At 33.4% G+C, this 66,952-nt stretch overlaps 1 protein-coding gene across 1 annotated transcript; it reads right to left on the bottom strand.

Annotated features, from left to right (window-relative positions):
- Positions 1 to 11,838: 11,838 nt before the first annotated feature.
- Positions 11,839 to 65,897, bottom strand: LOC126889768 (myrosinase 1-like). Its single transcript, XM_050658359.1, has 8 exons — positions 65,821 to 65,897; positions 56,597 to 56,869; positions 50,682 to 51,085; positions 47,368 to 47,462; positions 39,803 to 40,102; positions 29,138 to 29,281; positions 27,553 to 27,656; positions 11,839 to 12,289 (listed from the first exon to the last, which is right to left on the bottom strand). The coding sequence occupies exons 1-8, from the start codon at positions 65,880 to 65,882 to the stop codon at positions 12,103 to 12,105; spliced, it is 1,569 nt and encodes a 522-aa protein (XP_050514316.1). The 5' UTR covers positions 65,883 to 65,897; the 3' UTR covers positions 11,839 to 12,102.
- Between the last annotated feature and the right edge of the window lie 1,055 nt (positions 65,898 to 66,952).

Raw genomic sequence — 66,952 nt, 5'->3', positions numbered from 1 at the left:
ATATTTAAGGTAAAATATATAACACAGCTTTGACAATAATACTTTTTATAATTAATGTTTTTAATTTTAATTTTAAATTAATCACTTTGACATTTATGTCAAATTTCCAGTAATCGTTTACAGACTTGTCACTACTGGCGCTCGCGAATTTGTAAATATCCCTTCTACGTACGAGCTCACAGCGTATTGTCTAAAGTTATAATTAAATTTGTTAACGTTTGCAAATATTTAGCGTATTCGTTTTCTACCCCCATTACGTGTTTAATGGCATTCTTCCAACTTGTCGCTGTAATGTTTTTTACTTCTTTTGCAATTAATTGAAGAACCGCTGATGATAATTTAGGAGCCACATTTTTTCTTCTTATATTTCCTTTTAATTGCGCCCATATTAATTCTATAGGACTTAATACACAAAAATAAGGAGGCAGTCTAAGGACGGTATGTCCATTATTCAGAGCACAATCATCAACAAAGTATTTCTTTTGAAATTGTTTACTTTGACTAACCTCTAATAATTGCTTTTTCGTATACGTCTCTTCAAAATATAAGTCTTCGTAGAGAAAGTTTTGGATTTGGGATTTATTCCAAGTAGAATTCGGTATCCTTTTGATTAATCTTGAATGGTATGAAGCATTGTCCATGACAATTACGCAATTGTTTTTACTGTTTTTGGGCAATTTTGGGATAAGAGTATTTTCAAACCAAGATTCAAAAAGGGCACTGTCCATATCATCGTGGTAGTAAAATGACGTATCTTTAATTTTTTTTGGCAGATATCAGTAGTTCGTCGTCGATCCATCCATTTTCTCCACCGCAGTGTAAAATAATTATTCTTTTACCTTTATTGGAAGGTAATGCAACTGAACATTTTTTATCGTTGTTTTTCCAGCCTTTTTTTACGGTGTCATATGTATCGTACCATGTTTCATCCAAATATACAATATTTCGTTTCATTTTTCTATACAGTGGAACCCCGTTAACTCGGATTAATTGGGACCGCGGCCGATCCGGGTTATCGAAAATCCGGGTTAGCCGGAGAAAATGGTAAAAATTAATAAAATATGGTATGCTTACAGATAAACTCCGTTATAATTGTTACAAAGACACTGGTAAACCACGTTCGCATTCCACACAAAACCACACATACAAAGCGTCGTCAAAAGTCTCATTCTTAGCTTTATTAGCTTTGCACCGATTGTCCAAACTGTCTTTTGTTATCATTTTGAAAAAAAAATTCTTCGATTTTAGTTCTATTTTTCTTCCAATCCGATACTGTAGATGTACCGACACCATAATATAATGCTGCAAGATTCACCTTTATCAATTCTACTTAATGCTTCTAGTTTCTTTTCCATTGTCACTACAACATTTTTACGTTTTGTTGCCCTTATAGACAAAAGACACGCAAACACAAAATCTGAATAAATTTACGAACGATTACAAAACACGACTTTACTACACACAATACCGTCTCTGATGTTATGTTATTTAATAACAGTGATGACTAAGACCATTGTTAAAAAAAGAATTTTAATAGTCTTTTCTAAACAATGTTTCAACTAAGACAGTTTCAAATAAAGGATAATACAGGTGCCTGTTGTTTTCGACAATGAATGTGGTGTGCCATGAGTAATTTTTACTATGGTATATGTAGTTCAATCCGGTTCCATTATCTCTCAAATATTATATTACATAGAGTTGGTACAAAACCTCGTGAACCTTGAAAATGCGTATGTATAACCGAAATAAAATGAAGCCAAAAACATACGACTATTTTATTTGCTGCGAATTGCGCGACAGGGTCCCATCTGCACCCTGATATTTTCAGTAATGTCGGATTCATCAATCGTTTCGTTCGTATATTGACGTCACCAAATGAATGAATTAGGTTCACGAGATTTTGTAACAGCAATACATTTTTATTGTTGAAATGTTTGTCTGATAAAAGTCGGTCCGGGTTAGCCGGAGTTCCGGGTTATCGGGGGCCGACTTATCGGGGTTCCACTGTACTCCATGATATTTCGAACATACTCGTTTCGCAAAGAAATTATTCTGCTGCTTTCCATGAGTGTTTGACGTTTATCTATAGTTCTATACTTAAAATTATTAGCTTTAAGGAAAACCCGAAGTGTTGTTGCCGAACAAGAAACGATATCTTTTCGAATTAGTTCTAGTCGAAGAGTTTCAATCGTGGGAAAAATGTTGGCTGCATACATTTTGTATATTGTTGTACTGATAGGTTCAATCAAATGGCTTTCTATTTTTCGGAACTTGCCAGTATCTTTCCTCTTTTTTCTTGATGCAGATGTCCCTCCTATAATGGCATATACAGTTGTTTTTGGCACTTTTGTTAAAAAAAAACAGTTTCTTTAATGGCCTCTAATTTAGTAAGTTCAGAGCACAGTCCTTCATAAACATTTTTCACTATACCTTTGGCATCGTTAGAGAGATATTTACTATTCGCCTGCTTTCCGTATAATCGCCCTGTAAATCTTCTAACTGATAGGGATCTTCTTCTATTGGTGCTCCAATCTCATGCTCGGAATTATTGTTCTCACTCTTTTCACTACAACAAGCACACGCAACTAATTAAAGATTTTTTCAAAGAATTAATAAAATAATTTTCACTGCAACAAGTACACGCAACTAGTTAAAGAATTTTTTAAATATTAAAAAATTTTACCTACAAGAAGCACATGCAAATCAATATATCCCAGGCTAAGTTTGAAATACAACTTAATAACGAATAATCGTTTTAAAAGTACATAAATATGTCTTGCTCACAACTATTTGCAGTCATAAATATTAATTTATCAAAAGATGATATATCTATGATTCACAATCTTTCAAATTCGGTTAAAGTGATTAGCCGATTAAACATTATTTCCATTCCAATAATAATTATTACGTTCGCAAAAATTATTGTGAGAAAGTACGGACCTTCATATTCTGCAGTCAGTTATCAGTAATATGACACAGAAGAGATTAAAACCGTCGCAAGTGGTTATCTTCAAAGCGCCGGCTACTCAAATTACATAAACATATACCAAACATTGATAAATACATTGTTAACAGATTCCCACCGATCTCCGCGCGAATCATACTATATATCACTACTCCGTGTAATACTTTGCAGAAAGTGTAGGTACTGTACACTCTACTAAATTATTTTAAATATGTAATCGATTCGACCTACTACCAGAGGGTACGACAGAGGAAATGAGTGGTTGACCCTTCCATTTTCCCCTATCGTACGCTTCTGGTAATAGCCAGAAACGTTTGTTTACTACAATTTAGAAGGGTGTACAGCAGCGGTTCTCAATCTGTGGTACATGTACCACTGGTGGTACATTTCATTTTTTGAGGTGGTACACAAAACGCAAAAACAGCCAAAATCAGGACCACTATTATAGTTAATTAGATCACCTAGTTAGATATTTATTTCAGTTAAGTGGTACCAAAAATAATAAAAAGTATTTGGTGGTACATGACACAAAAAGATTGAGAACCGCTGGTGTACAGTATTTACAATTGCTGCCAAGTATGACAAGGATATTATATCAAACAGTGGCGGCCGGTCAGAGTCGGCAGGGTCAGCAGTGCCGACCCACACATTTATATAGATAGATTTTTTTAATATTTGTATTTGTGAAGTAAAAAAAAATCTGTCAGATAATACAGACTAAATTTTATTCATGGTTTTTAAAAGGATTTCATCAATCCGAGCGTTAAGTGATCCCTGCGCATAACAGACTTCTCAAAAAATGAATGATCCGAGCCATTCATCTGACTTTTCGGCTAGCCGTACCTAACTCATCCGTAGCACTCCGTAGCTTGACGATTTACGCGTAAAACTCAACGAAATAACAAGTCGATGAGCAAGCGAACATACATTCTCTCCGTAGGCAGGTACGGCATATTTAATAGTGATGTTGATTATAGTTACTTTCGAGTATTCGTTACAAATCGTTACTTTTGTATAAAGGAATCATTTACAGTATTCGTTACTTTGATTACTATGATTACTTTTGTATTTGAGTACCGGTAATCATATCGAGATTCGTATTTCTCAGTAGGTAGGTATTTTATATAAGTATTCCGATATAATAACGACCTTCACAAAGTACGAAGTAATCAGAGTAATCAAAGTAATCAAAGTAGATACAATAGTCGTTACTCGCTCTGATACGATTGGTACGAAGTAATCAAAGTAATCAAAGTAATCAAAGTAGATAAAATAGTCGGTACTCGCTCTGATACGATTGGTACGAAGTAATCAGAGTAATCAAAGTAATAAAAGTAGATACAATAGTCGTTACTCGCTCTGATACGATTGCTACGAAGTAACGAAGTAATCAAAGTAATCAAAGTAACGATTTGGCTCTCTGTATAGTAATCGTTACTTTCGGTATTCGTAAGTAACGAGTACTTTGTAACCAATAGTTACTTTTTCAACATCACTAATATTTAAATCTGCCGGTCGGTGTTTCATTTGGCATCGCCAGATCGCATCGGCAGAAATTGTCAAAAATAATCACGCCGTTTTACGTCGTTTAAATGATATTGTAATTTTTTTAAGTTGTCAGGAATTACCATTTAGTGGACATGATGGATCGAAGCATTTGTTGAATCAAAGTAATTATAGAGAAAATAAAGAAATTGTTTTAGAAATATTTACTTTCTGATTCGAAGTGTATTCGTAATACAGAATGAACTAATACATATAATCAAATAGTTACATTTTGAATAACGTTGTTGAATCTGAGATTTAGAAAACCATTTGCTTTTTACTGAAAGTAGATGAAACTTCTGATTATCATGTCATTCACAATTATCAATTATTGTTGTTCGATACGCGTTACGTGTGGCAGGGCAAACTGGGGCAATCTTATGACGGCGTTGCTGTGATGTGTGGTGAATTGAATGGTCTCCAGTCAAAAGTTAAAACTACATATTGCATCACAAAGCTTTATTTACTCACTATTATGCGCATATAATGAATTTAGTTTTGCATGATACGTGTAAAAAATAAAGAATATCGTCTTTTCTTGCCAGTTCAGCTCACCTAAACGGATTACTGCTTTAGAACAAATTTGTTTCGAAAAAAAGCGAACAGTTTGTCAGACGCGATGAAATTTTAAATCTCGATTATGTAGTTTTATCTAAGCAGATTATCTCTGGTAGTTTTATTATCTGCAGCAGATTTTCGTGAACAGCTTTTGGAAGTTTTTGATTTTATTATCGAAGGCGACGATTTTGAAATTGGCGATACCTCGATCCGTGAAGCAATCGGTTTGAGAACTTTATTAAATAATTACTCTTTTAATATTCTTTTAAATATTTTTAAGACAGAGTTTGCCCAAGATATTCATTATTGTTCAAAATCAGTCAACTGACATTATTTATTCAAAAAATAGAATACGAAAGCTGGTGCAAAATCTCAGAGATTTTCGTAATGATAGTAGTTTCCAATATATACGCAGTGACATTTTGGATTCGCTTGATATTTCCCAACCATCCCAAAAAAGACAACAACATGATACATCTCTCGAAAAACGAGTAGGTATATCTTGAAATTTTGGATACCTACTAATATATGCAAATACGAGTAGATACTCGTTTTTCGAATTTTGAAGATTTGCAAATTTTTGACCTCTTTGACGATTCAAAATTTAAAAGTTACCTTCGCCAAAGAATTTCCAAGATATTTATTATAACAAGTTAGGTATGTACTTAAAAATTATGCCGATCCAAATATTTTCAGAAAGTGGGATAAGTTACAAAATATGTGTGTATAATTCTATGTAGTAAGTACTGCAATTCATTATAACAAACTGTTCATCAATTTTCTTATCACCACTACCACCAATTTCTGCCTCAAATAAACGGTATTTATCTTGTCTCAAAAGAATCAACACGTATTGTCGAAACACCATGAAACAAGAAAGAAAGAAGTACATCAAATAAAAAAACAAAAAACAACAAAATCTCCTATGATGATTTAAGCCTTTTAGTTTGATGGTATACCTATACGAGGAGACAAAAAAACCTTGCCGACCCTGTCACCAAGGCCACGAGCCGCCACTGATATCAAATGGTTTTTAGTAACTACAATGAAATGCAAAAAATTGAATTTTACATCGTAGATGTAAAATACGTTTATCTCGAAAACAGTTGACTTTAGCGAGATGAATGTAGTATACCTTTTTAAATTAAAAATAATAGGGGAATTATATTTTTTTATCTAAAAACTATACAGTGAGGGATAAAAAAATTTAACTTATTAAATGAGCGCTGAAAGACGTATGTGGCGCCCTCTGGGTAATATATAATTTTTGGTGGGGAATTTATATTTCTTGTCCCAAAAAACCCCCACTTACCAAATTTCGTGTTGTTATCTCATGCCTGTCAGGAAATATTAAAAAATAAATAAAATAAAAGTATAATTTTGACACCCTGTATTGCTGTTCATGATCAAAAATGTTTATTTCACGGATAAACATTGCTTTTCACTTAAATTCAATGTTCACTGTTGAGAGAAAGGGTGAGTGGCAGCTTTAACATTGGATTTAAGCGAAAATAATATTTGTTTGTCAAATAAACATTTTCTTCTATCTTCTGTTTTCTGACAGCAGTACAATGTATTTTGAATTAAATGAATTACATACGTACATTCTTTTTGTCCAAATACAATATATATCAAAAAAATAGTGGGAAGACCATTGTAAAGAACTGCTCACAAAAACCTCCAGATTTCATAGAGACAGACACAGAACATGAACAACAACGAAATCAGACTGAAGAACAGATTGAGATAACGTAAATCGAAGTAAATAATGCCATGAGAACTTTAAAGAACAAAAAATCGGGGGGACCAGGAGGAATCGTTAGTGAACTACTTAAGTACTGAACAGACAAACTACATATAATTATACACGAAATGTTCAGTAACGCTATAAACCTGAACGAAATACCAAATGAATGGTCCAAAGCACATATTATATAACCTCGATACATAAAAAGGGACATAACAAGAAATGCGAGAACTAGCATGTATGGGCAGTTTATAAGGAAAACTACTAATTTATTATTCTAACTGAGAAATAAGCCACAATTTAACTTAAAAAATGATTTTGTAGACGTTTCGACTTCCACCTTGGACGTCATTATCAAAATACAAAATATTACTAAATTGGAAAGAAATCCTTTGTAAAAGGTATAAAAATTTTTTATTAAAAATCCCTTAAAAGGGCTACATCACAACAAAACGTTTTCGATTTTTATAAAAAATCATCATCAGTGTTCGATCTAAAAATAAGTATAACCGATTTAATGAATATAAAGTTATTATTTAAATTTTGACAAAGGTTAGAGCAAGTTGGTTATACTTACAAACTGGATGCTAGCTGTGCCACAAAAGAAAAATATCTGGGTAAAAACCCTTTACATAAAATATAGATGCCTTAAAAGTGCATACTTCAATAAAAAGGCCTGTGATGGTCACATGGCAAACAGGATAATGCCCTAAGGTAAGGTATACAGGTTTCCCAACACGTGGGATCCAAATTGAGTTGATCACATTTCAATGACTTAATGGCAACTGAATGCGAAATGAGTGATGTTTCTGAAAGGTGTCAAAAGACAGATGGACAACGTGACGTGGAATTTACCCTGTATTACGACAGCCAACTAATTGTTAGTAAAATATTTAATGTAAATTTACATTACTAAATTAAACAAAAATGTTGTTTTATGAGGATTTATTTATTGTTCTAAAACCAATTGAGATATGCAAATAAAATTTGGTGAGATTTAAGGGGTAGTTATTGCGCATTTTTTGACATACAGCTAACAATTTTATATTCACCATTGGTGCCCATACGGGTAATGGTCTGAATTTAAAGAAAAATAGTACGCCACTGAGTAAAAATCCACTATCCCTTCTTATGATACGACGCGCCGTTTTCATGCCAAAAATAAAACATCTTAACGCTTGCAAAGTATTAGGAATAAGTTTATTTATACATTACATTCACATTATAATACATAAATATAGGGACTTAAAAGAATATTGATAGGATCTTTTACTTTAACAACGTGGCAAAAAGTTTCGGTCTAGTTCTTCAGTTCTTCCACGCAAACTTTTCCCATGCATGAAATTATTCACGAATTATTACTTTTATTACTAGGGCTCTTTTTAACTCACATAAACTAGCATCACAAAATTAAGCCGCTTCTCCATAGAAATCACAATAAGTTAAACAAGGATAAACAATAAGGAATGTCTTTGATAGCTTATGAATTTTGACATTTATAATGTTCAATGACAGTGACAGTTTATTGGTTTATTTGTATTTATTGTTTATTTGATTTTATAAATCAATACAGTTTTATTTATTTATCAAAAAAGTTTAGTTGTTTTTATATTTTTAAAAGATAAATATAATATTTCAGTTAAAGGATGAGTTGCAATACTAACTTTTGAGTTGAGACAAAGACGAGTATTAGGTACTAATATCATAGTGTTGATAACTTAATTTGTGAAAAATTTGCAATTGTATCACTGTTTGCCCAAAGGTACGATATATTAAAAATATTAATTGTTTTGGTATGTAATTCACTCATAGTTTTGTATTTCTCAACCTTAGGTAATATTAAATTTTCTTAAAAATAGTAACTTTGATATTGTGACTTTTTTTAAATTTATTTATTAGCGTTCTATATTTATATTAGTAATAGACAGTCTATTGGTTTATTTGCATTTATTGTTTATTTGATTTTATAAATCAATACAGTTTTATTTATTTATCAAGAAAGTTTAGTTGTTTTTATATTTATAAAAGATACATATATAATATTTCAGTTAAAGGATGAGTTGCAATACTAACTTTTGAGTTGAGACAAAGACGAGTATTAGATACTAATATCATAGTGTTGATAACTTAATTTGTGAAAAATTTGCAATTGTATCACTGTTTGCCCAAAGGTACGATATATTAAAAATATTAATTGTTTTGGTATGTAACTCACTGATAGTTTTGTATTTCTCAACCTTAGGTAATATTAAATTTTCTTAGAAATAGTAACTTTGATATTGTGACTTTTTTTAAATTTATTTATTAGCGTTCTATATTTATATTAGTAATAGTCTGTATGGTGTTCAAGCTGTTTAATGTTGAGTCCATTAATCTCCTCAATACTGAAAAAAGATTAAACACTTTAATAAAATAACATTACAAAATACGTTCACTGGATAATAGCCATTTCCTAATAGGCCATTCCTGCTGTCAAAATTAAATCAATCTGACAACGGGGAGACAAACATAAATGTTATTCTATCAGTTTTTAATGTGTTTTAGATCATTTTAGTTGCGTTGTTTTGTAATTTTGTTTTGTTCAAGGATTAAATTTAACATTCTCACTAAAAGAATTAATCTAAAAAGATAATATGCATGATGTCTGTTGTGTTTCGAAGTGTTGAATGCGAAGTATTCATAATGAAGTTCAGTTTTATCGGTTACTATCAGTACTACATTTTAAGCGTAAAACAACTAAATAAGTTATCGTCTTAGAGACAAAAACATAAAACAATTAAATAAGTTATTATCTAAAAGACAAAAACAGTGGTTATATGCTAAAAAAGTCCTATAAAAATGCTAAATAACTAACTATATCCAGGTTAGTTACACATGGAAAACGTCTTAACAGTAGGTTAACTCAAACCACTTGAGGGAAAGTGGACCTATATTATTTATTTTGCCAATCTTTTGCTTGTACGTACCACGTATGTACAAGCACGTACGTATCCGTAAGTGCGTCTAGGTACCTAATAGCAACATTTGTACTGTCTACCAACAACTTTATATGCATTTATGTCTATTTATTCACTGCTTAAAACTAAATAATATCGTTCAAGCACTTCTACAACTAAAAACTACACAAAATCTACAACAAAATAAACTGCTCGTCAAAAGTTAGGGATATAGAAAATTCTGCTGAATTTTTATAGTAGATCTTTTCGTGATAGACAAGGCGGAAACGGCGGGTTCGTTGGGAAAAATATTCCCATGAGATATTTTTGCATAATCACATTCGTGAGACATCCCAGAATAAGGTTCAAGAAGTCGCCCACGAGAAAAGTGGGCCAATTTTTTTTTTAACAATTTTTTTTAATCAAATTGCAAAAATCAATATCTTTGGCCCGGACTAATTTTTTTTAGATTTTTTAGACCATTCTGGACAAAAAAGGTCTTTTATAATTTTTCTCTGAAGTTGTTCTTTTTCGAGTTATAAGCAAGTTAAAATTTGAAAAACGCGAAAATGGTCATTTTTAAGACTTAATAACTCGGTCAAAAATTATTATTTTGAAAGTCAGAAAGTGACTAAATCAAAGTTTAAAGTCGCTGCTACATGATCCTGTAGAAATCTGTGTCGTTAATTTACTATTAAGCTGTTATTTTTAATTAATAATAATGAGTGGTTAGATCGTATTGACGCTGCTGTAAATGTGAGTGCGAGTAAGATGCACAATTGGACCGCTGGAATGGCTTCTCTCTCGCACTCAGCATTTACAGCCCCGCACACGTGCATGACGCTTATTATTATTACTTAAAAATAACAGCTTAGTAATAAAATAATGACAAAAATTTCTGCAGGATCTTGTAGGGGGGGCTTTAAACTTTAATTTAGTCGTATATTGACTTTCATAATAATAACTTTTAACCGAGTTATTAAGCCTTGAAAATCGCCATTTTTCGTTTTTTTCAATTTTAAATTGCTTATAAGTCGAAAACGATCAACTTTAGAGAAAAATTATAAGAGACCTTTTTTGAATGGTCCAGAATGGTCCAAAAAATTAAATAAAAAATTGTTCAGGCCAAAAATATTGATTCTTGCAATTAGATTAAAAAAAAATTGTTAAAAAAAAATTGGCCCACTTTTCACATGGGCGACTTCTTGAACCTTATTCTGGGATGTCTCACGAATGTGATTAGGCAAAAAAATCTCATGGGAATATTTTTCCCTTCGAACCCGCCGTTTTCGCCTTGTCTATGAACAGATTAACGGATTCCGCTAATTTTTTTATTATTTTAGATGTTTCTTTAGTATTTACACAGTTATGCAAAGGTTTACTCAAACTTTTTTTTGTACTTATACCGGGTGGAAGAAAAGAAATGTTTTTCTTATGTTAAGTTTGAGATGCCCTGTAGGGAGGACAAGGTACAAATGTGAGTATACATCGAAATCGTATTGTAGTCTTATGTTTAACATGTTAAAACATGTGTTTTAACAGAAACAAAAGTTTGAGACACCTTGTAGGGAGAAAAAGGCACAAAGGTGAGTATACCTCGATATGATGTTGTAGTCTCATATTTTGTGAATATTTTTACTCACCTTTGTGCCTTTTTCTCCCTACAAGGTGTCTCAAACTTTTGTTTCGGTTAAAACACATGTTAAACTACAAAACCGTCTATTTTTTTTTGTTTCTAAAGAGATATCAGGGATATTCAAACAAAAACATGTTCACAAAACATAAGACTACAATACGATTCTGATGTATACTCACATACCTAGTTCTCCCTACAGGGTGTCTCAAACTTAACATAAGAAAAACATTTATTTTCTTCCACCCGGTATAAGTACAAAAAATAAGTTTGAGTAAACCTTTTCACAATTATGTAAGTACCTACTAAAGAAAAATCTAAAATAAAAAAAAAGAGCGGAATCCGTCTGTTCGCGAAAAAATCAACTATGAAAATCAGCATAATTTTCTATATCTCTAACTTTTGACGAGCAGTTTATTCGGAAAATACAACTAAAAAACTGTTAACGGCAAAAAACTTAAGAAAGATGTGGTGCACATCAATATAAACAAACACAATGTTTGACAATTTTGCTTCCCAAACATCAAAGTATTGGAATACCCTGTTATTACCACTGACAATCTGACAGTACGTATCAATACTACACATCGACGTACGTTCCAATTTATTTTTTTATTTAACTTGTTTGAAAATGAATCGTGACGCATGCGAAAAGTTAGAGTGGAAGAACTATCGTTTTTGGATTTTTTTAGTTTGTAGTTCCAACGCCGTTATTTCATCATAACGAAACGTTATGATTTGATGTCCATTCGGGAAGTGCCACCGGGGTTGATCTGTATTTACTAGGATGACCGCAGTGGAGCGATTTTTCTTTAGATAAATTTTTCGCAAATCCTGCAGATTTTTTAGGTTTTCTGGTCCTGTTTGGATCTTTAAAATCGACCTGGTATAACCCCAAGTGAACACTAAAAAAATAAATTCTTTATAATTTAAAATGACATGATAAAAGATATTACAAAAAAAAAATGATTTTAAAAGTTGTAGATTTGTAGATTTTTTAGGCTTTATGGTCCTGTTTGGATATTTAAAATGAACATGGTATAACCTCAGGTGAACACTAAAAAATTAAATTCTGTATAATTAAAAATGACATGATTTAAAAGAGATTGCTAAAACTATTTACTTTTGACTTGTTTATATTCTCATTGTAAGTTGCTTACTATGCCATCACATATCAAATGTAATCAATAGAGCATTGGACAATAAACAATATTGCACAATATTGGACATTAGCGAGGCATTTGATAAGTTATAGCACCCAGGGTCACCTGATGAAATCAAAAAATCTCTACCCAACAAATACTTTGACTTATTCAAATCACATCTAAATCAAAGAGAATTTGATACTAAAATGAAGGATGAACTAAGAAACCGTAACCAAATTCGGTGAGGAGTCCCTCAAGATAGTATACTGGGTCCACTACTTTATGTACTGTACACATTCTATTTACCAACCTCTCCAAAAACCATCATTGGAACTTTCGCTGAGGACACACCAATATTTTTAACTGAAGAGGATCCAACAGTTGCACTATTAAAACTTCAAGAACACCTAGACCAAATCAGACAGTGGTTAAAGAAATGGAAGATAAAAGCTAATGAAACTAAGTCAACACATATAACTTTAACACTGAGGAAAGACCAATGCCCAAATATGAGCCTGTGGCATGTTGACTTAATGAAGTCAACATACCACAACAGATTATAGTCAAATACTTGGGGCTTCATCTTTATTTTCAATTAAATTGGAAACAATATATTCTAAAGAAAGAAACACATTGGGTTGAAAGTGAAAGAAATTAATTGGCTATTAGTTCGAAAAACTCCACTGTCAATTGAGAACGAACTGCTAATTTATAAAACAGTCAGCAGAACAGACCTACATGGACGTACGGAATCGAACTGTGGAGCTATGCCAGGAAATCAAATACAAAATTAATCCAAAGAACCCAATCAAATATTCTAAGTACCATCACAAATGTCCCGTGGTACGTTTCCAACCAAATACTTCATACAGACCTAAACATCCCGTTAGTCAGCACAGAGCACAGTTGTTCAAGAAAGGGTTAAAAGATACCATGAGAAATTTGAAGACAAACTTAACCAATTACTGCAGCCAATAAACAACAAAAAATCGCAAAGGATATGGCCCATAGGGCGGGCATGTTTTCGACGCTAAAGTACCTGAGGGTCTTAAAAGTACCCGTGTTTTGGACGCTGCCAGAAAGTAAAGTTAGAACCGAAGGGTTGGGTCTTCCTCCTTTGGGTCTTTTAAATTTAGCGTCCAAATCATGCACATCCAACGGGTTGTATAAATTCCACTGATGTAGAGTAAGAGGTAGAATAGGATTTATTCAGTGAGACATTCTGTATAGTAACATCTGATGACATATTGATAATTTATTTACGGGACTACCGAAACTAATTACTTTCGTTTCCCGCAAAAAACAAACTGGTAATTTGTTTGTAATCCATAAACCTGTGTCTATTTACAATAACTCATGTACTAGACAGGAATATAAACTAATAGTGAATATGGAAATTTCAACGTTAGTAAGTAATTGAAGAAAATTGAAGAACCTTTCAAATGAGCTACCACACGACCCCTATTCTTATTTAAAAAAATCATCGATTACGTCATCACGCCCAGACGGATGACGTCACTAGTATATCATATATGCCACAATATCATAACTTAAAAATAAAAATCGACCTGTTTCGGGATTTTTTCTTATAGTCGCCGGTTTACGAAATAACGAATTTATTCCTTTCATTTGCACCATACTGTCGGTGGAAAATAGTGTCGCGCACACTAGATTAGCAATTAAAAAACAAAGGACTTTTGGATAATATATTGCAAAAAACTCTTCGCGATTTCATCAATCGATGTTTAAAGAATGCCTTTCAACCTGCCTTGGCAACATTCAAATTTTCAGTTTTTCACATAGTTTTTGAGAGTTAAAAATGGCCGATTTCGCAATTTTTCAATTTTTTATGGCTTATATGTCAAAAACTATCATTTTTAGAGAAAAGTCACTAAAGACCTTTTCTGTTTGGAATGATCCAAAAAACCTAAAAAAAACTTTTTTCCATCTAAACAAAATAATTTTAGGATAAAAACAAAAAAAAAACGTTTACAAAATTTTTGACCACCTTTTGGTCCTGGCAACATGAAAATTTGTTAAAAGGAGTCCTTTTTGAGTAAGATTGTGCAAAAAATCCTAATTAGAATATTTTTCCTAGCGGATGCGCAGTGGCTTTCTGGACTACTTATCAAGCTTAATCTCTAGAATTTTATTACCTGACTTTCCATTTACATTTCAATTAGACCCAGCGTCCAAATCATGTATGCAGAAACAGGTAATTTTATTTTTCAGCGTCGAATTTTAAATTTAGCGTCCAAATCATGCACGCCCGGCCCATAGACCTTCGCTGAAACTGAGGTGAAACCATATCATACCTCATAACGCCATATTAGTGCACAATATTATAGTTTATATAAGTTATTGTGCTTGTTATTAAATTAACTTATAGAATGTCCGATTCTGATTGTTAATAAATGTTTATAATTAAAAAATTGAAAGTCGCTTGGTAGTAGTGCAGTAAGTAGTGAAGAATGTGGTGGATAGGGGCTCGGGAAGCCCTGAGGAAGACATTAGAGGGAATGTCGAAAGCTCGGCACAGTAACAATTGAAGCGTTTTAACCCGGAAGCTTGTTAAGTTTAATATTCATTCCAAATTTAAATATATCCATCCCAAAAGAAGAAGAACGCCAGTTTGGGAAGCAAGCAACCTCTCTTATGTCCTAAAGAAAAGGATATTACCCATTATTTGAAAACAATCGGTCTTCAATTAGTTTGTTATAACGGTTCTCATGTACAACTCTCAATCATGGAAGTAATTACACACAATCCAAAATATAACATATCTGTCTTACATAGTTACGTGTATCTCACCCGCAGTGGCGTAGCTGACAGTCGGGGGGGGGGGGGGACGTTGGGAGGGGCTCTTTAAAGTCTTCATGCTCAATACTTCTACATTTTTTTAAATTGGGGACCAAAACATATTTTCCTAATAAGCATCAAAATAGGAAATTTGGAAGGAAGTAATGAAGCGGGTAATAGACCTAACTCTTATTATTTCCGGTTGTAATTTAGCGTTTCATGGACATGTTGGTAGTTTAGATGAAAGTGAATACCAAAAAAGTAATTATTTGTAGGTGGTTCATTTCCTAGCTAAATATGATCCTGTTTTAGCGAAATTAATCGATAAAAACAGTAACTTAAAAACAAATTACTTGAGCCCCCAAATTCAAAACGAAGTTATAAATTTGCTGGCTCAAGAGACTGAAAACAAATTGATTAATTTAATTAAAAAAAGTTGTTTTTATTCAATAATTCTTGATACCACTCAAGATGTTTCAAAACACGATCAGCTTAGTTTTAGTTTCCGGTATGTAAAAATAACTTGCGATAAAAATAATTCACCTTTCAAAGCAGAAGTTGTTGAAAGTTTTTTGGGATTTATTCGCATATTAGACCAAAGTGCAGAAGGTCTTGTAAATGAACTTTTAAAATTTATACAATCAAAGCACCTTTCCATACACAACTGCAGAGGAAAAGGGTATGATGGGGCAATAGTTATGAGTGGTGTATATTCAGGCGTAAATACAAAGGCGCATAACTGACATTGCAAAAACAGCTTCCTATGTTTATTGTATTACATCCCATAATCTGAACCTAGTGTTGAATGATGCCGTTGGTGGTGTACAGGAGTTGTTTTTTTTATGATATAATTAAGCCATTATATTATATTTTTTTAGTGCCAGTATTAGAAGATGAGATGTACTATGTACTATTATATCTTTGTATTCATCGCGTTTGCCAATACTTAAGAAGGTTATGTGAAACCCGGTGGTCATCCAGACATGATGCTGGTATGGCTTTGCGCCGAGCTTTTCATTGCTATTTAAAAAACGATGAAAAATTAGAAGTTAATGCATTATTAGAGCATATGAATAATTTTGAATTTGCCGTTAACATTACTATTCAAACTAAAACACTTAACTTCATTAATCTAACATCAAAACTTTTGCAATCTGAAACGGCAGAGTTAACGGTCACCCTTTAACTTTTCGGAAAAACTCGTGATAATCTTCGAGAAATGAGAAATTTGTTTTCCGAAACTTTAGCAGAAACAGCAGGAATAGCAGAATGGTGGGGTATTATATCGAAATTTAAAAATAGACGGATAAAACGTATAAAAAAATTTTACGATGAGCTCAGTTGCGACGAAAAAATAACTTATAGAAAAAAAGTTTTTAAAGTTAATGTTTTCTGTTTTCAATGTAAATTTAGATAAAATGTTGCAACAACTTACTAATAGGTTTGTCGGATTAAGCGATATGTATAATAGGTTTTCATGTCTATTCCCAAAAAATCTATTACCACTAACTGATGTAGACCTATTAAAAATAAAGGCCAAATAGTGCCATTTACATATATTTTAGTAATTACATACACTGTTATTAGTTGTCGTTATGTTTCTAATAAGGGCCCCACAAAAATTGCCGCGGGAGGGCCTGTCGTGGTGATGTTAGATGTCATGAAAGTGTAGGAGTGTAGGCAAACGAAAAAAGTGATTATTTTATTGATTTAGTGTCTATTTATTCGACTGCAAAAGGCATTATAAAAATTCACATATGAAAGAAATTGTTTGGAAGGAGTGTTGTGAAAACAACAGTTATTTACATTAATTTGCTTTTATAAAAATATCTCTCTTATAAATATGTTGGGACAACCTGTTTACAATTTTCAACAACATTCAAAACAACAAACACATTGAGATCTATTCTATCTAAAACTAAACCTAACAATGATCAAGAAAGAACAAAGAATTGCATTTATAAAATACCTTGTGAATGCGAACAATTTTATTTAGGTGAGACATCAAGACCATTAGACGTTAGAATAAGTGAACATCAATCTTATATTAAAAATAGAGAATTTGAGAGATCTCAAATATGTCAACACGCATGGGATAATGAACATAGAGTCCAGTGGAGAGATTCAAGTATATTCCTGAAAGAATCAGATAGTAAAAAGAGAAAAATCAAAGAAGCGGCTCTAATTATGCTAAATGAAACCAATTGTGTCGCAAATACCTCGGTAGGATGCAGTAGGATGTGGTTACCCATACTGAAAGGGGAAGTCAATAGAAAGAAAATACCAAGATTAGTAAGTCAATAATATCGAGCTAGTACATATTTTATATTTTAGTATTACTTATATATCTAGTATTATTAATATTATTTATAATTTAAACATGTTACAAGTCAGAATTTGGTATTATTTTTTGAGAGTAAATTAATGTAAGACCAAATACTTACGATGTCGGGATAGTATCACAGGGTTTTTCCTGGTTTTCCCTTGTGATTTACTATGAAGTCTCTAACGCGAGAATTTTACTGCCGTTGCATTTGGTTGTCTTTTTAAAGACAGATCACATGCTATAATTTTTTATGACGGATATTCTTGAGTTGGGGTTGATTTCATGTAATCGAATGAACTATCTTTCAGTAAGTCGTCCCAGGAACGCAACTCATAAATATTGGCAATATCATTTTAAAGTCTTCTACTTTAAAATGTATAATATATGTCTGAATTGCCAATATAAATGAGTGAGATTAAATAAATTATTAGAAGAATTTTTTTGCTTAGCAACAACACTTTTGTTTATTTTAGTAATATTTTGAATTTTGACAACGGCACCCGATTTGGGCGTCGAAACGTTAATAAAATTATTTTTTTCATTTTAATTGTGGCTTATTTCCCATATAAATAATTAATCAACATGTATTGTGTTTAAAATATTTAATTCTCTGAAAAACTTGAATGTAGCGTTGTGTGTTTTATAAAATAGACATATAGCTGCATTTTTATCGTTTCGGGGTAAGCAGGTCATTTTGCCAAAGAAGTGTAACATGTGTGTGGCCCTTTTCAGGGCGAATAGTGTAAAACTATCAAAGATAATAATGCAGAGATTTGAATAGAATTTCAGTAGCCTCTTTCTGCTCTCAGAGATGAACACTCTGTTCGCTTGTGCGTCTCTTTTCGCCGTAAAAATACGCTCTCCTCAATAAATAATAGATTAACAGGACTCTTACTTTCTCTCGTTCGCTATTAAGAATATAATTTATCGTTAAGCCGTTTATTTGTTAAACTCGTTGTTTTTCTGTTAATAAATGTTTTGTTCGCTGAATACCTCTATTTTCTCGCTTGCACAACCCTTACTGTCGTGTTAATTAGTAACTTTAAAACCAAACCAAATTAAATATTAGAACCAGTTTTCCTAATAGTTCACTGTTTTGTACAATCGAAGGACAATTACATTACTTTGGGGACATGCCTAAGGTCCAAAAATATTTACGTATGTCCAATTAGGCAAAAGGTAAAATTAAACCCCTTTTGCCACGGTGGGGTGAGATTCAATAAAAACTCACACCATTTGATGGTCTATATCGACCCGGATTTTGGTTTGGTTTTCGCGTTTGTGCCGCTTTTTCGGGCATTTTTGTGTGTAATACCTTTACAAGACTTGTTAGTTCGCGTCGCGATAAACTCTAAGTAAAAAGAAGTGAAGTTATTGTGTGTGGTTAGTAGCTGCCGCCTGTTGCTTTATCAATTGGACTAATTTGGTGAGCTCTTTCCATTTTTTAAAACTTTTATTGCTGATCCAAGGTAAACTCTGCTCAAAGACATTTAAGGCCAAAAAACACTTTTGTAGACATTTAACGTAGACGCTGTTTCTCTCTGTGAAACTTAGACTCTTATTCTCTCGCCGCGCTTGTTAATTGACAAAAAAAAACTCTCCAGTGTAATTTAGGCTTTGCCGCCTATAGATAGACTCTCTCGCCGTGTGTGCTCAATCGAATTCGGGATAGAAATGGAAGACCTCAAGAAAAAAAGGACGCCTTTGAAGGCTAAAATTACAAGAATCGAAAACTGGCTCTCACAAAAGGCTAGTACGGAATAGGATGTGCTACAATATCAATTTCGGCAAACAGAATTAAAAACCTGTTTTTAAAATATGAAAAAATAATGGATCAGATAGATGAGATTGATGAAGCCGGTACTGAAGCAGAAGACAGGGTGACAACTGAGCAAAAATATTTCTCTATTCTCGCGGGCCTACAGCGTAAGATGGACGAGTTATTGTTGGGCCCCCCTCCTCTCAGATCAAATAGCACTCAGTTAACTGTGGCCACTGCTAAGGTTAAGCTTCCGGAGATCACCATGCAAACGTTTTCCGGGTCATTCTCTGAGTCAACTCGTTCTACCAGCTCTTCGAGACGCTAATAGTGAACAATGAAGAACTCAATAATGTGCAACGATTTATTTACCTCAAATCGTTCCTGCGAAATGAACCCCTCCAGTTGATCGACAACATCGAAGTTGTCGAAGAAAATTTCGATATAGCTATAAAAACTCACAAAGATCGCTACGAAAACAAATCGCGAGTGATTAGCTTACACATTCAAAAATTGTTAAAGGCTCCATCTCTAGTTAAAGTAATTCAAAGGCATTACGCGAATTTTTAACTCTAGCTCAGCAGACGCTGCTCGCTTTGAAAAATATGTCCGTACCAATTGAGCATTGGGATTTACTATTAATTGAAATATTTTTAAAAAATTAGATTTTGCTACACATAGGGCCTTTGAATATGATATTGGAACAAAGACCTTACCTACCCTTTCACAGTTTTTTAAATTTCTCGAGAAAAAGTGTGATATTCAGGAAAAATTAAATGTTTCAGACCATGATAAAAAGGTTAATAACAGATCTCAATCAAAAGCATCTTTCTTCTCATCAGTTGACCAACCATCACACTCTTTCTCTGATAATAATAATTGTATTTTTTGTAGAAGTAATGCTCATAAGGCTTATCAGTGTAATGATTTTAAATGCCTATCTTTACAGGAAAAATTTAATTTTGTAAAAGGTAAGAAACTGTGTTTCAATTGTTTGGGTAGTAAACATTTCTCTCAAGATTGCGGCTCTACTCGATCATGTACTTTGTGTGGGGGTCATCACCACTCATCCCTCCATGGTACCTCTGAAAATGTCTCTTCCTCTAGAAACATCAATAGGCAAGCTCTCTCTCGTGAGCGCAATGCTCAAACTCCTCAAAATTCTCAAGGTGCTTCTCGTGTTGTCGCTCCCATATCTACTCAGCATTCTTTTAATAATCGCAGCCAAAATGAAGCTTCTACTAGCTCATCCAGACCTCCTTTAGATACGCAAAATTCTCCAGATTCTCAGGCAGCCACATCTCTCTCCGCTTTATCAGTTAAAACTGATGTATTGTTGGCTACCGCTTTAGTAACAGTGTATTCGAAAGACGGCAGACCCATGCATGCCAGGGCGCTCCTAGATAATGGGAGCCAACATTCGTTTATCTCTCGTGATTTGGTTGAGAAGATAAAACTCATCCCTTATTTTAAACAGCTACAGATATCAACCATATTCGAAAACACCTCACTCTCAAACGAAATGTTAGACTTAGAATTTTTCCCCTATAATGTAAAGGACAGAAGTTTTAAAACTTCTTCCGCTGTACTCGATAGTATAACTTGTAGACTTCCTAGAGCTACTATAGATAGAAGTAAAATAAAAGTCCCACAGGATCTCACTCTCGCAGATCCCTCGTATTCTGTTCCGGGTAAAATTGATTTGCTTCTGGCTGGTGATATCTATAGTGAATTATTGACGGATGGATTTATACGGCTAGGAAAAAATCTTCCCATTCTTCAGAATACTCATTTAGGCTATGTTATTTTTGGTAGAATTAATCCTCAGGTTTTTCACCGTAATTCACATTTGGCTATCTCTCAGTCAAATATTTCTCTCTTTGTTCAATCCGAACCCGAAGAAAATCAGTTGGATAAGTTGCTTCAACAATTTTTCGAAATTGAAGAAGTTCCCCTCGTTAGTAAATTAACTCCCGATGAAGAATTAGCGGAACAAATATTTAGCAAAACTACTCTTGTGTTACCTTCAGGTCGCTTTCAAGTAAATCTTCCATTTGTCTCTGAAAACGCTAATAAAATGTTAGGTGAATCCTTTAAAATGGCTTTTAAAAGATTTATGAATTTAAAAAATATCTCTTCTCTCTCTTCGATCACTACTTATGTAATAGCTCCAGATAATGGCTCCAATAAGGTTTTAGGTTTATGTTGGAATCCTATTCTTGACACCTTTTCAATCTCTCTCCCAAATTTTACCCTAAAGGACTCATACACCAAGAGAGAACTACTGTCAATAATTGCCCAAATATTTGATCCTCAAGGCCTTATTAACCCAGTTACAGTTGTCGCTAAATTAATTATGCAAAAAATTTGGATTTCCAAAATTACTTGGAACGATATCATAGATGCAGATACGTTGCATGAGTGGCTAAATATTGTTCGCAGTCTCTCTCATTTTAATGATTTAAATATACCTCGGTGTCTCTTTTTAAGTCAAGAAATCACCAGTGTTGAGATTCACTCATTCTCGGATGCAAGTTTAAAGGCTTATGGAGCTTGCATCTACCTACGTGTGATTTATAGATCTGAACAAGTATCTTGTTCACTTTTAGCATCTAAGAGTCGTGTCGCTCCGCTAAAACCCTTGACTCTCCCAAGATTGGAACTCATGGGTGCGCTATTGTGTAGTAAACTCACAGCAAGGATTGCTAATACAGTCGAACCCGCTTATTAGAATACCGGTTAAAGGAATATCCCGGTTTTAAGGAATAGAAATTTGAGGTCCCAAAACGTTTTTACTAGGCATGTATGATCGGTTATTAGAATATCCCTGTTATAGGAATACTTTTTCTTGTCACGACGGCTATTCCAATAAGCGGGTTCGACTGTATTATTGAAGAAAAACTCTCTCGCTTAGGCTCTATAAATATGTGGTCGGATTCAGAAATTGTTCTCGCTTGGCTTCATTCGCATCCCTCTCGTTGGACTCAATTTGTAGCAAATAGGGTTGCACAAATTTTAGATAATTCTCCTAACGCTCATTGGAGGCACGTACGATCCAAAGAGAATCCTGCCGACATACTCTCCCGAGGAATGCTACCCGCTGAAATACTTAAATCTTCCTTGTGGTTTCATGGTCCTCAATTTTTGAATCAATCTCGGTTGGATTTATTGAAATACAATCCAAAAGTTTATACCTCCAAGTTACCTGAAGAAAGGAAAGTAACTCTTCACGTACGAAATGATCAAATAGATTTTTTCACCTCTCTTTCTGATAGGTTGTCTAATTTTTTAAGGTTTGTAAGAACTTTAGCATTTATATTCAGGTTTGCCAATAATGCAAAATCGCCTTCTCGCAAGTTATCAAACTCTCTTGAAGTAAGCGAACTTCAAAACGCTGAACTGAAGATTGTTAAGATGCTTCAGTACTCTTCTTTCTCGCTTGAGATCTCTGAGATTAAAAAAGGTAAAACTCTATCTAATAAGTCTCTTTTACGTTTAAACCCATTTTTAGATGAAAGTGAAATGCTGCGGGTAGGAGGTCGCCTTGGTAACTCAGATGTTACAGTTGATCAAAAATATCCTCTTCTCCTTCCCTCAAAAAATCGTGTAGTACGTCTCATTCTTCAGAGAGAACATATCAGACTTTGTCACTCTGGTCCTCAAAATACTTTATCTCAAATTCGACTTAAATATTGGCCTTTAAATGGACTACGTGAAGTTAAAAGGGTCATACACCAATGTATGGTTTGATTTAGGTTTAATGCCAAGCCCTCTATTCAGATTATGGCAGATTTACCAAAGGAACGTTTGCAATCCTCTCGAGTATTCGCTCATGTCGGATTAGATTTTGGCGGCCCCTTTCAGATTAAAGCTTCCAAACTCCGCAAAGCTTCCTTGATAAAATCTTATATTGCTCTCTTCGTTTGTCTATCGACTCGAGCTGTTCACATTGAAGTCGTGTCCGGCCTTTCTACAGAGACGTTTCTTCTCGCTCTAAAACGTTTTATTAGCCGTAGAGGCCTCCCTCAGACTATATTCAGTGACAGCGCTGCGAACTTTTTGGGAGCTCGTAATCAGTTATTTGAACTTTACAAGTTTTTAAAAGAAAAAGAAAACTCTCGCTCTGTTAATGAATTTTTGGCATCATCCCATATTCGCTGGAAAACTATAGTTCCTCGAGCCCCTCATCATGGTGGCATCTAGGAAAGCGCTATAAAGAGAGCAAAGCATCATATGCGTAGACGCCTGGGTGATATTAAGCTCACTTTTGAATAATTTACCACTGTTCTCACTCAAATTGAAGCTGTGCTCAATTCTCGACCGCTTTGCTCCCTCTCAAATGATACCTCCGATCTAACCTATCTGACCCCTGGACATTTCTTGATTGGACAATCTTTTACATCATTTCCTGAAAGGGACGTGCTCCATATTCCCGAAAATAGATTAAGTTTATGGCAACATCTCTCTAAACTCCAGCAAATGTTTTGGAAAAAATGGTCAATCGACTACTTGAACAGACTCCAAAATCGCCCTAAGTGGTTTCTTCCTCATAAGAACCTTGAGCCCAACGATCTCGTCTTGTTGATTGAAGATAACACTCCTCCTCTTTACTGGGCTCTAGCAAGAGCGATTGATGTCTTTCCCGGAAAGGATGGCCGAGTAAGAGTTGCATCGGTCAAAACTAAAGATGGAGTCTTCAAGCGCTCTATTAATAAATTGTTTGGTAATCCTCTACCAAATGACTGTTTAAATTAAGTTAAGTTTAGTGTTTTCGCTTAGGAACGTTGTAAGTTGATTTAAGTTAGGTTAGGTTTATGTTAAAGCCAGTGCTTCAACGCGGGGGAGTATGTTGTGAAAACAACAGTTATTTACATTAATTTGCTTTTATAAAAATATCTCTCTTGTAAATATGTTGGGACAACCTGTATTGTGTTTAAAATATTTAATTCTCTGAAAAACTTAAATGTAGCGTTGTATGTTTCATAAAATAGACATATGGCTGCATTTTTATCGTTTCGGGGTAAGCAGGTCATTTTGCCAAAGAAGTATAACATGTGTGTGGCCCTTTTCAGGGCGAATAGTGTAAAACTATCAAAGATAATAATGCAGAGATTTGAATAGAATTTCAGTAGTCTCTTTCTGCTCTCAGAGGTGAACACTCTGTTCGCTTGTGCGCCTCTTTTTGCCGTAAAAATACGCTCTCCTCAATAAATAATAGATTAAAAGGACTCTTACTTTCTCTCGTTCGCTATTAAGAATATAATTTACCGTTAAGCCGTTTATTTGTTAAACTCGTTGTTTTTTGTTAATAAATGTTTTGTTCGCCGAATACCTCTATTTTCTCGCTAGCACAACCCTTACTGTCGTGTTAATTAGTGACTTTAAAACCAAACCAAATTAAATATTAGAACCAGTTCTCCTAATAGTTCACTGTTTTGTACAATCGAAGGACAATTACATTACTTTGGGGACATGCGTATGGTCCAAAAATATTTACGTATGACCAATTAGGCAAAAGGTAAAATTAAACCCCTTTTGCCACGGTGGGGTGAGATTCAATAAAAACTCACACCAAGGAGATCTCCTTGTTTTTGATGTAAGATCCTCATAAATTACAGCGATCACAAAATTAAACTGATCTTTATTTAAACGGCAAGTACTTCTGAAATTGGTCTCATTATCATTCAAATAAAGGCACAAAGAGCGATGGAAAGATCAATGCTCGGGGTGAGACTTAGAGACAAGAAAAACAACCAAATGGTTTAGAAGCAAATCCAAAGTAAAAGACGCAGGAGACCATGCTTCCAAATTAAAATGGAACTTCACAGGACAGAATTCCCGACTGAAGGATAAAAGATGGAATCACGAAATACAACAATGGAGACTATGGTTAGGAAGAGGAAGCAGAGGAAGGCCACAAATGAGATGAGTTGATGACATTAAGAAGATTGTAGGACACAACTGGAAACAAGTGGCGCAAAATAGAAAACACTGGATTGAATATACCTATATCCAAAGTTGGATTACTTAAGGCTGAAGAAGAAGAATCATTCAAATGTCTTTAGATAAGTGTCTCGTAAGAGTCTTCTTTCAGTGTCTAGTTAAGCATAATGGTTGTGTAGGATTTTTCCTAGAAATATTCTTCTTGTAGTAAAACTTGCAGCATTTGGTAATCCATATTTTTTATGTGATAAACGACGTCAACTGTTTGATGCCGTCACGTAACTGAAGTGACTTCGGAACAGTGCCGGATTTACAGGCCGACTAGGCCGCGGTCTAGGGCCGCAAGCAAAAGGGGGCCGCAGTGTTTTGTAAAAAAACTTTTTTTTTAATTTAATTTAATTTAATTTAAATTTTTGTATTCTTAATATTTTTATTTTTTAGTACCGTAGGCTATTACTATTACAATTCATGTTATTTTGCTTGTTCTTTTACTTATAATGTCTTTTCAACTCAGCTTTTTTAGTCTTTTTTGTCACCTGTACTTTTCGCCATCGAATGAAACAAACGTTATTTAACTTTAACAATTAACTGCAATCCTAATTTTAGCCCAGTAAACGACTGATTTGGAGTATAATTTCCAGGGGCGGGCAACTCCAAATTACATGAAAATTTGGATTTAGGTTCTACTTACCCTTTACTTCAAAGTTGAATTTGTGCCGTTGGTTGCTTTTACTTGGGGAGTGAGTCACCCCATCTCGAGGGTGAAAAAACGCATGTTTAAAATAAGCCCGGAAATGGATAAATTGACTAATTCTAAGCAACTTTCGTTTTATAAAAATTTTTATGTAAGTTAATGCTGTTCGAGTTCTTTGCGATTGAAAATGTTTATTTTTCGACAAAAAATCTACGTTTTCAGACAGTTTTTCGCAAATATCTCAAAATGTAAATATTTTATCGAAAAAAATATTCTTAGCAAAAGTGTAGATTATAAAAAAAACATCAGCTAAACACGGGGAAATTTTCATGATTTTTTTTACCAAAAAAAAAGGGGGGCAACTTTATTTTGAGCGTAACTCGCTTATTCTTAACGCTAGAAACTTTTGTAAACAATTAAAATAAAGCTTTTTTTAAACACCTTTTTAAAATTTAAATGGGTTTTTCCCGAAAAGTGCTTAATTTTTTATGGGTCTATACACTTCACGACTACACAACTCTTTTCGTTTTTTTCTAAGCTACACTTTTGCTAAAAAGTTTTTTTGATAAAATATTAACTTTTTTAGTTATTTGCGAAAAACCGTCTGAAAACGTAGTTTTTTGTCGAAAAATAAACATTTTCAATCGCAAATAATTCGAAAAGTTTTGACTTACATAAAAACCTCTATACTGTTGAATCCGCTTATTAGAATACCATTTATAGGAGTATCCCGCTTAAGGGACTAAAAATTTGAGGTCCCGGAACGTTACTATATATTAGCCACCAATGATCGGTTATTAGAATATAGAAATACTTTTGCATGGCACGAAGGCTATTCCTATAAACGGGTTCGACTGTATAATCAGTCAATTTATCCATTTCCGGTCTTACCTTAGCTACTATCTCAAAAATTAAAATGTTAAAATGAGAAGGGGTTACTATCACCCCCAAGTAAAAGCAACCAACGCAACGGCACAAATTCAACTTTGAAGTGGAGGGTAAGTAGTACCTAAATCCAAATTTTCATGCAATTCGGAGTTGCTCCTAAAAATTCCACGGTATCGGGTATCACCGTATTTCCCGTTCATTTACTGGGCTATTTAGGTATAATGTAATAATTTTAGCAATATTAATATTTTTACAAATAACTGCTGGTTGCTAACTTTTTGAGTTAGGCATATATTTTCTATTAATTATAGAAATTGTTGTTTTGGAATTTTAGCTAAATTTGTAAACCAAGATTATTCAATTAGTGAATAAAACTTTTCAGTCTATTTATATACCGTATTCAAATAATAAACATTAGTGGCATTTCTCTTTATTTATGTTATGCTATCGTGAAGTTATCGGGGGCCGCTCGGGGTAATTTGGCCTAGGGCCGCAAGTATGCTAAATCCGGCACTGCTTCGGAACCAATACGACTGCAACTGCAACTGCCGTCAGCAGTCATTGTCGGAATCGTAGCTTAATTAAATTAAACCAGTAATAATCAAATTCATTACCTGTAACCACTATTCCATTCAAATGTATCCATTAAACTCCAGTATATGATTGCTGTAACGTTAACTCCTTCATCCATAGCGTCAAGGATGTTGCAAAAATAATCCTGAAAATAACATAAATATTATTTATTATATACTTAATTATCAAATAAAAAGTTTTAGCCCTCTATTTACAAAACTTATGGTCTTGTGACTATTGAACTTGTGAGATTTGATCACGGAAAAATTGCAGTCAGTACCTACAATATATCACATTCAAACTTCTTCTTCTTTAAGTTCCATCTTCTATCGAAGGTTGGAAATCATCATGGCAATGCGGACCCTGTTGACTGCCGCTCTAAATATCTCTGCGCTACTGCATTCGAACCATTCCCGTAAGTTCTTAAGCCAGGATGTTCATCCAAAACACATCCAAACACATATACTAAAATCGCAATAAAGATTCACTAGAAATAAACAAACCAAGACACGTTGAATGTTACAAGGAGCACTCCCAAATCATAATTTAGTACAATGTATACTATACGTTGTAAATTCCAAATCATGATCTTTTTTGACCGGTTGGCGATTAGTCTCCTGCTATTTTGAACACACGGGTCTCCCCCATTTTGCTTATATTGTTATTCTATTCTATTTTCTATTAGTGTCCATTCGTTTATAAACTGTACGTTACATTTTCTTCTTATGTCATCACTCCTTTTTCGAGTTCTCAGCGTATTTCCTGTAATTCTTCTCAGGACTCTTATCTTCGCTGTTTCCAGTAGTCTTTGTGTTGTGTCTGTATCGGGTCTTGTTTCTGAGGCATAATGTCATATTAGTCTTACACTGGCTTTTTAAATTCTTGACTTCATCTCAGTGTTAATATGTCGGTTTCACCATATAGTGTTATTAAGGTATCCTGCCATTCTATTTGCTTTTTGTGCTTGATTTCTCACTTCTTTGTCCAGGTCTTCTAGCTGGACAGTGTCACTCCAAGGTTATTTTATTTCCATTACTTGTTCAATACTGATGCCATCAATTTTAATTTTACATGTGATTGGTTCTTCACTGATTGATTACTATTGTTTTAGTTTTCTGAGATAAAATTGTCATATTGGATCATTTTGTTTTTATATTAAATGTGTGGACTAGTCTTTGCAGACTATCTTCATCTTGGCTATGTATATTGCGTCGTCTGCGTAACAGAGTACTTTTACTTCTTCTATTTTTATTAAATATGTGTTTTTTGTTCATTTGAAAGTGTATTTCTCGAGATATTACCGTTTTTATAATTTACTTAGCGTATTAGGATAAATCGCTTTTTCCGATTATAGCGCCATCTATCCATAATTCGAAAGAATGTCTCCAATTAAAGTTATTTATTTTTACGTAAGGAATCCAAATCTGTAATAAAAAATGGGGATTTTTTTTAAGATTTTAAAGTAACTCCCCCTTCTACCTGCAGGGGGTTTAGTCGGGGGCCGTGTGGAGTCCGAGATCTTTGAAAAATATTGGATACGTATTTTTCCATTTTTCGATCGGATGTTCATTTCGCGAAATATTCGACCGTCCCGCTAGGACACCTTGTATATGTATATTTACTCACTGTGTAAAAATCGATTCTATTTTGGTCATCTTGATTAGTACTATTCATTCGGTCGGTCATTCCTATTTCAGTTATTATGATATTTGGGTCTCCATATGTCTTCTGAAGCCATTTTAAAATTTTAAAAGCACCCTTGGGAACGATCTAAAATAAGAATATAGTATATAAGCAGTACGTTTAAAACGAATCAATAAAATAATTAAAAAACAATCTCTTTCACCACAATTATTTATTTATTCCTTATAGTACAAGAGCTGGGAGCGGATTTTGCTCGTGATAAGTAATATGGAAAAACTATACAGGGATATGTTGAATTAGTTGTGTACATGACTTTCCCCAACGGGCGGAAACCAGAGTGGGGGAGGAGGGTAGTTATAAGGGGTCAAAGTTGCGACTTTTATTATTTTTTTTGTGACGCTCATGATCGAGATAGTGCACCAAAATTTGGGAATAAGTAGGTCATGACGTAACTAAGTAAAACCTCCAGGGGCGGAACGCTGCGTGACCGACAAAGGTGTGGGGACAGGGGTGAATATAAAAATTCGAGTATAAATTTTGATGCTATCAACTTCTTCTGGAGCTCATTTGATAGGTATCTCTAAGTATTTTGACAAGTATTTAGGATTATAAAATGCATCGTTTTCCCGTTATTTAAACTTGGATCATTAGATTTGAGTACTCGCAGAAAAAAAGTATACATTCAATTATGTACTTACAACTTAATTTAAATTATTATTAAAGGTTTTTGCAAGTAAGGAATTTATTATATTTTTCATAAGGTTCAATTCTGGCAATGAAAACTTTTTTGCAAAAACTTACAGTTTTTTAGTTATTTATAAAAAATCGCTTTAAAGCATGCATTTTTTTCACGTAAATTAAAATGTTTGATCTTTAATAACTTAAAAAGTATTGATTTATTTTAATAACTTTATATGTATAACAAAATTTTGCTTAAAATTGGTCCCTGTATCGATTTGTTGGGTTATTTTTAATAAAGTAATTTTAACCCCCGGGAAGGGGTGACCTCTACCCCAGGCTAGAAGCGCAAGTTGGCACCATGTTACTTTTGTTTCTTGAGGTATCCTCTATCTACTCACCAATTTTCGTGAAAATAAATGGAGGTTCACCGAAATCGAAGGTCATAGATGATTTTTACCTCCAGTGACTGCACTATAGAAAGAAAATTACAATTCAATAATTGAAATGCGCGTATTTTGTGAGCTTATAAATTATTAAACGATGTTGTTCTGAAGCTATTTCCTTGTGTCATTTTTATAATCAACTATTTTTAAGCGAATAAGCCACAATTTTACAAAAAAAAATGATTTTATTAACGTTTCGAAGCCCAAATCGGGTTTCGTTGTCAAAATACAAAATACTACTGATTTCGTTGTCAAAATACAAAATACTACAGGATAGTAGTATTTTGTATTTTGACAACGAAACCCGATTTGGGCTTCGAAACGTTAATAAAATCATTTTTTTGGTAAAATTGTGGCTTATTCCCATTAAAAATAGGTGATTATTAAACGGTGGTTCTATTGCGAAGGGGTGGTTTTATTGCGAAGGAGTTGTAGCTCAATAATCGAAAAAATCGATTTAAGAGTTCTTAAATTCTTATATTCTTAGAATATATAAGCAATACGAATCATATCCGCGATACGATATATTTTAATTTTTCTCAGCATATTTCTCTTAAGTTAAATCAATTAAAGGGTTGTTCGGGGGTGAAGGGAATGAGCTCGAAAATCGAAACTATATAACTTCGAGAGCTCATAAATAGCTCGTAATTCTGGCGCAAAGATCGATTCAATATCCCTATTTTTAAGTAGTGGGGGGCTGACTCAGCCCCCCTCCACTAAAATATTAAATTCCTGCTCAGTATAACGAGCTCAAAATTTTTAACTTGCGGAATATGAAAGCTCATAAATCAGCGCTATTTGTTTTTTAATTTTTGTAGGTGGAGGGTGGGCAGCTCAACACGGGTGTAAAATTGAAAGGTGCATTTTTTATTACATCGAGGTTAATGACTAAAGAAGTTAACTGCCGATTCAAATATATAGAAAATAGGATTCTGAAACGAAGAAATGTCAAGAGGTAATTTTGAGAGATTTATTGAGGTTAAAAACAACATTTTAACGAAAATCGACCTTAAAATTAGTATTCGAGTTTAAATAAATGATACAGAGGCGTTGTTAATAGTAGAAATACGTTTATCGAGAAAAATATAAATACAGCATTCTCGGGGCAGGCGCAAAATCTTGGACCAATGCTATTTAAATGAATTTTTTTCGAATTCTGAGAAAACTAACAAGTATTTTTGAAAAATTTAAGCGCAGAATGAAAGATTACATTATTTCAGCCCTCGGTAATAATGTAATCTTTCATTCTGCGTTTAAATTTTTCAAAAATTTTCATTGACCCAAGATTTTGCGCCTACTCCCAATAGTCCAGGAACCAAAGCTTTTCACCTCGCAATTTTTAGAGAATGGAAAAATTTCATCCATTGGATCCAGTTGGAAACATGGATCAAAATCTATATGATGCCGACAGGCGCTTTCCTCTTGGGGGTGGTTGCCACCCCATCTCGGGGGTGGAAATTTTTTATTATATTTTGACCGCAAAAGTTAATAAAAACATTCATTCTAAGTAAAAAATGTTCCATACATTTTTTTGATAAAATTAATAGTTTTTGATTTATTCGCTATCGGAGGTGTTAGTTTTATATCTAAAAATCAATGTTTTTCGATGGTATACTCGTTTACGATTCACTCAATTTTTGCCGTAGAACAAATTTTATCAAACCATGTTCTTGGGAACTAGATTACCTACAATTTCATATTTAAACATTTTTTCGTATCTCTCATAATCTTTCTTTTCTGAAGAACATGGCATTTTTTACCAAAGTAAAAAATGCTTAGGTTTTTTTAAAAAATAATCATTCTAAGCCAGTCAAACTTCTAGAATCTATTAATAATACATAAATAAAGAAGAATAAATAAGGTCAATGACTAAAAACACCGCTAACTTACATTATTATGCTTCCAATTGGATTTTTCCTTTTTTTTTCAAAAAAATATATTGATTTTTTAACTGTAACTTTTTTTATTTTTTATCTTAGAAAGTTCGTTAAAAAATAATTTTGTAGTTTATTACAAGATCTATAACGCTGTTAATATTAAATCCTTTTAAAATTCTCAGTCACAAAAACAGGTGGCATTGAAAGGGTTGGTAAAGGTGGTTTTTGCATGATATTACAAGTTTTAATTGTCAAGAGCTCACTTAATTGTTGCCGTAAAAAAATTTTTTGCAAACCAATTTCTTGGGAAATAAATATGCTACAATTTCATATTTAAATATTTTTTCGTATCTCTGATGCTAATCTTTCTATTGTGAAGAAAAGAGTATTTTTACCAAACTACAAAAACTCGTTATTCGCTTTTAACTCAATTTTTTTAAAAACTAATCATTCTAAGCCGATCAAACTTCCAGAACCTATAAACAATACATAAATCAAGAAAACTGAATCAAGTCAATAACTAATTTTAATTAGGGTGGTAATTAGGGGGTGGTTTACGATCACTTTTTTGCTGAAAAAAATAGGGACTGACTTTCTTTTCATTATATCACTTAATTTTTTTAATTAGAATTTTTTTTAATTTCTGGATATACATATTTTTAAATACTTTAAATTAGTTTTTACAAGTTATCGTCGAAAATGAATAGTTTTCCCGTCTCTTGACTTTGAAACTACAATATTTAGCATTTGACGAAGAAAAGCCAACATATACTAAAGTACAGCTCGATTACTATTGGTCTTAAAGAAAATAAAAGAAAACAGTTTTTTTTATTTTTTCAATACGTAGGTACATTTTTTTTAAGTAAAGTTGTTTTAATAAAACGAAAACTGTTTGAGTTATTAGCAGAAAACTGATTAAAATCATTGATTTTTTCGATATAAAACTAACACTTTCGATAGCGAATAAATCGAAAACTATTAATTTTATCAAAAAAAATGTATAGAACGTTTTTTGCTTATAATGAATGTTTTTACCAACTCTTGCGGTCAAGTAAACATGCGTTTTGTAGATAAGGCTGTAAAAATATTGTAGAATCCAAATGTTGCTATTTGAATCAAGTATATTGATAGAAATGAAATAAAATATCAGTTTTTACAAATAGGCAATTCATTTACCTATAATAGGGATGTTCACAAAAAATTAACATTTTCAAAATGTAAAACGGTTTAGAAACACCCTAAGAATAATTGTCTAAAATATAAAGAAAATTAAAAAATCCTTTCTATAAAAAAACTTCGTTAGAAATCTAGCATTATATTAAATGCTACAAAACGCTTCTGACGTCACTAGTCGTATACTGCAGCACGCTCCATTTCCACAGTGTTATTTTATACCTGATTGTCGTTAGTTCAAGTCATTTTATTATATTCTCTTCTTGGTATATCAGGGCTAAAGTGGAGTTTTATAGTGAATTTGTTTAGTTTAAAGGAAAAAGACTGTTTCTAAGGACATGTTTTGGGTGGTAAAAACAAATAAATAAAATGGAAGGTTTTAAAAAGCTGATTCGCATATCTTACCTACTGTAGATGTAACAATGGTGTCTGATTTCTTGTCTCAAATCAACCACATAGTAGTGAAATGTTTATTTTAATAAGTTACAGAGGTGAAAAAAAAAGAGAAAATTTAGTATATTTCAAATATACTAAATATACTATAAAAGAGAAAATTTCAAATATTTCATTAAAAAAACTTTTTGTTTATTCTAACGGACTTTCGGCCCTCAGTAATAATATAATCTTTCATTCTGCGTTTACATTTTTCAAAAATATTCATTAGTTTTCTCAGGATTCGAAAAAAAATAATGCATTCAAATAGCATTTGACCAAGACTGTGCATACCTTCTTACTTTTATCAGTTTATGTATAGGAATACGTTTTAGTAAAATAGTACAGCTTAATAAAATATTTTTCAATTAAATCAAAAACGTTTTATGTACAATTTCCTACACACATAAATGATGTCTCGTTTATAGGGTCTATCAGATAATAAATATTTTATTACTATGTTATGGACACCAAGTCATTTAAGCCTCCCGACAAATTGACAGATCATAAAGTAGGTACTGTTCGTTTTTGTAAAAATTTTTATTGCTAACCCATTTCGTTGTCTAGATTTTTAGAAACAGTTTTTTGTCCAATTTTTATAATTTATTTTTTTACAACCAAGCTAACTTAAATCTAAAACATATCATAGAATTGGGTTTAAAATGAGTAATTAAAAAACTCATTTCACAACAGAAAAACTTGGTTTTTATTGATACTTCCTTGATGTCCCTTCTAGCCGCAACAAACAATTACTTTACGTTTTAAATTTGTTGGAGCTGTAATAAAAATCTTGTCAGAATTGTTTTTAGAGGTATTTATACACCAGGAACAAAACACCAGTATATACTTGTCGTCCATCAAAGCCGATACGACTGCTGATGTCACACGCCGTAGAATCGCCGCAAGGAGCCATTTTTCTAGCCTCCAAGAAAATCAACATTATACTGATTGACATTATGTTGATAAATGCAACAGTTGCATTTATGCAACTATAACTCATTTATCTTAAAAAATATACATTTTTAAACACTTTTATAATTGCTACGTTTTTATATACTTTATAATGTATTGAATTTAACTATATTTAAAAATTAGTGTACATCCCTATTTAGCAAAGAACTTTTTATATAGCAAATTCACTCTGAGATTGGTTAATCATGACAAAAGCAAAAAGCATGACATAAAAATGAGGTTAGATTGAAATATATTTGTTGTAACGATAATTACATAAAAAAAGAAAATATATTATTGAAAATGAAAAAGACAGTTTATGTTTCCTTTCGATTCAAAAGCGATGCACAACGTTTCTGTCTTACGACGTCCTCAGTGGAACTACGTGCACACCTCTGAAGCAAAACGAAACCAAACTGTCTATTTATGTGGAATTTTAAAAATAGTTTAAAATCCACTTTTGGGACGCTGCAGTGACATCTCTTAAAGAAAAGAGAAAAGGTTCTTACAAATGAAAGCACAATGTGACTGCATGCTGTAGAGTAGGGTGCATCGAAAAAATAAAAGTTATATACAGGGTGAGTCATGAGGAACTGTACATACTTCTACCTCGTATAGAGGCTCCTATAGGGAATAACAAATGACCATCAAAAAGTATCTGCTCCCATTGTTTAATAATATACAGGGCGAGTTTCGCATTTTGACAGAAATTTGTATTCGTCATAATTTTTGAACGCTCAGATCGATGTGTCTCTTATTTTGGTCAATCGTTACACTATTACCACCTAATCAACTGATTTATTCAAACTAAAAAAAATCAGGTCCGGCTTCAAACTAATTAGTTCGTTTGGGTCTTAAAAAAAATTTCACCCTGTATACGCTTTTTGAAAACTATAATATGAATTTTACAAATTAGACAAATAAGCAATTAAAATGACATATTTATTTTTTTCCCCACACGATTACTTAATTTTTTATTAAAAAATAAAAGTTGTCAAAATCGGAATTTTAACCTAAAAATGAAAAAAAAAAATGAAATTACGGTTTAACTCGCTACAACTCTGTTCCAGTTTAATCTTTTTTTTTCTGAAATTTTTACAGCACATATCTCTTACCATTGTGAAGACTATGAAAATTGTTGTAGACTTTCAGTCTTCTTCTCATAAAAGTTATGAATTTTTAAAAATGAAAGGTGCAGATTCGTTAATTGCAAAGTTAAATCGCAAAAATTAAGTGAAAAAATTTAAAATTTATCTATTTGATCACGTCTATGTTAAACTAGAGAGTCCAAAAAGAAGTGTTATGGGTTTTAGATCTAGACGTGGTATAGAAAAAAAATGGTGAAGCTTTTAATTTTAAGAAAAACGTTGTTAAATTTTTTTTATTTTTATGGTAAAATTCCGATTTTGACAGATTTGATTTTTTAATAAAAATCTAATCTATTTGTCTAATTGTCTAATCTAAAAATCTAATCTAATCTATTTGTCTAATTTGTAAAATTCATACTAGAGTTTTCAAAAAGCGTATACAGGGTGAAATTTTTTCTAAGACCAAAACGAACTAATTTTTTAAATCCGGGCCTGATTTTTTTCTAGTTTGAATAAATCAGGTGATTGGGTGGTAACATAAATTAAATATTTGTTAAAAAAAATAAATTTTTGTAATAAAAGTTATTTTTTTTAAGTTTCTAGTAAATATGGTTCACTTTACCAAACTTTTAATTATTCATAGTCAAATTTGATTTTTTTATAAAAAATTAAGTAATCGTGTGGGGAAAAAATAAATATGCCATTTTAAATACCTATTTGTCTAAATTGTAAAATTTATATTAGAGTTTTCAAAAAGCATATACAGGGTGAAATTTTTTCTAAGACTAAAATGAACTAATTTTTTAAATCCGGGCCTGATTTTTTTCTAGTTTGTATAAATCAGTTGATTGGGTGGTAACATAAATTAAATATTTGTTCAAAAAAAATGAATATTTGTAATAAAAGTTATTTTTTTAAATATATGGTTAACTTTACCAAACTTTTAATTCATAGTCAAATTTGATTTTTTTATAAAAAATTAAGTAATCGTGTGGGAAAAAAAATAAATATGTCGTTTTAATTGCTTATTTGTCTAATTTATACAATTCATATTATAGTTTTCAAAAAGCATATACAGGGTGAAATTTTTTCTAAGACCCAAACGAACTAATTTTTTTGAAGTCGGACCTGATTTTTTTCTAGTTTGAATAAATCGGTTGATAAGGTGGTAATAGTGTAACGATTGACCAAAATAAGAGACACATCGATCTGACCGTTCAAAAATTATGGCGAATACAAATTTCTGTCAAAATGCGAAACTCGCCCTGTATATTATTAAACAATGGGAGCAGACACTTTTTAATGGTCATTTGTTATTCCCCATAGGAGCCTCTATACGAGGTAGGAGTATGTACAGTTCCTCATGACTCACGCTGTACTATATATCGAAATATTATATCTGATAGCGTGAAAAAGTTGCTAGAGTTATTTTTCAGCATATTCGTATTTTTATTTTTTTTTCTAAGCGAATTTTCTGCCCCCCAACGACCTTGAATTTTATTAAATATCTGAGTTTTATGGAAATTCAAATTTATATTATTTGGAATAAAATATGTGCTAACTCGATCTAAGATCAATTAAAGAAAACTTAAAATGTTGTCAATTACAAAAAATTTAAACGATATTTAAAGTTTTATTTGTTTTTTCAGTCTCCCCAACCCCTTTGAAATATCCCGCTTCGTGAGTCCGTGCGTGTAATTTTCACTTATGTTTGGTGCGATGCCTTCCTTTGTGATTATTGTTGTTTGTAAATTAAAGATTTTTAAAATAGATCAACCAGGACCATAAGGAATGAAATCAAGGTGTGCTGTTGACCGCCCCATTTTTGGGCAACCACCAAATATACCTGAAAATGTTTTACCAAAATACAAACAAGCGATGAAGTTTTGTGGTTGCAAGAGGATAAAAAGCTCAGCAAGAAAGAGTCAGAATTTTCTGGTATTGCCGAACAGGTTGCAATTAAATTCTAGGAAATATGGAAAAAGGCTTTAATTCCAATAATTTAACATACAAGAATATTCAGCTTTTAAAAGCCTATCATGACAAATATATGAAACTTATGAAACCATTTAAGAACAGGCAAAACAGCGAATTTTACAAAAATTAAATTCAATGCTTTAAGAACAAAAGTAAAACTACACGTTTCGATCTTGCAGCATGCAAATGTGACACTCTGATTAATTGTCTTTGTAGCAAATCTCAAAAAGTGCCTCTGGATGAGCGCGAATTTCTATTAAATCAAAGACGTCCAAGAAGAATGGTGATAAGCTCGATTGATAGGGAAAAGAAAAACAAATATGATCAGAGAGAACAACGGTAAAAGGAGAAAGTTACCGACGCAAAGACAAAACTTTAGCTCAAGTAAAAAAACAGTACTAAGTTTTATAGTCTATCTATCGTGGAAAAACACATAACACTTGTGCATGAGCCAGGGTGCAAATATTTCGGATATGGGTATCCGCTGTCTGGTATATCAGAAAGTATCTTCTTCTTCTTGTTCTTCTTATGCAATCCACTAATGGATGTTCGCGATCACGTTTGACCATTTTTCTCTATCCCTTGCAGTATGTATTAGGTCTCCTACGTTTTTTAGTCCTGTCCATTGTTTGACATTACGGAGCCATGACATTTTCTTCCTGCCCAGTCCCCTTCTTCCTTCGATCTTTCCTTCAAATAAGGTTTGCAGAAACTGACTTTGACTGACTTTGCAGAAACTTACAGAAAGTATCAAATCCAACTATTGCATGTGACGAAACAGTCGTAAATACTGGCGTTAAGGGTGATGTAATACGGCTGTTAGAATAACATTTAAAAAAAACCGCTTCAGTGGTTTGTATGTCTGCGACATTAAAATGATCTACCCCTTGGACATCAAAAGAAGTGTGCCAGTGACCAAATCAAAAAACGTGAGGGTGTTCAAACTTTCTCCTATAAAAATTTTGATTCAAACGGTTACTTTGAGTTAATTAACTAACAAGAATATCACCTTATAGAACCACCTATATTCTCTAGATTCTCGAGTGACAATCTGCGAGATTTTATGAAGAATCCTAAGTTTGACCCTTTTAACATTGAGATTGAGAAATATCACTGCCACGAACAATGTGTAGAACGATGTGTCAAGCTTGTGACACAAGCTTCTCTAGCAGTTTGTGGAGCGTATTCTAGGGATGGATTTATAAAAACTCAAATTGATTCGAGAAAAACTATTCCTCACTTTAATGCTAAATCGGAAGACATCCTCGAATAGAATGCTTTTACCATATTTTTTTGTAATATTTATATACCTAATTTTGTACTTTCCTTTATATTTTTATTTTAGTATTAAAAAACTTGGGTGACGTTAGGAGACGGGTAAGTTAGGCTATTTTGTTATAAAAAGAATGTTTTAGTATACTTTCCTTAAGTAAAATTTTTAATTGCCTTGGTAAACCATAAAATATTTTCCAATTTAAACCGAATTTATTTATTCAAGTTTATAGGGTTCAAGTTATAAGGTATTACATTTCACTTACAAAAGAAATTCGCACTTTAATGTATTTTTTCTAATTTTTAGTTGCCGTGGGGGGCAGAAAATATTTTTTTATTTCAACGCAATTTTACTAAAATACTAAATAGTGTGTTAGGCAACTTTTGTGAGCTATTACATTTTCGTTTCGAAATAAAAATTTGTTTCGTCTGTTAACATTTTTTCAAAATTTTTAATTGTCTTGGGGGGCAGAAGATATTTTCCAATTTCGAAAAAAATTTACCAATATACTTAACAGTTGATTGGGCAACTTTTGTGAGGTATTACTTTTCCATCGCAAAAAAAAATTCTTTTTTTTTTGCTTTCTTTATTCGGCGCCTCTCATAAATTGAAAAAGTCAGAAACTAAGGATGTTACCAGAAAGAGGTTCCAACAAAAAAAGTTTACAGATTTTAGTAATTATTTATTATTATTTTAAGAAATTTTGTATCTGCGACTTTTCTCATTTCTAAAGTATATTATATATTACATACCACAAATAAACCGTCTGCTTCTTTAACCCAACGCGGATTGAACGTGTCAATAATCCCAACGTCATGTTTATGACTGGTTTCATTAAATGGTGCTTCTTCTTTTTCCTCTCTAGCTAACATAGTAAAATAATGATTTACTCCTAGAAAATCATGTGTTCCTTTTATATCGTTTATTTCTTCTTTAGTGAATGCTGGAAGTCTGGATTTCGTGAAGTTAGCCTTCGCGCTTCTAAAAGCTATTCTATCTTTAACTACTTGTGGCCAGTCACCCTTGAAGACGGGGTTTAAATACAAACCATACTAAAATATACAATGATTAAAGTAATATACTATATTATATTAAACGAAAAGACACCGTACACATCTTATGGAAAATACAGGGTGGAACAAAAATATAGGTCATAAATTAAACCACATATTCTGGGACCAAAAATAGTTCGAATGAACCTAACTTGTTTTGTTCCCTTAAACCCCCCAAACTTTTGTGTACGTCCCAATTAAATTACTATTGCGGTACCGTTAGTTAAATTCAATGTTTTTAAAACTTTTTTGCCTCTTAGTATTTTTTCGATAACGTAGTTTTTATCGAGTTGGGGCTCCTTTTTAATATGTTTACAAAAAAATTTTATGAGGGTTTTGTCCCTTTAAACCCCCCAAATGTTTGTGTACGTTGCAATTAAACTATTACTGCAATACCATTAGTTAAACACAGTGTTTTTAAAACTTTTTTGCCTCTTTTTATTTTTTCGAGAAGGCACCTTTTATAGACATGTGGCTTCTTTTTTAATATGGTTCAAAAAATACCTAAAAATGTAAATCATAAATAAATTTTTATATTATTACCAAGTCTCCATAAACGTACTTAACCATTATACAAATTGTGGTGGATTTGACAAATATTCAAAATATCTCGATAAAAACTGACTTTTCGAAAAAGTACTGGAGGCAAAATTTTTTTAAAAACAATGTGTTTAACTAATGGTACTACAATCATAACTTAATTGGAACGTACACAGAAGTTTGGGGGGGTTTAAAGGAACAAAACCCCGATAAAGTTTTTATGGGGTGTCCAAATTTCACTACAATTTTTTCTTTAAATGCTACTGCCATTAGAATTCCACATGTCCATTTTCAATAAAAAATCTGTAATAGTTTTCGATATATTGGAAAAAATCGATTTTCATTTTGTAACTTCAAAGGGCTGTAACTTTTTTTATGTGCATATTTGTACTAAGGTAAGTTAGGTTCATTCGAGCTATTTTTGGACCCAGAATATGTGGTTTAAATTATGACCTGTATTTTTGTTACACCATGTATATTGCCACGCAAATTAAATAAAATTTGCATGCAGAGATTCGTCTCGAAATCACAATCATTTCATGCCATTGCGCCAACGCTGAAGTTTGATTAATAAAGGCGTAAATTGATATAAATAAATCTATAATCAAATGAAAATGACGTGAGTCAAAGAGAGAAAAAATATTTTGTAAATCGCCAGTTTATAAATATTTCTTTAGGTATTAAAGCTGAGGCTTACTCTTATATTAAAGATAATAAAGTATATATATTTTGGTATGTCGTATAAAGGTCAACCTTTTGTGCTATCCCTAAAAATGCAAACGCTAAAGATTGCAGTGAATACAGAACAATATCATTATAAATGTCACATTCTCAAATTATTCTTGAAAATAATACATGGTCGTATAAATAAAATACCCGTGTTGAGCTGCCCCCCCCCCCACTTGCAAAAATTAAAAAACAAATAGCCCTGATTTATGAGCTATTTATGAGCTCTCATATTCCGCAAACTAAAAATTTTGAGCTCGTTCCACTGAGCAGGAATTTAATACTTTAGTGGGGGGGCTGAGTCAGACCCCCCACTACTTAAAAATAGGAATATTGAATCGGTTTTTGCGGCAGAATTACGAGCTATTTATGAGCTCTTGAAATTATCTAGTTTCGATTTTTGAGCTCATCCCCTTCACCCCCAAACAACCCTTTAATTGATTTAACTTAAGAGAAAAATGCTGAGAAAACTTAACATATATCGTATTGCGGATATAATTCCTATAGCTTATATACTCTAAGAATAAACTATTAAATTACATGCATTTCGATTATTGAGCTACAACCCCTTCGCAAGAAAACCACCCTATCTTCCCGGCTCAAGAGAAAGTTGTACTTAAAATGCATTAAATTAAATATTTGGCGACTACATATCATTTAATAATTTATAAGCTTCCAAATTACGCGCATTTAGATCAGTAAATTGCAATTTATTTTGTATAGTGCAGTCACTGAAAGTAAAAATCGACGATTACCTTCAATTTCGCTGAACCTTCATCGACTTTCACGAAAATTGGTCAGTGGTTAGAAGATACCTCAAGAAACAAAGGTGACACGGTACCACCTTGCGCCTTTACCTTGAGGGTGGATACCGCCCCTTCTCGGGGGTGAAAATTATTTTATAAATAATAACTGCACAAATCTATAAAAGAACAAATTATAAGCAAAATTTATTATATAAAGTTATTAAAATAAGTCAATACTTTTTAAGTTATTAAAGATCAAAAATTTTAAATATTCGTGAAAAAAATGCATGTTTTGAAGCGGTTTTTCGTAACTCACTCAAAAACTGTAAGTTTTTACAAAAAAGTTAATAGTAGTTTAATTCGTATAGCTTATATTCTAAAAATAAACTCTTAAATCACGCGCCTAATACACGCTAATAAATACGATATATTTTAAGTTTTCTCAGCATTTTTCTCTTAAGTTAAATCAATTAAAGGGTTGTTTGGAGGTGAAGGGGATGAGCTCAAAAATCAAAACTATATAATTTCAAGAGCTCATAAATAGCTCGTAATTCTGCCGCAAAAACCGATTCAATATTCCTATTTTTAAGTAGTAGTATTAAATTCCTGCTCAGTGGAACGGGCTCAAAATTTTTAGTTTGCGGAATATGAGAGCTCATAAATAGCTCATAAATCAGGGCTATTTGTTTTTTGATTTTTGCAAGTGGGGGGGGGAAGCTCAACACGGGTAAATAAAAAACTAGAAGAAGGAATAGATGATAGTCAGTTTGGGTTCAGAAACGGACCAGGAACCAGAGAGGCGTTATTTGCTATTAATGTGTTAGCTCAAAGATGCATGGACATGAATGTGGATGTGCATGTTTGCTACGTTGATTTTGAGAAAGCTTTTGACAAATAAAGACATGAAAAATTAGTCCAAATTCTAAAGACAAAAAACATAGACAAAAGGGACTTACGAATAATAAAAAACCTTTACTGGAATCAAAGAGCACAAATTGTAATAGATAACGAACCCAGTCCAGAAATTGAAATTAGGAGAGGAGTTGGGCAGGGATGTATTATGTCTCCATTACTCTTTTTTGGATATAGTAAAGCCATTTTTGAAGAAGCATTGCTATCTCAAAGTGAAGTAATAATAATTAACGGAAGATCTATTAACAACATAAGATATGCATATGACACCGTCATTATGGCAAGCTCTGCTGAACAACTCCAACTACTACTAAGCAAAACAAACAATTTCTGTGAAGAATATGGACTAAAAATGAATATAAAAAAGACCAAATACATGATAATAACTAAGAAAACAAACATACAAACAAGCATACATTTGGGAAATGTACCGGTAGAAAGGGTTGATAAATACAAATACCTAGGAACCTGGATTTCAGAGAAAAATGATCAAACAACAGAAATAAGGACCAGGATATATGTAAATAGCAAGAATGCGTTTGTAAAAATGAAAACAGTTCTCTGCAACAAAGACCTAAGCTTAGAACTGAAAGTAAGAGCTTTGAGATGCTACGTGTTCTCGATACTACAATATGGACTTGAAAGCTGGACATTAAAGCAAGAATACATAAATAAGCTACAGTAATTTGAAATGTGGTGTTACAGAAGGATGCTTAGAATAGCATGGACAGAGAAGAAAACGAACACGGAAGTATTGCGAGAAATGGGTAAAGAATGAGAAATAATAAACACAATAAAAATAAGAAAGTTACAATATCTGGGACACGTAATGAGGGGACCGCGATATGAAATGCTGACTGATAATACAGGGAAAGATAAGAGGCGGAAGGAGTATAGGAAGAAGGAGAGTGTCATGGTTGAAGAATTTAAGGGACTGGTTTAAATGCAGTTCTATAGAACTCTTTAGAGCAGCGGTAGATAGAGTAAAGATAGTGATGATGATATCCAACCTCCGATTAGGAGACGGTACTTGAAGAAGATCAAGGTCTGCGCTCATTAGATCGAATCGGTCGGCAATAGAACAGTCCGGAATTAAATGCTAAGCGCGCATTTATCGGCAACCCATTGGCAAAATCCCACCAGCTCAGTCACTGTATTAACATATTTCAGAGAAAATGGATCCAAAAATTATTATTGTTAGTTTGTTACTTTGCTTAAACTTATTAAACTTATTAGTTCCTACTGGTAGGGGAGGCCAAGCGGGGATTTTTGCAGTTACTCGAGAGCATCAGAAAATCGTAAGTCGAAAATTGAAATGCGTAAATGTACCCCTACCATATATGGACTCTTACTACAGGGGAGTTCGTTAAGGGGAGTCACAAAAAAATCAATCCTTATAAAAACTCGAACTCATCAGATTGAGATAAGTAAGTTAAATACATGCAGAACAAAGTATATTTTAAAAAATCTCACGATTTGAGTGATGCGTAAGGAAATAGTCGAGTCACAAAATTCACAAAAAAAGCGAAAAATCTGTCGAATGATACCAAACACGAAACCCACGGAAAGGGATGGGGGTAACTTTACAATTTTAAATACGAACCCGGCGAAATGAATATCAGATCAGAAAACTGAAAAATACATGTACAATATATTTTTTTAAATCTGTCGAATGACGTCAAACACAACCACTTACGGAGGTGAGATGGGGAGTTACTTTAAAATCTTACATAGGAGCCCCCATTTTTTATTGCTGATTTGGATTCCTTACGTAAACATAAGTAACGTAAAACATTATTATAACATGCAATATTTCTTTGGAATATTGAAATTAGGAATATTTCTCCGAAACATGGAGAATAAAGGAACACCAAAAACGAAAAATAGAAGCTACTGAGATGGACGCCCTAAGAAGAGCAAGTAGAACATCGAGATTGGACTGGGTTAGAAATGAGGAAGTAAAACGAAGAATTTACAGAAAACAGTTGTAGAATGCATTGAGAAGAAACAATTAACGTGGTGCGGACATGTTCAGAAAACAGGAAAACAGGAAACGAGGAAGGCCAAGAACGACATGGATACAAGGAGTAAGACGATCAATGAGTGTACGAGGATTAGAAGATGAAAACTGCGATGATAGAAGATATTGGCAACAAGGCATCGGACAACGTCGGAGGACGTTTTGAACCCGAATTTATATATATATATATATATATATATATATATATATATATATATATATATATATATATATATATATATATATATATATATTTCTTTGGCATTTACTGTTGTACAGTCTCCATATATTTTAACAAAACGGTATGTAGTAATAGAATAAAGAAGAAAACAAAATTGTTCTTGTACGATCTAACACGACACAGACCAATGAGAATAAATTAATACAACAACTGTGAAGTGAAGGTACACACTAGAGTCATTCGCAAAATAAGGTTCCCTATGCAGCTGAGAAAAAGTGCGACGTGCTGGGAAAAATCTGACAACGCTGCCTTACATATCAACTCTACGGCCTCACAGCCTGTGAAGATGGGGGTTGGATGGAATTTTTACAACAGTTATTGCGAAAATAATTTTTTTGCAATTCCGACCTTTTTTCGCAATTATATTAACAAAAAATGAGTATATCAAACGTTGTAATACGTCATTTTAAAGCTTTTTCCATAGTCTCGAAGATATTTGTAATAAAAAAACCATAAGTTTACCTGTTTTCCATTGATTTGAAAAAAAAAAGTGAAAAATGCCATTTTTTGACACTTAATTGTTCATAAATAAAAATGGCCGCCAGATCCTACGCAGGAAATAGTCACAATTTGCTCTTATAGGTATTACCTGTCGAAAAAACGCTTCAGTACTCTGGCTGTTCAAGTGTCATGGAAAAAACCTTATTACCCTGGGCCTGGACTAATAATCAATTTGCCTTTATGCAGGGCAGATCAACAACAGATGCAATTTTCATTGTAAGGCAACTGATGGAAAAATACATGAATAAAGAGATACGGTATTCATTTATCTTGAGAAAGCTTATGATAAAGTTCCTCGAGAGATTCTGTGGTGGGCACTCAATAAGAAAGGAGTCCCTGGCGAATATGTAAAGATTGTGAGAGATATGTATGTGGGAGTAACGACTACTGTTAGGACAGGTGTGGGAGACTGATAAATTTCGGGTGAAAGTAGGATTGCACCAAGGCTCGGTGCTTAGTCCTTTGTTCTCATTAGTTTTGGACCAGATAACAGCGAAACTACAGGGTAGCATTCCATGGTGCCTAATGTGTGCTGATAATGTAGTGTTAATAGGAAATAGTGAAAGAGACTTAGAACAAAAACTGGAACAGTGGAGACAAGCTTTGGAGAAAAAAGTTTTAAAACTTAGTAGGACAAATTAGTATTTAGAATGTTCAATTAAAGATGGAGTTACTACAAATAAATTGGTATCTTTGGATGGTGAAATGATTGTGAAAAGTAATAGTTTTAAGTACCTGGGATCGGTATTACAGAGTAATGGATAAATAGATGGAGATGCATGCAGTAGAATTAGGGCTGGATGGATGAAGTGGAAAGAAGCGAGTGGTGTGTTGTGTGACAGAAAATCCCAATGAAGCTGAAGGGAAAATTCTATAAAACAGCCATAAGACCGGCTATGATGTGCGGAACTGAATGTTGGGCAGTAAAAAAGAAAGAGGAACAACGAATGCATGTGGTGGAAATGAGAATGCTTAGATGGATGAGTGGAGTGACAAAGAAGGATAAAATTAGAAATGGGTATATTAGGGGAAGTCTAGGTGTGACACCAACTGATGCCAAAATGAGAGAGAATAGGTTAAGATGGTTTGGTCATGTTCAACGTCGAGACGTTAGTCACCCACTACGAAGATTAGCTGAAGTGCAGATTCCTGGAAGGAGTAGGAGAGGAAGACCAAAGAAGACCTGTGGGAAGACGATAAGGCAGGACATGTTGGTAAAGGGGATTAACATTGATATGACCCAAGATAGAATTGTGTGGAGAAATGCAATTAGGGAAGCCGACCCCGCATAGGGATAAGGCAAAGAGAATGATGATGATGATGTCACATTCTTTGTCAGTAGTAACACTCTAGTGTTTATTGGTAGACCCTTGTAGTTACTAAAAATTGTGGTAGCTCGAAGATTTTCTATGTGATTAAAGCGATGAATGATCACGAAAATGATGCAATGCCTAGTTAAACTGTTTTTGCACAATATAATAGAATAAAGTATGATTTTATAGGGGCAGAAATTCCACATATTAAGCCAGTAAATTATTGATTACTTGTTAGACAGCAAAAATGAGATTAATCTTCTTACATCAAATTGCCTTTGTCGTTCAGCGCCTTCTTGATCCTTGGGTGAATTTGTTAGAGGCTCTATCCATTGGCAATCAGTAATTAGTGACATTCTAGCTAAAAAATTAAATTAACAAATCATCGTTAACAGCAAAATTGTACTTTAGCCAATAGAAAGATATTAGGAAATCATTGTTTTAACAAGATTGCAGAACAAATTTCAGAATGCTTCATACTAAGAGCAAAAAAGGGGCAGCGTGTCAGCTCCACTAAATATGATAATTTATAATTATACCTATTAAGGGCAAATATTCGGTGATACTATAAAGCCTTATTTTAGGATACGCAACATAGCTCTGAAACTCATAATCAAAAATGCAATATGTAATCGAAAAACCGACTACAGTATTACAGTGAGAAGGACCAAACCTACTGTTGGCATTTGCAGACGATATTGATCGGAAACACCAGATTAATGATGAAGGACTCTTACGTCAGCTTTGTCATGTGCGAGCTTTAACTTGATGTAGGTATTCTTCTAGATTTCTGGTGGTGTTCGATCACTTTTGGGTAGACAAATATAACTTGGTTGACTGTACTGACCTAGTGACCTCCTGTACCGATACAACACACTTTTGTCATTAATTCTTCTCGCCCTTGGAAAAAAAAGTGCAATATTAATCGTTTTAACACCTAAACTGAGTTAAAAAACTAATGGAAGATAACATTCTTCAGAATAATTATGTTAGAGTGAAATGGAGACAGATGAATAAGCTGATGTTAGACCAGGCTATCGACAAATTACCATCTGTTTACATTAATCTAAAGTTTAGATTAGGTGATAGAAATGAAAGAAGAGATAGGTTATATACATAGAAGAGATATAAGAGATAGAAGAGATATCGAAATAGTATTACAGCAGTCAAAATACAACCTGGAGCAGATATATCATCTAATCATAATCTCTTAGTAGCTCACATGAAAATTAAAATGAAAAGAATAGAGAAAACAGCAAAGGAAGAAAGAACTGATATAGGTGCACTAAGAAATCCAGAAATCAGAGAAAATATCAAAGAAAGAATTAACGAACGTCTAAATACCGTACAGATTGAAGGGGAATACAATGAAGAAAATATCAACAAAAACTGGGAAAAAATAAACGCTGACTTAATAGAACCTTCAAAAAAGTATCTACGCAAATCCAAAGAAGAGAAAAAAGATTGGATGACAGACGAAATACTAAATTTAATGAACAAAAGAAGCGTATATAAGGACAAAAATATATCGTTATACCAGCAAACACAAAACGAAATACGGCGACAAATTCGCATAGCAAAATAAAATTGGTTAAAAGAAAAATGTGATGAAATAGAAACGCTACAACATAAACATGACAGCTTTAATATACACAGGAAAATAAAAGAATTAACTAGAAAACCAGAATACAAACAAAATATACTAGTTGATGAAAAGGGAGATATAGTAATGGATACAGAAAACAAATTAATGGTATGGACAAACTATATAGAACAGCTGTTTAACAACAACCGAGACACAATAGATAACGAATATTTCGTTGAAGAGACTGGACAAGAAATAACAGAAAGTGAAGTAAAACACACCATCAAAGAACTGAAAACTGGGGAAGCTGTAGGACCGGACGAAATACCGACAGAAATATTGCAACTTATAGCCGACTACAATATACATCTAATTGTCGAATTATTTAATATCATATTATACAGAACAGGTATATTACCCAAAGAATGGTTTCTATCAACATTCGTGACTATACCGAAAAAGAGAAACGCCAGACAATATTGCGAACACCGTACCCATGGACATATAAATAAAGATATATCTTTATTTATACGTCCATGACCGTACCATCAGTCTAATGTGCCACATACTCAACGTATTTCTAAAGATTATTCATCGTAGAATATACAAAAAGTTAGAACAAGACATTGGACAAACTCAGTTTGGACTTAGAAATACTCAAGGAACCAGAGAAGCATTATTTGCAGAAAATGTGCTAATACAGACATGTTTAGATGTAAACCAGGACATCTATGTTTGCTTCCTAGATTATAACAAGGCATTCTATACGCTGAAACAGAATGCGTTAATAAAACTACTAAGAACAAAGAACATCGACACACGGGATATAAGAATACTAAATAATCTGTATTATGAACAAGAAGCTGTCATAAGAATAAATAATTTAAACACCAATAAAATGAAAAACAAAAGAGGCGTTAGACAGGGCTGTGTCTTGTCGCCATCACTGTTTAATGCATACTCAGAAGATATATTCAAAAAAGGATTAGAAGATGAAGTAGCAGGCATAAAAATAAATGGCCTATCCATATGTGAAATTAGATACGCCGATGAGACAATACTAATAGCAGAAACTATTACAGATCTACAAAGAATTTTAGATAAGGTTGTTGCAACGAGTGAAGAATTTGGTCTGTCACTAAACACAAAGAAAACGAAATTCATGGTTATATCAAAGAAAAATATTAAGAAACATCAATCTACACGTAAATAATAAGACAATAGAACGAGTTCAGAATTATAACTATTTAGGGACAAACATTAATGAAACAAACGATTATACCAAAGAAATCCGAATTAGGATAGAAAAGGCTAAAAGTGCATTCACTAATATGAAACAAATATTATGTAGTAGAGACCTCAGCCTAAATCTTAGAAAGCGAGTACTAAAATGTTATGTATTTTCTGTTCTTTTGTATGGTGTGGAGATATGGACCCTCAATAAACAATGCCTCAATAGATTGGAAGCATTTGAGATGAGGACGTATCGAAGAATGTTGAGAATCTCCAGGACAGACAGAATAACCAATGAGGAAGTACTAAGGAGAATACAGAACAGCAGGGAGATACTGGATTCCATCAGAATAAGAAAATTTCAATACTTGGGTCATATAACACGTGGTGACAGATATGAACTCGTAAAATTAATTATGCAGGGAAAGATTCAAGAAAGGCGCAGCATGAATATAAGAAAAATTTCCTGGCTGAGAAATCTCAGAGAATGGTTTGGATGCAGCTCAACTGAACTATTTCGGGCTGTAGTGTCAAAAGTGAGAATAGCAATGATGATTGCCAACCTTCGTCGCGGAGATTGCACGTAAAGAAGAAGAAAGTTTGGAAAAAAACTAGCAAATAACCATAAACTTCACAGACTATACGTTTACATATGGAAAGAATATTGTGGAAGCTTTAGAAATCCTGTAAATTGAGACAAAAATGTGGTACCTTACAATAAATGACGTTTGGTATAATAAGTAAACCCTTTTTTATATTTACCTTTATAATTAGGAAACTCCTTTTTATACATACGATAAATAGCAGCATGGGATTTAACCAGCACATATGCACATTGGTATTCTAAGAGCCCATCGCTGTTTAAAGCAGGTGCGAACAAAGTGGAACCATATCCGTATCGACAAACTTGTTTTGGCTCATTGACGGTAACCCAATATTCCACATCAGGTAAATTTTTTATAACAATTCTTGCATAGTCTACAATATAGGGTACCAAACTAACATTACTCCAATGAATACCTTGATCGTAGAGACTCTGAGGAAGGTCCCAGTGGTAAATAGTAGCCATTGGAAGCATGTTGTATTTACGAATTTCTTTAACTAGATTTTTATAATAATTGAGACCAGCTTCATTGATATTGTCGGCTTTTCCAGTGGGTAATGCCCTAAAAGTTATAATAATACAACTTCATAGATTATTTCATTCATAGGAGATTCTGACCAATAGAAAGCTACATAAATCTAAATTAAATCCATAATTTTTGATCATTTTATTCATAGGAGATTCTGACCAATAGAAAGCTACATAAATCTAAATTAAATCGATAATTTTTGATAATTTCCCGTCGTTAAGTATATTACGTCAGATGCCCTTCGTTGCTACGAAAAAATACATTCAGTGACATTAATGACAATTAATTTTTTCAAAACTATAAAAGTGATGACTTTCAACCGTCAAATTAATATTTATAACAACTGTGTGTTTAATTGTACTAATTTGTACTTACATAAATAAATTACAATAAAATTTTGGTTTTGAACAGTTTTATTCGTGAAATAATCGCAACAAATTGCACTCGATCTCTAAAATTAATATGAAATTTTAGAGCTCTTGTGCAATTACTACTGATAATTTCCCGTCGTCAAGTATATTACGTCAGATGCCCTTCGTTGCTACGAAAAAATACATTCAGTGACATTAATGACAATTAATGTTTTAAAAATTATAAAAGTGATGACTTTCAACTGTCAAATTAATATTTATAACAACTGTGTGTTTAATTGTACTAATTTGTACTTACATAAATAAATTACAATAAAATTTTGGTGTTGAACAGTTTTATTCATGAAATAATCGCAACAAATTGCATTCGATCTCTAAAATGAATATAGAATTTTAGAGCTCTTGTGCAATTACTACTGATAATAATCGTTATACAGTGTTCAGTGCACTAAGAACCAACAAAATAACGCAAAAGACGGAAAACATAACACGTTGTGAAATAAAAGAGATGAAACCAGTAGAGGTGGAAATTATCCATAGAAACCTATAGTCGCCCAATGAATCACGGTTTTTGCTCCATATTTTAAAGAACCGCTTGGATTGACTTGGAATTACACAGAGCTAACATGTCAAAGAAAAAAGTGATAGTCTGCCGATGTGTGCTTTTGCCCAGGGGTTCAGTTTCACCACTTCTCGGGAGTAAAAAAATATAGGTTCAAAGTAAGCCTTTAAAATGGATAAACTGACTAATTCTAAGCAACTTTTTTCTGTAGAGGTTTTTTACTAAGTCAATATTTTCCGAGTTATTTGCGAGTGAATGTTTATTTTTCAACAAAAAAACACGTTTATAAACGGTTTTATGCAAATAACTCAGAAATTATATATTTTGTCGAAAAAACATTCGTAGCAAAAATATAGGATATAAAAAAAAATGAAAAAAAATGGTGTATGTATGAGGGTTCTAGACTTGGTAGAAGCAGAGTTGTAGCTAATGAAAAATAGATTCATATTCGTCAAATTCCAAATCGAATATTTGAACGTGAAATAATCAAAAAATGAAGCACTTTTTGAAGAAAACTCATTGCAAGTTTTATTTTTAGAACTATCCATATTTTTCTTTTTTAAAAATGTTTCTATCACCAAAAGTAAAAAAGTTACGCTCAAAATAAAGTTGGTCCCTTTTTTGGTAAAGAGAATCGGGAAATCACCCACTAAATTAGAATCTCAAATGAAATTAATCGTTACCGCTTCACAAGTTGCTTTACTTATGTTTTGCTTATAATATGATCTGTAAGTTTTATTGGTTGGAAGGGCCGGAGTAGCTCAGGCGGTAGTGTGCTTGACTCGAGTGCTGGTAGGCTGGGGTTCAAAACCTAGCACCGGCAAGAACAACTAGAAATTTTTAAAAATGTGTATAGGCCCCAGATCGCCTCAGCCTGAATAAAATGAGTACCTTGGATAAAACCAGGGGTAATAATAGGCGGTTGAAGCATAGCACTGGCCCTCTTACCTTCCTTGTATACCGTAGGCCATAGATATAGCAAACTACCCTGCTATACTCCCAAAGCCACGAAAGCGGTATAAAATGGGAGACTATTATTTATAAGTGTTATTGGTTGAAAGTGCTTATTTTTGAAAAAGTTTGGTTTTAAAGTAAAATTTTTTAATTTATAATTTTGTAAAAAATGCTTTTTTTTCAAGATAACTTAAAAATTATTAGTGATACCAATAATCTCATGGAGTAGAAAAATGTAGGTCCTGCTTTTTTAAATAGCGAATTTTTTGTTTTTTTTTTAAGAAAAAAATTGGTTAATATAAGGCTATTCAAAATTTGCATACACTGGTGATTAGTGACTTTTTTAAGCCCTTTCACCTACAGTCCTTTCTAAAATAAGCATTTTGAACCGATAAAACTTACAGATCATATAAACAAGATATACACGAGTAAAGCAACTTGTGGAGCGATAACGATTAATTTCATTTGGGGTGTTAATTTTGGGGTGATTTTCACGATTTTTTTTTACAAAAAAAAAGGTAGAAACTTTATTTTGAGCATAACTTTTTTACTTTGGATGCTAAAGCTTTTGTAAAAACAGAAATAAAACTTTTTTAAGACACTTTAAAAATGTTGTAAGGAGTTTTTCTGAAAAAGTGCTCCATTTTCTTATCTCACGTTGAAATATTCGATTTGGAATTTGACGGATATGAATCAATTTTTCATCAGCTACAACTGAGCTACTACTAATTTTAGAGACCTAATACATGCCTACACCATTTTTAATTTTTTTTTATATAATCTATTATGAACTTGATGAAGAAACGGAATGTTTTGTTAAACAAGTTCAACAAGCCGCTTGGAATAAATCACCTGAACTGATTCATAGAGTTAGAGGTAATAATTACCCTAAAGAAATTAGAAAGCTAATAGAAAAGAAAAGAAAACTCAGAAGAATCTGGCAATGCTCTAGAGCTCCATCTGATAAAACAAAACTAAATAATGCTACACAACAGCTTAAAAGAGAAATTAGAAAAAATAATAACGAATCAATTAGTAACTATCTAAGAGAATTGACAAATGATAGCACAACTGAGTATTCCCTCTGGAGAGCTACTAAGAAATTAAAACGACCGATAATGCAAAATCCTCCACTAAGAAATACAGATGGAAGCTGGGCAAAAAGCAATTTAGAGAAGGCTAATAAATTTGCTGAATATCTCGAAGAAACATTCCAACCAAATGAAGGTGATAACACACTACAATGGGAAAATATCACACAGGAAGAAGGTGAAATTAAACTAGTCACTCTAAAAGAAGTGGTCGACGAAATTAAATCAAACATCAATCCCAGGAAAGCACCTGGGTTTGACTTAATTACTGGGGAAATCCTAAAACAACTTCCTAGAAAAGCCATAGTAAAACTGACATATCTTATAAATGACTCGTTCAGATTAAGATATATTCCCAAGATATGGAAAGTGGCTGAGGTCATAATGATCCTTAAACCTGGAAAACAACCAAATACAGTATCATCGTACAGACCGATTTCATTACTACCCGTAATTTCAAAGCTGGACGAGAAGCTTTTGCTGAAAAGGTTGAAACCTCTTATAGATGCCAAGGCTCTAATTCCATCACACCAGTTTGGGTTTCGAGAAAGTCATTCAACTATCGACCAAGTCCATAGAATATGGGATGTACTAGAGAGGTCGCTGGAAGGAAAGAAAGTTTGCTCCGCTGTCTTCCTCGACGTGGCGCAAGCTTTTAATAAGGTATGGCACGAAGGGATTAAATACAAATTAAGCAGGATTTTTCCAAGACGATACACAGAATTACTGGAATCTTATCTATCAGAGAGAGTTTTTAGGGTTAAACAAGAAGAAGCCTACTCGAAACTAAAGGAAATCAATGCAGGTGTACCACAAGGTAGTGTGATAGGACCGGTCCTATACCTATTATACACTAGTGACATCCCTGAAGTAGATCATAACACAATAGCTACCTTTGCTGATGACACTGCCGTTTTAGCCGTAGGTGAAGACCATGAAGAAGCAGCAAGAAAACTACAAATATGTGTTAACAGACTTAACAAGTGGACTAAACGCTGGCGAATTAAATTAAACGAAATGAGGTCAGTACATATAAATTTTACAAACAAGAAAAAACAATACATTCCTGTTAACGTAAATATTACCCAGATACCATACGCCGATACCGCAAAATATTTGGGTATTACACTAGACGCTAGGCTACGCTGGAGGGCCCATGTTAAAAAGAAACGAGAACAGCTTAACATGAGGTATAAAAAAATGTATGGTTATTGGGAAGACAATCCACTCTCTCGATCTACAATAAAATACTTTTGTATAAACAGATTATAAAACCTATATGGACATATGGCATCCAGCTATGGGGCTGCGCTAGTAATACTAATTTAAACATCATTCAACGATTTCAAAACAAAGTGCTAAGGAACATTGTCAACGCTCCATGTTACTATAGGAACAGTGACCTCCATAGGGACCTAGACATGGATACTGTTAACAAGACCATAGAAAAATTTGCCAAGAGTCACGAACAACGACTTCTTCAACACGTCAATGTTGAGGCCATCCAGCTCCTCGACAACACGGATCTAGCTAGAAGTCTCAAGAGGAAGAAACCTTTCGAGTTAGCGAAGTGAAAAATAGTGCACGATGCAAGTGATGGTACAAGTTAAAATTTGTGCGATATATTAACATAACCTAAGGGGTACTATTGAGTTTGTCCTTAGTCTTAAGTTTTTAGTAGTAATTTAGGTTAGAAATAAGTTGCTCATTGATCACATTATTTGATCAGATTGTAATGTCTTTAAGCATCTTATTGGTGTTTTATAATCTATAACTATATTTTGGCTGCGTTAATTTTGTTCTATAAAATACTTAATTAGTTACAGCTAGAGTTACATATTTGCGATAGAGCGTCTACAAACTTGGGTTTTTTTTGTTTAAAAATGAACATTAATGAAAAACCGCTCTAGAATAAAAGTTGCTTAGAACAAGCCAGTTTTTCCATTTTCGGACTTATTTTGAGCGTATAATTTTTCACCCCCGAGAAGTGGCGAAACACCCCCCAGGGCAAAAGCACACATCGGCACAATATCACTTTTTTCTTTGACATGTTAGATATAATGTATGCCAAATTGCATGACAATTCAAGCGGTTCTTTAAAATGTAGAATTTTTGCAAAATTCTTCCGTTAATGAATGGACTCCTATAAATTTACATTATATTGTCCCACCTTTGGACGAAGAGAATTTTAAAAAATTCTTCTGTCACATTGGCAGATGTCAAACTCCTCCGATACGTCTAAAGGTGAAAAACTATTAAATACAATGTAAATTTATAGGTTTCTGTTGATAATTTCCTACCTCTACTAGTTTCATATCTTTGTATTTCACAACGTATTATGGTTTCCGTATTTTCTGTTATTTTGGCAGTTATTAGCGCACTCATCACTGTATACCAAAAACTCAATAAGTAATTTATTTGACAGAAAAACCAAAGTAAGTATGTATTATTACTAATGCAGCGCAATGTAAAGAATCTCTGAAGAAACTGAAGGAGGCCTATGTCCAGCAATATATACAATTGGCTGAATGATGATAATGAACGATGTAATTAGAAAATAGGGTACCTTGACCACGATACCGAAAATCTATACAGTTTGGTACCAAGTTCGGCAGCAAGTCTGACATCCTCTTTGTATTTGTGATAACTATCGCATGCAATATCTCCAGTATCTCCATTTACAATTGGGGAGGGTACTCTGTGAACGAAAGTATCCCAAATGCTTTCCCCTTTTCCATCTATATTCCAAGCACCTTCAATTTGGTATGCTGCAGTAGCTGCGCCAAATTGGAAGTCATCTGGGAATTTTCTATTATATTTCCTTCCTGCAGCCACGAGACTGTAAATACAAATAATAAAATTAGTGAATAGGGTGGATCGGTTCTCTAATTTTTTTATGCCTGTAGTGAAGAAAGTTGCCAAATGGTCTAGAATGAATAGTGATATTTTTATTTTTTTTATTTTAATATTTAGCCCCCCCCCCCCCCGCCCGACCCCTAAAAAAATTAAAAATTTAATTCTTACATCAATGAAACCTGTTGCTTCAAACGACTAAAAATACCTTCAAATGCACTTAAAAAATACTTATTTAATTTAAACAACCTTAAGCCCCACCGGCAGGTAAATTTGTCCAGGTCCAGAAGGACCCCTAATACCCCTCAGCACTCTACGACTACACCGCCTACCTTTGACTGCAATAGACCGAACTGGATTATCGAGTAGAAAAGGAGCAATGATCGCTAGTGCAGTTCTTGAAGATATTGGATTGATATCCAAAAATGGCAAGTCTATGTAATAGACAAGTCTAAATTAGATCGACAAAGAAAAAGGCAACGACTTGATTTACAAAAAAAAAAAACAAGGATGATGCTAGTCTGCAAGCTCTCTATTTTGATGGTCGCAAAAATCAAACCCTTTACATTCAAGAACAGGGAGAATCGTCATCTAGAAAAACCACTGTCGAAGAACATCAAGTGTTATTGAAGGAGCCTGGTAGCGACTATATAGGGCACGTAACACCTCAAAATGGTACTGCAAAGACCATAGCATCAACGATTTTTAACTATTTAACAGAAAATCAGGTGTCAATTAGCAAGTTGACTGCTGTTGGCTGCGGTGGTACCGTCGTTAACACTGGGCCCCACGGCGGTGTAATACATTTTATGGAATTGCGAGTACGTCATAAACGACCCTTGCAATGGAAAATATGTCAACTACATACAAACGAATTGCCACTGCGATATTTGGTTAGATATCTGGACAAAAATACCACAGGACCTCTATCATTCTCGTGTTCTATCGGCAAACTTATTGAAACTTATGAGCGATTACCTGTTGTGTGTTGTGTGCTACGAAAAATTCAAAGTTGAGTTGCCTGAGGTAAATTTAAAAGAACTAAACAGCAATCAAAAATATTTATACCAGATGTGCACTGCCATATCTTCCGAAAACTGTCCAAACAATTTAGCGAATAACCCTCCTGGCAAATTATCTCATGGAAGATGGCTAACTACAGCGAATCGTATCTTGAGGGCTTACATTGCAGTAAAGAATCCGCCGCCTAGTTTAAAAATTTTAACAGAGTATATTCTGCAAGTATATTTGCTAAGGTTTGGTTTTTAATAAAAACTGTAGCAGTGTGTACATTTGGAACTCTTCACCTTTGGAAGCTAACTGAATATTCCAGATATTTAAGTGACGAACTAAAAGCTGGTGAAGACATTTAAGAATTTATTAAAACTGGTAGTTATCCAGAAGAAGATTGGTTGGATACGTACATCTACAGTGTCTAGAAGCAACATGCCAAAGTTTAATAGCAAATCAGACTATGAAGTAGGAAATTAAAAATTGCTCATATGGTTGGGTGGATGGGTGGGCAGGGATGGAACTCGATAGCAGCTACCTCCCCGTGGTGAGTTCTAGGTTATTTTGTATATTTTAAACCACAAAATAAGCGAAGAGCTGCTCCAAAGTGGAAAAGTACTTGATTGTTTTTAGCCAAAGCTTGTCACGTACGGGGAGCTATAATAATATGTACATACAGGGTGTCCCGGAAAATAGTGCGTTCCTTAAAGGTATAGGTAGAAGGCACCATGTAGAACAAAAAACTCTCATAACATTTTTTTCTAAATGCAACCGTTTGACCAAAAAATTAAAATGTATTTTGGTAGGCAAATTTAAATCTGATAACTATGTGCGGTACGCAAATTTAAGCATAGACAGTCCCATGTAAATAAATAGATAGAAGATAGATAGTAAACAGGTTCTAAAGAATCCTGTTTAGTGTCAATTCCGAAAATGTTTTCGAATAGTGAGTGTATTACCTATTATGTTATTACCTATGAATGGTGTTTGTGAAAGGTTACTTGAAACATCTATTCGGTATAATAATTATTTTCAAGTAAGTACAACTTAGTTATTTCAGTTCACAAGTAAACAAATTACTGAGACATTATCTGGTGTATTTAAGTTCCACTGTAAACTATTAAAACTATAAAAAATGAATAACCATTTTCAATTTCGTTGCAAAACGAAAATACAGTTGAACCATATTCCAGTCCAATCAGAGAGTGCTGCAAGCACCTCTACCTGTTTCGAAACTTATTAGTCTCTCATCAGGAGGCACATATGCTGCTCTCCCTGATCCAACCAAAACAAACCCCAGCGTGCAGTCCCGAATTGCAACGAACGAAATGGCATAGATGCCCTAGCGGCAACTGCTAGCAAAAGACTAAGTTTTCACTCTAATGGCACATAGCATATCCCACCAGAATGAAAACAATGGGAACCTTCTCTGGTTACACCTCCGAGGCTTCTACAATTTGCAAGCCATACGGATGCTGAGACTAAGGAAGATGAGGGAATTCTACAATTTACAATTCACGTCCCATCTGCTCAGCGGGGTAAAGTTCCAACGAGACTGGTTCCCTTCATACTCCACACAGAGTAAATGTAAATAAAAAATGAATAACCATTTTCAATTTCGTTGCAAAACGAAAATACAGCTGAACCATATTCCAGTCCAATCAGAGAGTGCTGCAAGCACCTCTACCGGTTTCGAAACTTATTAGTCTCTCATCAGGAGGCACATATGCTGCTCTCCCTGATCCAACCAAAACAAACCCCAGCGTGCAGTCCCGAATTGCAACGAACGAAATGGCATAGATGCCCTAGCGGCAACTGCTAGCAAAAGACTAAGTTTTCACTCTAATGGCACATAGCATATCCCACCAGAATGAAAACAATGGGAACCTTCTCTGGTTACACCTCCGAGGCTTCTACAATTTGCAAGCCATACGGATGCTGAGACTAAGGAAGATGAGGGAATTCTACAATTTACAATTCACGTCCCATCTGCTCAGCGGGGTAAAGTTCCAACGAGACTGGTTCCCTTCATACTCCACACAGAGTAAATGTAAATAAAAAATGAATAACCATTTTCAATTTCGTTGCAAAACGAAAATACAGCTGAACCATATTCCAGTCCAATCAGAGAGTGCTGCAAGCACCTCTACCGGTTTCGAAACTTATTAGTCTCTCATCAGGAGGCACATATGCTGCTCTCCCTGATCCAACCAAAACAAACCCCAGCGTGCAGTCCCGAATTGCAACGAACGAAATGGCATAGATGCCCTAGCGGCAACTGCTAGCAAAAGACTAAGTTTTCACTCTAATGGCACATAGCATATCCCACCAGAATGAAAACAATGGGAACCTTCTCTGGTTACACCTCCGAGGCTTCTACAATTTGCAAGCCATACGGATGCTGGTTATTCATTTTTTATTTACATTTACTCTGTGTGGAGTATGAAGGGAACCAGTCTCGTTGGAACTTTACCCCGCTGAGCAGATGGGACGTGAATTGTAAATTGTAGAATTCCCTCATCTTCCTTAGTCTCAGCATCCGTATGGCTTGCAAATTGTAGAAGCCTCGGAGGTGTAACCAGAGAAGGTTCCCATTGTTTTCATTCTGGTGGGATATGCTATGTGCCACTAGAGTGAAAACTTAGTCTTTTTTTTATTAAAACTATGTAATTCAGTTAAAGCCCTCAGCAATACTCAGCATTCAACCCATTTAAACCTTACTAAATACATAATATTAGTTCAGTTAAAAGCTGTGTTTTTATGTTAAAAGATGTGTAATTCGTTTAAAATTATGCAATAGGTATTTCAATACATTTCAAAAGAAAATAATTTTAGTAAACAAATAGTAAATACATAAGTATTACCTACTATTAGGTTGGATTATTTTAAATAGTGTTAATCACAATCACAAACGAGCTCTTATTATGTTATTATTCCGTAGTGCGTACGATGTTGCCAGTTTATTAAAATTTCCAAACATTAAAATACAGGTATATGGAAAACAATGTTAACTTTTTTTTGGAAACGGTTAACTTTAGAAAAAAATGGTATAGGACTTTTTTGTTCCAAATTGTGTATTCTCTCCATACCTTAAAGGAACGCACTATTTTCCGGGACACCCTGTATATTATAGTATATCATATCGCTGACTATAGTAATGAGTGAGCCTGCACACACGGAAGCATTAGTTCCATGTATGCAGCCTCACTCATTACTATGAGAGCGATATGATATAATATACTATTATATTATAAAAAATTTTTTTTCATTACTATATTTAATATGGACTCACATATGCAACCCATTCAATATTTTATTATATTATAGTATAGCTCCCCTTGCATAACAAGCTTTAAGCGCTGGCGGGGGGCCTAAATATATCTAAAAATTAAAAATATTTTTTTTTAGGTAATAAGAGAACAATATTGCATTATTTCATAATACAGGGAAATTAATTTGTTGATTTAATATTTTTTGTTTTTTGAGGGGGCTGGCGGGGGCCTCAAATAGTGACCAAAAAAATTTAAAAAAATGTGTACAAGATAATTTTACCAACAGCAACTTTTTGAACTACAGGCATCTTGAAATTAAAAAAAAAAAGTATAAAAACGACCCACTCTATTAGTGAGGTATTGGTGCAGGTTGAAATTCAAGTAAGTGTCAAGAATAACACCCAGATCTATAACTGAGTCAACTAATTGTAACCTAGTGTCGCGTATATAGTAAGAATTATTCTCAAAGTTTCTCAGTCGAGAAAAATTGAGCACCATTCCACAAGATTTTTAAGATCTGATTGCAAATTGTAGCGATCCAAATCAGAGGTAATTATGTGAAATAATTTAAGGTCATCAGCAAATAGAAGAAATTGAGAAAAATGAAACTTTTATTTATGTCATTTATAAATAAATTAAAAAAGATAGTTCCAAAATGAATATCCATTTTTAATTTCGTTGCAACACGAAACTACAGCCGCATCATAATTCCAGTTCAATCAGAGAGTGCTATGCTGCTCTCTCTGATCCAACTAGGACAAACCCCGGCGTGCAGTCACGGATTGCAACGAACGAAATGGCAGCGATGCCCTAGCGGCTACTGCTATCAAAAAACTAAGTTTTCAATCTAATAGCACATAAAACAACATCCAAAAATGCTATTCTACATCCTACCTGACTGAAAACAATGGGAACTTTCTCTGGTAACACCTCCGAGGCTTCTACAATTTACAAGCCATAACGGATGCTGAGACTAAGGAAGATGCAAATTGTAGAAGCCTCGGAGGTGTTACCAGAGAAGGTTCCCATTGTTTTCAGTCTGGTAGGATGTAGAATAGCATTTTTGGATGTTGTTTTATGTGCTATTAGATTGAAAACTTAGTTTTTTTATAGCAGTAGCCGCTAGGGCATCCCTGCCATTTCGTTCGTTGCAATCCGTGACTGCACGCCGGGGTTTGTCCTAGTTGGGTCAGAGAGAGCAGCGTATGTGCCTCCTGATGAGAGACTAATAAGTTTCGAAACCGGTAGAAGTGCTTGCTGCACTCTCTGATTGAACTGGAATAATGATGCGGCTGTAGTTTCGTGTTGCAACGAAATTGAAAATGGATATTCATTTTTGATTTACATGTTTACTCCGATTGGAGTACGAAGGGAACCATTCTCGTTGGAACTTTACCGCGCTGAGCAGATGGGACGTGAATTATAAATTGTAAAATTCCCTTATCTTCCTTAGTCTCAGCATCCGTTATGGCTTGCAAATTGTAGAAGCCTCGGAGGTGTTACCAGAGAAGGTTCCCATTGTTTTCAGTCTGGTAGGATGTAGAATAGCATTTTTGGATGCTGTTTTATGTGCTATTAGATTGAAAACTTAGTTTTTTTTAAGATAGGTCCTAAGTAGGAGCCTTGAGGTACCCCCGATTTAACTATAATTTCATTAGAGAAATAATTCTTAATACGGACTATCTGCCTTTTATCTAATAGATAATTTCGAATCCAACTAAGCAGAGGATCAGAGAAACCCAACTGTTCGATCTTATGTAACAATAACGTATAGTTGACCCTATCAAATGTCTTGGAAAAATCTGTATAAATCGCATCTACCTGTTGTTTGCTTTGCAAGGCTTCATTTAAGAAGGAGGTATAATTTAACAAGTTCATTTCAGATGATCTCCCCATAACAAAACCATACTTGATGTGAGTTTTTATTGAATCTCACCCCACCGTGGAAAAAAGGGTTTAATTATTTCTTTTTGCCTAATTGGACATACGTAAATATTTTTGGACAATACACATGTCCCGTCCTTCGATATAAACAAAACAGTGAAGTATTAGGAGAACTGGTTCTAATATTTAATTTGGTCTGGTTTTAAAGTTAATAATTAACACGATAGGAAGGGTTGTGCACACGAGAAATAAAAGTGATAAGCGACAAAAACATTTATTAAAAACAACGAGTTTGACAAATAAGCGTCTTAACGATAAATTGTCTTAGTAGCGAAAGAGATAAAAAGGGTCTTTATTATACACATTAAGTACCGTCTTAAAATTTAGCTTAGGGAGTTATTACGAGCGAGAGAACAACAGAGAAAAGAACTAATCGCTTTGGACGCTGAGAAGGGACTGCCGAAATTCTATTCAAATCACTGCATTATTATCTTTGACTATTCTGCCTGAAAAGGGCCACGCACATGTTACACTTCTTTGGCAAAGTGACCTGCTTACCCCGAAGACGATAAACATGCAACCATAATATGTCTATTTTATAAAACACACAACGCTAACACTTAAGATTTTAGAGAATTAAATCTTTTAAACACAATACAGATTGTCCCAACAGATTTACAAGAGGGATTTACAAAAAATGCGAATTACTTTAACTGCTGTTTTTACAACAATACTGTTGTTCAATTATTACGTTTTGTATAGTAGGCTTAATTTTGTGACATATTAAACTCTCGAATAGTTTAGGTATAGTATTAAGGATACTAATAGGTATGTAGCTTTGAACCCTGATTCTATCGCCATTCTTGAATATCGGTGATATAAAACTAACTTTCCAAACGGAAGGAAATTCCCTCGTTTGTAATGATTTTTGAAAAATAAAGAATAAGGTACGAGCAAGATTAAAACTATAGTATTTCAGTAACTTGGGTGGGATTCCATCAGGCCCTGGACCCTTATGTATATTTAGCTGAGATAATTTTTGGTAGATACCTCTGAAATAGGTAAGTCACAACCAGCAATGTTGAAACTAGTGTTAGCCCTTGCACTATTTGGAATAGGACATTCGTGCTCACCATACTGCAGCAAAGTACTGAGCAAACATCTTGGCTATGGTAGGACCATCGGAACTGGTTTGGCCTTTATGGTTTATATTGTTCGGAATGCTTTTATTGTTCCTTTTAGAATTTACGAACCTCCAGAAGCTTTTAATGTTACTGGGACGTGTATGTTCAACGTTTGCTACAAACTGATTGTAATTAACAATAATAGTCGAAGAACTCAAAAGGAATAATTAATGTCTTCAAGATCAAATTTAGTACCACCATGTGTCTGTAAAAATTGCTCTAAGAACTTATGCAGATGTAAAAAGCTGAGATTCCCTGTATATCTCGATGCAGATGTATGAAAGAAAATGTTTGTAAAAATAGTATTAATAAATAATATCATCTTATTTTTTGGTTACAGTGTAACCCCGATATGTCGGAATCCGATAACCCGAAAGTCCGGCTAACCCGGACCGATTTTCATCAGATACAACAAACATTTTTTCACTTTGACTGAGTTTTTTACCAAGAAATAAACAATACTGTATACAACTGTATGTAATTTAGATGTACTGTGCATATGTATTTCATGTTGTTGCAATTATAATGGAGTTTATCTGTAAGTATGCCGTATTTTATTAACTTTTATCATATTCTCTTGCTAACCCGGATTTTCGATAACCCGGATCGGCCGCAGTCCCGATTAATCCGACTTATCGAGGTTCCACTGTATACATATATATAAAAATATATATATATATTTTTGAAATATTAGTTTTTAATGTTTTTTTCTCATGTAGTACAAAAAATAGAACACAAAGTAAATAGAATGAAAGGTGATACGAGGTACAAGTACAGTATGATGATTTAATTACATATAAGAATTATATGATAAAATTTTACTATGATCTTCAAAAATGAAAAATGAAGATAACGTAATGAAGATACATACAAATTATAATTTGCATCGAGAAGTTAGCGTGTGAACCTTTACGCTGTGAGCCGATCTTGGGCCTCAGAGCGCGCTATTAAAATATCGTTACCTTGGTCAAAAATAAACTTACGAACATTTTCATAAGCTTAAAATGTCTCTTTTGAGTTCTTCTATCATTATTGTTAATTAAAGTATAAATGCTTACAGCTCAAATTTGCTTGAAACCCTTATAAACAAATTAATGTACAATTTTTTAAAAAAATTATAACTTCAAACTGGTATCACATTAAAACAAATGAAGATAAAGTAATTTAATAAACTTTGTTTGAAAGCCTATTAATTAAGCTAAGGCTCATTTGCATACGTAGAAGACGAGTTACCATCGATAAAGCTTCGAAAAATACTTATTTTGCAATTTTCAATTTGTTGTACACTAATTTTACAATATCTTGAGTTCTAATTGTTGGATTTAAGTTTAGTAAACGTTTTTTTCTTCGTTTTTTATTAAGAAACCAATTTTATTTGAAACGTTTTTTTATCTCTTTTAGTTTATAAGCCAGAGCCTTATACACAATTAAATTGTTTATAACAATTTTTTGACCACTCGGATCGAAATCCACCCTCAAAATTCGTAATCATCAGCCAAAAATCCATAAGAAACCGTTGAGTTTGTCCATCAGAATTGTAAAAAGACACGGTGTGTCTTTTCAATAATGTGATGTTGAAAACTTACCTGAATATTACACAAAGATATATCACGTAGCCAAGCGATTTCAAATGTTTTAGGCTTATCATCTTCAACTTTACGAGTACTATGAGGATAACTGTTTTGGAAGTTCTTTTATACTACTACCTACATGCCAATTGAACTGTGAGATAACGAAGTCTGTCATAATTGATAATTTGCTAATAATTATTTTAACTTCGTAAAAATGTATAATATAAGTGGATGTTTTTATTTCAAAACCAATAATATAATATAATAATAATAATTATAGAATAGTTCAAGGCAATATTGATATGGATATGTCACGAAAAAATTCTAAGTGAATAAGGAATTTTTCCCTTATTTCGCGACGATGAGGTGGACAAATACCCAAGTAGGTGGAAACCAATAAACTGAAGAAGAAGAAGAATTTATATGGATATATCACAGTTTGTCACACCGATTTTCCGCCCTTCTTCCACTATCTGCCCATCACATCATTGGTCTTGCAGAGTAGGTTTCATTTACAAGCCAGCCAGATGTCCTTCCCACTGTAGGCGTCTAATTTTCATTGCAGCCACTAATACATACATATTTAGTTTAGCTATTTATAATATACCTATACCTCACTATACGGCCGCTCTGTATACGGCATTTCGCTATAACGGCCCTGTTCAATTACGGCACGGTTTCGATTTACGGCCTAAAATGTTTCGCTATAATGGCCCCGTGTTGTTATTCTCGAGCAAACGCAATCCCGATGCACACTCTTTTCTATTTCCACTTGTTTATGCATAATTTGAAAATAGAATGAGATGAGGCCGCACCTAGGAAATATATTTTAACATTTTAAAGGGAATTATAGAAAAAGGTGGTTATAAACCTGAACAAGTGTTTAACGTAGAAAAAACAGGACTTTGTTGGAAGTAAATGCCTGATCGCACGTACATTTCAAAAACCGAAAAATCTGCTACTTTGCTACTTGGTGCAAATGTCACTGGTGATTTGCACCAAACTTTGCTACTTGGTGCAAATGTCACTGGTGATTTTAAGCTAAAACCACTTCTAATTTGTCCAAAAACCCAAGCCCTATTACAGGATTAAATCAAAATCATTTACCCGTTATATGAAGACACAACAAGAAAGCTTGGAGTTTGTA

The sequence above is a fragment of the Diabrotica virgifera genome, chromosome 8 (assembly GCF_917563875.1).
Source record: "Diabrotica virgifera virgifera chromosome 8, PGI_DIABVI_V3a".
Classification (NCBI taxonomy): Eukaryota; Metazoa; Arthropoda; class Insecta; order Coleoptera; family Chrysomelidae; genus Diabrotica; species Diabrotica virgifera.
The sequence above is the reverse complement of the archived record's forward strand: the minus strand, read 5'-3'. Positions and strand labels throughout refer to the sequence as shown.

Bases quoted from the DNA above. Each gene is read 5' to 3' on its own strand.
- LOC126889768 (XM_050658359.1), bottom strand. From the start codon at position 65,882: ATGATAAGCCTAAAACATTTGAAATCGCTTGGCTACGTGATATATCTT. The intron at 40,103-47,367 runs GTAAGAAGATTA...TGTATATTTTAG, and splicing joins AACGACAAAGGCAATTTGAT to TATGGTTTGTATTTAAACCC. The intron at 29,282-39,802 runs GTATGTAATATA...TTCTTATTTTAG, and splicing joins AAGCAGACGGTTTATTTGTG to ATCGTTCCCAAGGGTGCTTT.